Source organism: Schistocerca gregaria, chromosome 5, assembly GCF_023897955.1.
Source record: "Schistocerca gregaria isolate iqSchGreg1 chromosome 5, iqSchGreg1.2, whole genome shotgun sequence".
NCBI classification, from domain to species: domain Eukaryota; kingdom Metazoa; phylum Arthropoda; class Insecta; order Orthoptera; family Acrididae; genus Schistocerca; species Schistocerca gregaria.
In genome coordinates, this window is record NC_064924.1 from 32,681,922 (window position 1) to 32,754,010 (window position 72,089).

A 72,089-nucleotide genomic window follows, 5' to 3' on the forward strand; every position below is an offset into this window, starting at 1 on the left:
CTACGTAGACAGGCTTTCTTTTACAGTGGCTGCTGGCTTTACGCATCACGCGTCGGAAACTTCAGCTTAAGGGGCTTACGAAGGTACCATTAATAAATGGACGGTTTCTCAGAAAACGCCAGAAAACGTTTCTTTATCCTTTTCCGTACGAAAGCCGTGCCGCGGATTGTCAGACGGCTATGCACAGGAAATGACTGAAATTTTTGCGATACATTCCTAAGACTCCGGTCTCGAAGAACCATGAAAATTCTTTTGAAATCGTTATCGGTTTACGAGATACAAGGGATTCAACGCTACTTCACATGTACACGTGAGCCGTGGTAAATTTTGCTGTTTTGAAGAGCGCGCCGCAGCGCGTTGTGTGAAGCAGTCGCCCTCCATTTCTGGCGGTGGCGCCGCTGTGGCAGTCGCAGCTTTCGTGTCTCCCTCTGGTGGAAAAGGGGAAAGTTGCCTGTTGACGAGCATTTAAGGGGCGCTATGAGCTTGTCGTTGGGGCAGTTGGTCAGTCCGAGTGAGTCTGAGTCAGCCCCACGTCACCAGTTGCTGCTCTGACTCTCGTACGCATTTGTGCGGCAGTTAGTGTCTGACTGTCATCGCAGTGCTAGTATGAATGTCGTTTGGATCAAACTTCAAAAGGCAGAAAATGAGGCTCTTGCCATTCCGCCAGTAACAGAATTCAGCTAGTGGTCGCCCGGTCGGGGCTAAATTCCTGCACCTGAGTCTGAGCGTTAGGCCGCCAGTCTGCTCGAGTTGCTCTGGCAACGGTCATTGGCGGTGGGATCGATCGGTTGGTCGGTCGCGCACAGAGACACAAGCTGACTTGTCCTCCTTGAGCGTCGGAGCTTATGAGGTCGCCACGTGAGTCCAGTGGGCCGCGCCGTATAGAAAGAGGTAGTGGCTTCGCGGTCGACAGGAGACCAACTGGAGACAAACCACGACAGCGGGTTAGCCGGTGTGATCTGCGACGTCGTGAGACGGGAGATCGGCTCGCCTTCCTGCGTCCGTTGAAGCTGCTGGCAGCGGACCGTTCGGGAGAGCGTTCGGGTTGCTGCGCCAGGTCTTCGCCAGAAACCGCAGTTTATTAGAAGTTCAGTGATTGGAGATATGGTGTTTCATTTACTTGTTATGTACTACTTGTTTTCTTGGTGAGGTCACCAGCCGCTTTGTGTTGGGGTCGTCTCCGTTTGCCCACCCGCGGGAAGGTGGTTATTTATGAATTAGGTGGTCCATTTTCTCCTAGTGGAGTAGGGGAGGGTTAAAGTAATCTGCGGTTCTGGTTGTTCAGTTGATAGCTGCCTCTGTCATGTTTGTCGGATTCGGTGTTAACGAATATATTGCTTAACGTATAAAGATGGAATTCCTGAAATATCTTTTTATCTTGCCTATCATCTTGAGAGGCGGTATATGTGTAATGTAGAGCACGTTTGTACATTTTCAGTAAGACTGCATTTCATGGGTTTTTATTTAAATGGTCATTTTAGCATATAAAGTTGCTACCCTTCCACCGTAAGAGATTTAAAAAAAAAAATGTTGCGCTTTCGGTCTCAAGTAGTTTTTTTTAATGTGAGTGTTTTGTACCATTTCCATCCCTTCTACGGGGTGCATAATTTATGTGAGTGTGTGAGTTGTTAAAATTTTTAGTTTCAAGTTATCTGGTGTGTTGCAGATTTGCACCAGTGTAGTCTTTCAGATGCTGTTGTGAGCGGTCGTGACTACGGCCGTGTCGAAAGGGAGAGGCAAGTTTCTCAGTCCGAAAGCTCATACTGTCAAAAAAAAAATATTTCTGTCCCTGTATAAATTGTTACTCGATGTTTAGAGGGTGCTTTCTGATTATAATTTTTAAATCTGTTTCTTTTTTTTAAAAAAAATAAAGGGTTTTGGGAATAAAATATTCATTTGTTGAAATTTAATTTGTTTTCATAAGTTACCCACTGGCAACTACTTCCACGCTCACATAGTGTGATTAAATGTGTTAATGTTCTTTATGAATCGTTAGTAAATATAGTAAATTCTTAAGAAAAGGTTTTGCAAGTAAAGTCACGGTTCAACACGTAAACCACAAGTGTAAATTTCTATGTGAGGCAAAATCGAAATAATAAATAGCCACAGCAAGCTTCTAAAATTTGAATGCTGTATTCTCTATGCCCAGGCATTCATATGCAAGTGGCATCTTCCGTGTTCAAAAATCTACATCAGTTATTGAGAAAAACCCGAAAAACATGGTGTTTGTATACCAAAACCGAGCCGCAGATTCCCACACGACTATGCACAGCAAATAGATGCAACTTTTACTGTATATCCCTAACATTCCGCTCTCTAAATCCTTGAAAATTTTCTTGCTATCTTCTTTATACTTTTCCGAGATATAGACGTTCAAATTTACCATACCTGTACACGTAAAATATCGACATAAAAACCATGTGAAGCGAAATCAAGGTTTATAAATTGCCGTAGCACGGAGAAATATGCTGTAAAGAGTCTCGGTTATGAAAATAAGTGTTCTGGGAACCCAGTGATGCAGTACTGAAACACATGCAAATCGTTTGTGCACATTAATTCCGGTTTGAGGTGCAGCATTATATAAAGAAAACATATTTTTCATCATTTCACTTTCAAATAAGTAAAACCCAAAATTTTTGTAACCCATAAAATTCATTTCATTTCATATGAGTGACATGCCATACTGTGGTAGGAAAAAAAAAAAGAAACCAGCGGCAATATGCGAATTTGCTCCTCTTTGACAGAGTCTGACTGATAGTGGGGGTACAGTTGCCTCATTTTACTTTCCTGAGCACCTTCAAAAAATTTTCCAAAATGTTTTGGCATGGGAACGTAATAGCGCTTTCTTGTGCTGAGAGAGAAGTAAACAGTGGCAGTGGGAAATAGATGGATAAGTAATAAGCACAGGAAGACAGTAGGCATTGGTTATAGTATACAAAGTGCGAGAGAGACAATGGCCGTGTGCTAGTAAGAAATGGACACAGTGACAGTGGGACATAGTTGATAGTGACAGTGCTAGACAAGGAGTGAAAGAGGCAGAGCCAGAGGGCTAGCAATAAAGAGGGGTAAGTGGAAAAGGCTGAGAGTCAGTGATAGTGTGTGTGTATGAAAATGACAACGAGAAAGACAAGGATAGTGACAGTGAGATAAAACGGTAGCAGCAGAAAGGATTGAATGAGATAGCATAAGTAAGAGAGAACGATAGGGAGACCATCAAAGTGACAGAAGAAAGTGCCATTAGGACAGAATGAAGGAGACAGTGGCTGTGAGACAAGAGACAGTGAAAGAGAGACAGGAGGAGATCACGACAGTGAGTTGGACAATGAGTGAGTGAGAATGGGCAACTGGCAGTTGACGGGTATGAGTGGTTTACACTAACGGACTAGTCCGTGTGAGCGAGGAACTGTTAGGGGAGCTTGTGGGCGTGAGAGGTTAGTTGCACGTCAAAACGGACGCGAGTAAGACCTCATGCCAAAATTTTTGGGAAAATTTTGAAGGGTGCTGAGGAAGGTAGCACAAAGCAGCTGGTACTCCACATTTCAGTGAGAGTTTTGATTTACGCAGGAGTATTTTCTTCTTTTCTGTGCTCCGATAAGAGCATTTTTATGCCGGTTCATGAACAGTGTTGCCCTTATGGCATTTGCCACCAAGTGTGAACCAAGTTTTTGTAGCCAGATTCATGCATCTAAAATTCGTGAAACCGTTTCACTAACTTTTGTTCATCTGACGATATGATGGTGGTGCGAGAGACAAATAAATGCCTTCGTGTAAAACACACCACGAATGGCTGCAACAATAATCAAGGGATTAGCTTTAACCGAGATATGGATTAGACATAAATTGAGTTAAGAGAAAATACGTCTTTGTTCGTCTTTTGTAATGTGTACAGTATAGAACAAAGCTGCAACATTTTCGTTTACCTTACGAAGAGCAGCGGGATGGAAGCAGCTACGACCATTGTGACGAGATAAATCTGGTAGTTTTATTACACTTACCTGTCTTTTCGATTCTGGAGGAAAGTAATAGCGAAAATTAAAATACTCTCTTCAGATGAAGAACTTATGTCATTGCAAGGGACATTATGTTCATCTAACAGGAACAAAGTATTTAAACGTAAAGGCGATGAAAAGAAACTCTATTACATAAGATTGCGTAGTTTTCTGTACCTCACGCAAATTTATCCCAATAGCAGTACAATTTCTGTCGTTAAAATTCCAGCTACGCGAAACAGATCAACTAAAAGTACTGGTTTATGTTGAAACATCAAAAGTCTTCAGGCGATTCAATATTTTGTCTGCAATACCCTTTAATATTAATTACCATAATATCTTGCAGAATAAAGCAATATTTGCCGAGTTACGTTTTGATTAAAGACATGGTATTAACGAACAAGCACAAAGCAACTGAACAGAAAATTAAATAACGGTCGTAGAGAAATCGTATCTTCAGTACATTTTGTTTAGCATTTGCTGAAGGTATGCTGCTGAGTGCAGTATGGCTTGGCCTCCATTGTACGTCAGGAAATGCAAGGAGGAAAATACGAGCTGACAAAATATTGCTCGTAAGAATTGCAGCTCCCTTTTCTCGCACAAGACGCACAACATACGTTAAAAAGCATTTAACATTGTACTACATTGCTGAGTGATAAAAGTATTCTTCTCGATAGATGGATGGTGAACGACAAACTGAAACAGAAGTAAAGTCAGGTCTTCCCTGAGGATTTTTGGTAAAACTTCGGTTGTTTTCAGTGTTCATAAACTTTTTTTAGCGATGAAGTGAGCGGCAACCTCTCGGTGTTAGCTGACTATTACTGCTGCCTACAGAACAATATTTCCACTTACGATACTCACGCGTCATCTTCATTGTGGTTAAAATAATATAATCCCTGCAGACAAGAAAAATAATTCAGAACCATCAGCTAACATTTTTCGATGTAACGTTTCTGAGAAATGACATTGTTAATGTCACCACAAGGACAAATGAAGAGAAATAAAGTAAACCGAGGTGTTGCGTGAAACTCTTACATTTGCCTGAAGAATCCTAGGAACTGCAGATTACTCATTACAGATCTAATAAATCGACTTTTTTGACAGGGCATCAACTGAAATTTTCGGGTACAACTTCTTTCTCATCTCGTATTCTCCACAAGTAGACCTATGTCCATATCCACACAAATCACAGTAATGAATGTATACAGGGTGAGTCACTAATTATTGCCACCTAGAATAACTACGAAAGTATGATAAGAGCTGAAACGTTTGTGGAACACGTGTTGCATGAGACAATGGGGTCCATAATATGACATAGATTTTTTGTTGGTAGGTGGCGTCGCATCAGAAATTTGAAGTTAACTTCGTTTTTTAAATGGGATGCTACAGTTTGGTACTCATTTTTAGTTAGCAGCTATCGAGTCGAATCCAGTGATGTGCAACTCTAAGGTGTTTGAACGTTAACGAAGGTCAAAAAGGTGGCATGAACGTCCATTTACAGAAGGTGTTCGAAGTGATGACCACTGGTATCAATGCAATGCTGCAGTCTTCTTATCATGGACTGAGTGGTTTTCCTTACCACTGCGGCCCTTATCGAAGCACAAGCTGTGACAACTATCTCTCGTATATCGTGCAAATAGTAAATATTCAAGTAATATGACGTATCCATGTAATGTGCCGTGTTCGAAGTGATGACCACTGGTATCAATGCAATGCTGCAGTCTTCTTATCATGGACTGAGTGGTTTTCCTTACCACTGCGGCACTTATCGAAGCACAAGCTGTGACAACTATCTCTCGTATATCGTGCAAATAGTAAATATTCAGGTAATATGACGTATCCATCTAATGTGCCATTGACAAGTAAAGACTATTCGACGGTTTTGTAATACAACACTAATAGGAACGGTAAGACTAGTATCGTCGAATGAAGCAAATGTGAATTCCTTAGAAGAACAAGTCTGTATGCTTCTCATTTACGGAGAATGCCAACGAAATTCAGTGAGAAACTTGTCCTCAACGTACTCACTCAACACGTTGCTCATTTAAACGCGTGTATGATAAAATGAGAACAACTGGATCTTTAAAGCATCGGAAACATATCCGGCATAGGAAAGTTACTAACGAGGAAACGGGAATTGGTACTCTTGCCAATGTGGTTCGAGATCCTTGCCTTAGTTCGTGTCAAATCGCAAAGGAATCTGGCATGTGCCAGAACAGTGTTCATCATGTTCTGCATCGCCATAAATATCATGCTTACCGTATCAGTCTCCACCAACAATTAACTGTTATTGATTGTATGCGTCGCACTGAATTCTGCCGATGGACCAAACTTCAGATTCAGAGGGATGACATATTTATTGATTTGATTTTATTTACTAACGAGGCTACATTCACGAACCAGGGGAATATCAATTCGCATAACATGTATTATTGGGCAACTGAAAATCCACGTTGGCTGCGGCAAGTTGGACACCAAAAACCGTGGTCTGTGAATGTATGGTGTGGGATTCTCGAGGACAGAATTATAAGCCCTCTTTCAGCGTAGGAAGTCTTAATGAAGTACACCACATTCCTGCAAGAAACATAAGGTCTGTCATTGGAAGAATCACCTTTAGGAACAAGGAACAGAATGTGGTATCAACACGATGGGTGTCCGGCTCATTATTCGCTGGTGGCTAAAAACGGAGGAGATGTGTCGTCACCTGCTCTTCGCCAGACTTGACGCCTCTGGATTTTTTTGGGGATTCGTAAAAGAAATTATTTATAAAGACGTTCCAAATACACCTGAAAATATATGAGAGAAAATTGTCGGAGCATATGCTTCGATAAGTGCAGAAGTGATAAGGAATACCACTCGATCCATGATAAGAAGATTGCAGCACTGCATTGATACCAATGGTCATCACTTCGAACACCTTCTGTAAGTGGACGTCCATGGCACCTTTTTGACCTTCGTTAACGTTCAAATACCTTACTGTTACACACCATTGAATTCGTCTCCATAACCGCTATCAGAAAATAAGTACAAAACTATAGCATCTCATTTCAAAAACTAAGTTGACTTCATATGTCTGACGAGACCCCACCTAGCAACAAAAAACCAACGTCATATTATGGCTCACGCAACTTTCGTTCCACAAATTTTTCAGCTTGTATCATACTTTCGGAGTTATTCTTGGTGGCAATAGTAAGCGACTGATCCTGAATATGTATGTTTCAGAACAACTCCTAAACCCTTGCACCAATTTCAACCGAACTTGGTGTAAACATTTACTGTCTGTAAAGAATCACGGGGGGTGGGGGGGAGGGGGTAAGGGGGGTAAGAACCACCTACCTATCAATGGGGCGCGGGTGAGAGGGAAGAAGCTGTGCAACTTACGGCGCGAGAATACCCGCATTTTAGTCACCCAGTATTTGAGGACGAGAGCACTTAGAGACTTCCAATAAGCTTTACACATAATTTGAAACCTTTAAGGAACCTTTTTCCGCTGACGATCTCCACGAAATGAAGAAAGCAAAAAAGTTTATAGCTTCCTGCATTTTCACTGTTCAAGGAGTAAAACTGTTACATAAAGCATGACGTTTTAACTGAAACTCCTTCACTGCTGTCCGATTCATGACACATTTGGCCCACACTAATCACATATACCACTGATATGTTCCAGAATAATTACGTCATTATACAACAATTAATGCAGGAAATATGACATCATAATCACTAAATTCGTGCAAGATGTTTAAATTTATTGCTTCGTTTCTATTTTCAACAATTTTCTCAGACAGCAGCCACATTTTCTGTTGAATGTACCTACATAAACATGAGGATATTTTGGTACGTCCCATAAATTTCCATGAAAGAATAGAACATTTTTCTTGCTCCTTCATGGTTGGTAAATCTGATTATTCAAGGATCGTATTTACTGTTAGCAGTTTCAGCAACTGAGGTCAACTGACTGTTCTATGTCGTCAACTTCAGCTGATGGTGCTGTCTGAAGATGGCCTAAGACTAGGCCGAAATCGGTCACTTTAATAAAATAGCCATCGCGATCTACAGTGTTTTCTCACTGATTTTATATCTTGAAAAGAGTTTCAGCAATGTACAGCATACAGTTCATTGTTAACATCATCTGAATAGCTCCGTGTGTCGTCTGCGATTGAAAACGATGAAAACCGAAAGTCGTGGCGTTGTTAAACATTTTTATTGGAAGTATTGGGCAGCAGCACAAATCAAAACAGAATTGGATGAAATTCACGCGTCTCTGCACCATCATTGAAGACCATTTACTTTTGGAATAATGAATTTATGCGTTTAAAGATAAACAGCGAAAACGAAGCCCGCTCTGGTCATTCAGTGGAGATCACTCCAAAGGAAACCACTGATATGACATGGTAACGCAGAAAAGATGATTAAAAATCCGTGATATTTCTGAGACTGTATGCACATTAACTGAGCGAGTGCGTAATATCCTGCACGGAGAATTGCATGTGAAGAAGCTATGTGCGGGATGGGTGCCGCAACTGCACCCTCCGTCCCACTCCCCCCCCTCCCACCCCCCCCCCCCCCGTCAAAATAAAAAAAAGCTTCCGAATAGGCCTTAAAGCCCAAGCTGGCCAGAAGCTCATCTGCTGCAGCATTTTTGGCGATATTTAATCGGAATCCGCAAGACCTTTTGTGCAGTTTGTTGATAAAACTTGGATCGATCATTATACATCAGAGTCAAAACGTCAGTTAAGCCAATGGACAAAGTCTGATGAAAGTGCACCGAAGAAGGCAAAAGCCATACTTCTCATTGATTATTAAGGAACCATAAATGGGCCCTATTGTGCTTCAGTTTTTTCTTGTTGAAATTTGCGTTGACTGAAAAACCACGAAGGTTGGCACGAAAAGAGTGCTCTTTCACCGGGATAATGCACCGTGCCACAAATGAGCGACAACAATGACGAAAAATTGGGCTTTGAATTGGTTACAAGTCCATCCTATTCACCAGAAGTATCCGCAAATGACTTTTCACGTTCCCAAACTTGATACTAGGTTGCAGAATTTGGCAGACGCTATTTTTCCGATGAGATGTAAAAAGTGGAGGATCGCTGGACCAAGTGTATATCTCTCAGAGGAGACTATGTCGTGAAGTAAGGTCAATTACTTTCGAAACAAACATTTTTTTCTTGATTTTTGAGAGACTTGTCAAACCACCTTCCTGTATCATTGTACGGAACATGGTTCAGGAGGTATGACGTCACGAACACTGAGATACGTCTGGAACTGCCGTATCATGCACGACGTTTTAATTTATTACACTTAACTGCTAAAACTATTCAAAACACATTTCTCTCACAGTAGGCTCATATACCAGTGGATGTACCTGTGAAAGTTAACGACGCCATAAACTTTAAACTGCGGGAAAATGAAACTGCAGGGCGAAATTAGCTAGACATACAAGTGAAAAACGTAATCAAATGCGTGTATAATATGTAAAACAAGTGTGAAGTATATTTGACATGTGCATATGCGAGCAAAGGAAGGAACAATATCAAGGAGGGAATAACAGAGAGGATAAAGAACATGTGGTCAGCCTTCTGTATGACGAGAGAGAGATATACAATAAGAAGGACATATCCACAGCCATTATAAGGCAACGGCGATGAATGCAGTATTATATGCTGCCGAGACAATGACACTAGTAAGAAATGTGGCAGAACAACTAGAGAGAAAAATACTGAGAAAAATACTAGGTCCCAAAATAGGTGGAGAGAGATGGATGCAAAGACCTAGGGAAGAAGTGTACCAGAACATGAGAGCGATATCCAGGGAAATCAGACTCAAAAGGACAATGTTTCTTGCACATGTAGTTAGGATGAGTATGGACAGAATGACGAAGAGAGTGTGGAAAACAACAGGGAGGACAAGGGGAAAGACAGGAACTAAGTGGTTTGTTGAACTTCGGAATGACTGGTTGGAACTGGGGATCAAGGTCGAAGGAAAGGAAAATTGGAGGAACAAACATACACCGACCAATATGTGATAATCGACAAAGAAGAATACAGGAAAAGATTAAAGTGTCGCACGTGGAGCCGACAGGAGAAAACGACACTAAAGATCTCGGAAGAAGAGCGGGAGAGAAGAAAGAATGAAGGGTTTCTGGGAGAAAAAGAGGAAAATGCAGTCCACAAAGGGGCTACCTGTAGTCCTAAGAGGCCGCAATCCAAGAAGAAGAAGACAAGAAGATAAGCGAGCAAAACTACGATAAAAAATATATTATAAACCCCTGGAATGATTTCAATCAAATTTGATACACATATTTGATACAATCTGGAAAGAAATGCTGTAGGAGTAAGAACCACCAGTTCCCTGTTGGGGTGAGTATGATAACGTTGAAGGGTGCATGAGGAGATGGACAAACAGCGAAGGGGAAGGAGAAGATAAGCACAGATAGGAGGAGGTGGTTAGCGATGAGGGAAGGGGAATAGACAAAGAGAGGGTAGAGGGCGAGATGGACAGAGAAAGAGAAGAGCTGGAGATGGACAGAGACAGTGAGAGGAAGAGATAGGCCAAGAGTTCGGGGAGGAGAAGATGCACAGACAGAGGGGAATGAGGAAATAGACAGAGAGAGGGAGGGGGTGGACATAGAGAGGGGAAGAAGGAGACTGGCAAAAAGAAGGAGAGGAGAGATAGGATTGGGGAGGAAGAGGAGTGGAAAGGAGCACATGGACAGAGGGAGAAGTGAGGAGGAGATGGACAGTGAGAGGGGCAGGAGGAGGTGGACAGAGGTTGGGGCAGTGGAGGAGTTCGACAGGGAGGCGAGGTGGTGGAAAGTGGAAATGGACAGAGAGATGGATAAGAAGGAGTACTCAACTAGTTTGGTTATAAAATGATTCCAGTCTGCACTGAGGAGGTACTGCCACACGAAAGTAATTGATTTTTTTTTTATAAAGGCTATCAGTGATTGACTGATACGCCGTCCTCGAAAATACGCCAGATGTTATCTTTCTCTGACACATTCTTGCATTTTCTGCACATACTTTTGAGACCAGGATGAGCTTTACACGTGGGTGCTTGTATTAATGCATTAATGTTTATGCAGATTCTGAGATAGAAAAATCAGTCAGGACTAAAGGACTGAAACATGTAAACCATAGTGAAAAAGAGATACCACTCTTCTCAGCTCTAGTTTTGTTCATATGTCCGGTAATAGTTATAGCAAACTAGAGGAAACAGTAATCTCATTTCATTTGTCAGAGAAATAGCTTTTATACGAATGTTTATTGTCTTAGCTGGAAATTTCAGTGCTTTTTGCGTTTTGAGGAGAAGGATTGGACTTCTTCAACAAATTATATGCCATTGTGCAAAAATTATAAGCAAGACGTATATCTTCAGTATCGCTAGCTCTATGTGTCCATAGAAAAAGAGTTATGTCTCGTGCACCCCTAGCAGCCTTTAATGTAAACATTAAACTAGTACAAATGTTGTTCTATTTTCAGACAGCTGCAGAAAAAGACACACGTTATCGAATCAGTGAACGCTACAGTAAACGAGTTTTATTCGATATTAACAACAGTCACGATAAACGTTATCTATTAGGTTCGCATTTAACGCACACGTAATGCAGTTCAGATCAAAATAACCGCATCGATCTGCCCCCTTCGAAAGAGAAACATTGTTGCGGTGAGACGCTGCGGTACTAGAGTGCTGTACTGCCAGGAAAGCAAATTTGGAAGTGGTGAGCAGTGAACGTCATTATTGGAAGTACAGGGACTGCAACCTCAATAACTCCAGTCACAAGTATTGGACATTTCAGGTGGATACCAGTTGCGCGTGCAAAACGCTGAAGGTGTTAAAAATCTCTCCATCTTAACTACATAGCAAGGGGCATTGTAGCTGCTGAATTAATGATTCACGTATGGAGAAGCAAAGAGTGATGCACGGCTATAAAATATGAAGTTTCGCAGACGGAGAAAAAGTAAAGGAACCTGTCACTCCAGTGTTTCTAGTTCATGCAGAACGTGTGCAGTATTTCTTTGACTGTAGACACTTAACAAACAATGGGTTCTGCATTCATAGTATTAAAAATAAGAAAATAACTACTTACGTATACCATGAAGGCAATGGATTCAAAAGTCCTGACGGAGTATTCAGCTTTCCAGCCGACTACTTAAATGAAATACATGCCGAATTTGAAAGGTATTTGTAACTGTACAGCACAAAATAAAAATGATACAATATGCCACGTTGTACTATCGTCCGTAGATTCCGAGGAAATCCACAAAATTCAGCACTTCTTTCCCGTGAAGGGGTATAGAATTAGGCCTTATGATCGTGTTTGCAGTGTCATTAAGAATGTGCCAATCAAGCATGACAGGATATACATGTTCCATTAACCAACACTGCTGATCACGCAAATTTCTCAGCCGGAGAATTTCATTGGGATATAATTCTGTGTTGCTACCTCTTCAATTTCAAACAACCTTATTCTAAAAGCGATATTATAAGAATACCTGTGACTACAGAAACTCAACACAAGCCACAAAATATGCTCCGTCTCCACTATGGATCATTTAATTTTTAAAAGAGAATTGGAAAGGTACATTGAAGGAGATGCAACTTTTAATGGACTAATGGCTGCCAAACGGTATTGCAGAGAGTTTAAGTTATTCAGTGTACGTATGGAAAATTCAGCCCATCGCGAAAACTTTAAGTTAAATCAAGAAGTATGGTGGGTCTCCAGAAACCTCAAGTGTTTAATCCAGGAAAAAAATTCTCGAAAGTTTATGAGGTTGACAATGGATCAAGAAAGTCTGAAAACATCATTTCATATCTTGTATCACATTGATAATTTGCTAGTAGCGTATGTTAACGTTATTGTTTATGAAATTGGAATGGAAAAGCAACTGCAGTCGCTTGGCAGTGCAAAGGCATCAGGACCAGATGAGGTACCTGTAAGATTCTACAAAGATTATGCGACAGCACTTGTTCCCGTTTTCGCAGCTGGAGCAACGAAAGGTATCTAGCAATAGGAATAAAGTGGAGATCATTCTCGTTTACAAGAATGGTTGTAGGACAGATGCGCATTATCATAGACCTATATCGTTGACATCAATCTGTTATAGGATTACAGAAGGTGTTTTATGGTTTAAATGGCTCTGAGCACTATGGGACTTAACTGCTGTTAATAGTAGCGGTCGCGTGGTTCAAGACTGTAGTTCCTAGAACCGCTCGGCCACTTCGGCCGGCGAACGTGTTTTATGCTCCAGAATTATGATGTATTTGGAGAACGAGAGTCTCCTCTGTTTGTACCAACTCAGAATCCGAAACAGAGACCTTATGAAACTCTGCTCCCTCTTTCCAACACGAGGTCCAAAGGCTCGTAGACAGCTGACTTCCCCCTGCCGCAGCGTTCGGACGTTCTGGCTGGTGCGCTGCGCGTGGCAGTGACTCGTGTATGTTTCGCGAATGAGTGTGGTGCTTTGTGCTCTTCGCGTTATTACTAGTATTTCCCTACTCATATCGTCGTTTTTCGAGAAGAATCGTTTACTTGCAGTGTAGTGTAAGCCGAACTGTGTGTGTTTTCTTCGTTACGCGTTCGAGGCCATAGCGCTATACATAGATCACCGTAAAATGGCCGATCCCCCCGATACGGATCAGGTCATACAGGCGACACTAGAAATCTGCCATGATTACGCACCGACAGATTTTCCGTTGCCACTGATGCCTGACAACCGCGTTGACATCCAGGAGAGTGCATTATCACTACCGCGTACACAACTTCTCGAACACCAAAAACAACAGCAGGAACTACAGCATCAACCCTAACGGCAGATTCTGCACCACCATCATCATCCACTGTAGTTTCATCCGAAACAACTGGCACCACAGCAGCAATTTCAGCTATTACAGCTACGACAGCAACTGCAGCAATATCACCGCCAGCAACAACAGCTGTATCGCGCTAGTCAGGAAATCAGCCACCTCAGCCAGACTTCAGCTTCGTGCTTGAAGCCAGTGCACCTGGAAGTCAGCAGCAGGAAGGTGGGCCCCTACCTAAACGGCTGTATGTCTACTCACCTCCTCTTCCAGACCGTCATTTTCGGGAGATATCGGGTTCGGATCCCCCCTTTTAGTAATGGTTCAGTGCAGACAAACTCATAACGCTCTCAGACTCCCTGTGCTGCGGTCGTAGGCCAAGTGTCAACAATCGGTACTATCTATCAGATGCAGGCAAGCCCCTGTGTTTTATCTGTGCAGCGCTTGTATAAGAAAAGTGGCAAACTCAACTCTATGCCGTTAGGTAGGTTAATATTTTCCTAAAATTTTCATTACAATCCTTACGTTGTTGACATTAGTCCGTCAGGTAGGAAGAGAGTTAAAATAGAGCTGAAAACTGAAGCGGCTGCCCACGCTTTGGTAGAAGTCCCTGTTTTCAAAGATCGTAAGTTTGATGTCTATATTCCCAAATTCGGGGTCCATAAGTGACGTTGGCATCAGCCTGAGAGATAAGGAGCTTATTGACACAATGCAGAGCAGGTATTCTGTCGCAAGTATCAAACGACACACTAAGAAACATTATTCACATCCCGGACAAACTGTGCCGATTACAGCCTATCTAGTGGCGTTGCACTCCCAAACTCTACCCTCACATGCTGCTACTCTGGGGACACGTTGTTCATCATAGTCGCCGCAGCCAGTGCGGTGACCCACACCCAGCGAATTCACGTATGGTGCCGTTTCTGACGCGTTTAAATAGCTCTGATCCGCACTCAGCGACACAACGTTCGTGGACGGCCTTTCTCCATCAAAAGAGCTTCAACGTGCAAAAATCTACCCCACGTCGCTGTTTTCATACTCCACTGCTCTCCGACAGCTCCCAAAATCCCCTGGGACTTTTCAGGTACAGCTCCTACGACAACTGTTAACGACCCTACTTATGCTTAGCAGCTGTGGCGGGCTTAGGATCCTCCAATGGAATGTACGATCAGCGACTGCCAATAAAGAAGTCTCTGGTACCGCGCGCCTCGAAATTTGAATCCCCGCCAGACGTCACGGACATCGAAGACCCCTAGAGGTCTCTGCAGCATCGCTCCGTAAGCTGTGGCGACGCGCGCCTCCTGGCCCTCATTTAGAGTGGGGACGCCACACTGGAACACGTCGTCCCAGCGGCCAATAGCGGCGCCCCTGACAGCGTACTTAAGCGCCTGCCTCGCGCTCAGCCGCATTCGGGAGGACGACGGTCCAATCCCGCGTCCGGTCATGCTGATTTAGGTGATTTCCCTAAATGGCTCCAGGCAAATGCCGGGATGGTTTCTTTGAAAGGGCACCGCCGACTTCCTTCCCCGTCCTTCCCTAATCCGATGAGGCCGATGACCTCGCTGTTTGGTCTCTTCCCCCAAACAACCCAACTCAACCCCTCTCGTTCAGCCAGCCAGTCTAATCCCGCATACGTCCGTTGAGACATCGTCTCGCGTTAGACAGCTTACTTACTTGTTCTGTGTACGAGTAGACTTGTTTGTTAGGTTTCCTTGTGACTCCGTTGTTCGATCTTGTTGTTGTTCATGCTGTCCTTCGCTGGTAGTGTCTGTATCCGTGTTGTATTGTTGTTTGCGGGCCTCTCCGCTGGTCCCGCCGCGATTTCCGTCATTTCAACTCCGAGAGAGTCCCAGTCGCTGTTACAACAGAGTCCTTCAAGCCGGCCGGTATGACCGAGCGGTTCTAGGCGCTTCAGTCTGGAACCGTGCGACCGCTACGGTGTGCTATATCCTTAGGTTAGTTAGGTTTAAGTAGTTCTAAGTTCTAGGGGGCTGATGAACTCAGAAGTTAAGTCCCATAGCGCTCAGGGCCATTTGAAAAGAGTCCTTCAACATGAACTTCGGACGTGGGAGACATCAGTTCAAAAATGGTTCAAATGGCTCTGAGCACTATGGGACTTAACTACTAAGGCCACTAGAACTACTTAAACCTAACTAACCTAAGGACATCACACACATCCATGCCCGAGGCAGGATTCGAACCTGCTACCGTAGCAGTCGCGCGGTTCCCGACTGCGCGCCTAGAACCGCGAGACCACCACGGCCGGCAAGACAGCTGTGGCTGCCATCTTAGTGACATGGTTTCAGCTGCGTTGTGTTATACGCTTTCGAAAATACGTTTTATCGCCAAGACAGAAGACTGTCGAGGATGAGCCGCGCTCTCCCTTACTAACGGATTGTATCACACGTCAGTAAAGATATCCGAGGAGGCTATCGACAGCTTTCAAGCAATAGCGGTCAGAGTCTCTGTTCCAATTGGTCGCCTAACCGTCGTGGCTCTTTACGGCCAGATAAGGTCCTATGTTCCCCTTGAAAAGTAGTACACACTGGTTCAGCACTTGGAACCTCTATTTTTATTTTGTAGGGATTTTAATGGTCACAGCAGACTGTGGAGCTGTGACTATAACGATAGGTTGGGTACCGGGATTCTTGAGATTCCCGACGAGTTCAGTCATATCCTCTTCAGGGATGAATCCCCTACGTTACTTCCATTTCCTGGACAGATACCTTAACCGCCGACTTCACTCTGTGTTCCGGATCACTTTCTTCGTTATCTACATGGTCTACTCTTTCCTATCCTATGGAGTCTGACAACTATGTTTCTATTATATCGACTTTCACTGTAGTGCCAGTCACAGCCTATGGGCCACCTCATAAATGAAACATTGTGTAGGCAGAGTGTGTGGTATCACCGCCCAGACAACACACTTGCTAGGTGGTAGCCTTTAAATCGGCCGCGGTCCGTTAGTATACGTCGGACCCGCGAATCGCCACTATCAGTGCTTGCAGACCGCGCGCCGCCACACGTCAGGTCTAGTCTAGAGAGACTCCCTAGCACACACCCCAGTAGTACAGCCGACTTTGCTAGCGATGGTTCACTGACAAAATACGCACTCATTTGCAGAGAAGACGGTTTAGCATAGCCTTCAGCTACTTCATTTGCTAGGACCTAGCAAGGCGCCATATTCAGTTACTATGATTGTATTCTGAGCAGATATTGTGAATCAAGTATCGTCAAGAGCGACGTTCATCATTAATGGATTAAAGTTTAGTATCAAACTGACTACGTCTGCTTTCTGAAATCTAATTCCTTGTCAGACCTCACGTCAGTATAGTTCTTCCCTCTTCACTCCAGCCTGCGTGAGCTAAAACGCGTGCATTTCGGCCTCCTCTAGTAACACGGTGTTGGCTCTCCTGCCAACAGTACAGGAGTGCTCTCGGTATGACACAACTATCGTCATACCCCACCGTGGCCCCCACAAAGCAGATACATTATGTGTAGAAATTATACCAACGTAGAGGCATCGCATTCTATTCCACAGAAGAAAATTATGACTGGCACCAGCCTATGCCCGGTTCCCTGATGGGACACAAAATGTTCGCGTTAAATGGTGCTTTGGCGAATGTTTTTCAGTCGCCTTAAGCCGCATACCACGTGAGAGAAGTATGTTGTCTACAAACGGTTGCATGTGACCAGTTACCGCTTTCTTAAGGCTCGCAAAGAAGAATAGTGGAGGAAGTTCTGTGAACAACTGTCTGTGCACATTCCTGTTGGACGTTCACTACTGGCCATTAAAATTGCTACACTTAGAAGAAATAAAGATAATAAACGGAAATTCATTGAAGAAATATATTATACTACAACTGACATGTAATTACATTTTCACGCAGTTTAGGTGCATAGATCCGGAGAAATCAGCTGTAATAAGTCTTAGTACGCCTGGGCATTGCGTCAAACAGAGCTTGGATGGCGTGTACAGGTACAGCTTCCCATGCAGCTTCAACACGATACCACAATTCATCAAGAGTAGTGACTGGCGTATTGTGACGAGCCAGTTGCTCGGCCACCATTGATCAGACGTTTTCAATTTCCGAGAGATCTGGAGAATGTGCTAACCAGGGCACCAGTCGAACATTTTCTGTATCCAGAAAGGCACGTGGAGGACCTGCAACATGTCGTTGTGCATTGTCTTTCTGAAATGTAGGGTTTCGCAGGGATCGAATGAAGGCTGGAGCCACAGATCGTAACACATCTGAAATGTAACGTCCACTGTTCAAAGTGTCGCCAATGCGAACAAGTGGTGACCGAGACGTGTAACCAATGGCACCCCATACCATTAACCGGGTGAGACGCCAGTTGGCGATGGCGAATACACGCTTCCAATGTGCGTTCACCGCGATGTCACCAAACACGGACGTGACCATCATGATACTGTAAACAGAACCTGGATTCATCCTAAAAAATGGCGTTTTTCCATTCGTGCACCCTGGTTCGTTGTTGAGTACACCATTACAGGCGCTCCTGTGTGATGCAGGAGGTAACCGCAGCCATGGTCTCCGAGCTGATAGTCCATGCTGCTGCAAACGTCGTCGAACTGTTCGTGGAGATGGTTGTTGTCTTGCAAACGTCCCCATCTGTTGATTCAGGGAACGAGGCGCGGCTGCACGATCCGTTACAGCCATGCCGATAAGATGCCTGTCATATCGACTGCTAGTGTTACAAGGCCGTTGGGATCCTGAACCCACCGATTTCATATTCTGGTAACAGTCAAGCATCTCGACCTACGCGAGCAGCAATGTCGCGATACCATACATCGCAATCGCAATAGGCTACAATCCGACCTTTAACAAAGTCGGAATCGTGTTGGCACGAGGCATCACAACAACGATTCACCAGGCAACGTCGGTCAACTGCTGTTTGTGTATGAGAAATCGGTTGGAAACTTTCCTCATGTCAGCACGTTGTAGGTGTCGCCACCGGCTCCAACCTTGTGAGAATCCTCTGAGAAGGTAATCATTTCCATATCACAGCATCTTCTTTTTGTCGGTTAAATTTCGTGCTTGTAGCACTTCATCTTCGTGGTTTAACAATTTTATTGGCCAGTACTGTATTTGGTCGATGGTGAACTCGCTCGAACGGAAACCGATACCTCCCATGCAGTTGAAGGTCTGAAAAGACGAGTTTGCCGACGTTCCGTATCTCCGACTGTCATGCCGGAACCCATCGATATTGCGACGACAGGTGCCACTATCGATCTTCGAGATACTTAACGGCGACGTTCTCTCTCGCCGGACTCCACAGGGCTCTAACGTTCTCACCAGATACATCTCCCAGCTGTGACCAGATCCAGCACTCCATGGTTCTGAATTTGTGTGATGATGCACAATGTGGTCTTGTGAACGTCTTCAATGTCATCCGAACGGATGGGAAAGTTCCTGACGACTTGAAGAGCAAGATATCGGTGCCCATACTGAATCCTGGGAAAGACCGTGCACAAACGACAAAATACCGCCCGATTGCACTGTAGTTCTTCCTGTGTAAGGCATTCGAAAGTCTCCTCAAGCTTCGCTTGGAATGGGGATGGAACATTAGAAATTGCTGCCGCCGATACAAAATAACTTCCGTAAGGACAACAGCAGTTATGATAATATTACCTCTGTTGCGATGGACACTGTAAACACTTTCTTCACTAACGACTATTTAAAGGCCTCATTTTTTGACTTTTAGAGGGTGTATGACAATGCCGTGATACCTGAACTTATTAACAAATTGTAACTGCTGCACACCCCAATGGTGATTTTACAGATTATGTACAGTTTGCTGTGTTGCCGTGCTGTATATATCCGCTATCAGGACAGGGTGTTGGACGGACCCAGCATAGCGCCTCGTGACCTCACACAGAGCGCGATACTGAGTCACTTACTACTTGCCCTGTATGTTGCCGAAATAGAGGCTTTGTCCAGCCCCAGCGTCAAAGTTCTTCAGTATGCGGAAGACTTCTGAATATACTGTCACTCGTCGTGCTTTTGGGTGACGCGCCTATAGCTTACCGACGCATGTGAAATAAAATCGGCTCACTTCGTCACCTGACAAACCACTTATTGTGATATTCACTAGGAAACAGCGCAATAACTTCTAATCCGCACTTCTGTTTGGTCCGTACACATTTCCTGTTCCGTCACATGGTGCCAACCTTGACAGCTACGTCACTTCGTCGCTGCCTGTTGCTTACCTCATAGACAGGGTGCACGACACTGTGAATATCTTCCGTATGCTTTCCCGAGTCTGGTTTGAAGCGGAACCGGTTTTGCTCTTGACTTTGAATAGGGTTCTGTATCGTTCTGTCTTAGGTTATTGTACCATGGTCTACGGCACTGCGCCAAGCAACTGCATTCATGCTCACAAATTAAGAATAATGCTGGCACATGGTGAAACAGCACTCTGGTGGGCAGTTTGCAGGTTATGAATCACCTCGGGGTATGACGATGCGGTGCATTTGATCTGTGGTCGTTGCACGGTGGCGCTAGCAGCAGTGTACATAACCAGAAGTGCGTTGGTGCATGTCAGACTACGGTGCAGCGAGTAAGTGTGCAGACGTTTTCAGACGTGCTAATGGTGACTGTGGGTTGAAAATGGCTCAAAGAACACATATTGATGACGTTATGAGGAGTAGAATACTAGGGCGACTGGAGGCTGGTCAAAAACTTCAGACCATCTGTGTGCCACAAAGTGTGATTTAAAGATTATGGCACCGATTCCAGCAGACAGGAAACGTGGCGAGGCGCTACAGTACGGGAAGTCCACAGTGTACAACACCACAAGAAGACCGATACCTCACCATCAGTGCCCACAGACTGCCAAGGAGAACTGCTGGTAGCATTCCTGATGACTTTACCACAGCCACTGGAACCGTTGTCTCCAAACACACAGTCTACAGACCTGACCTGAACAGACATGGTTTATTTACCCGGAGACCTGCAAGGTGCATTCCACTGATCCCTGGTCACAGGAGGGCCCGTAAACCCTGGTGTCAAGAACTCAGTACATGGTCATTGGAACACTGGTCCCGGGTTATGTTGCAAGGTGCCGGGCTAGCAGTGTATTTAACGCTAAATTTTTCTAGAATCTTCATATGTAAATGATGCTCTAAGCCCCCCCCCCCCCCCTATTTTAACTACGACTTTTGCTGTTGCTCATGGATTAAGAAGAAACGCGAACTGACTGTAATCGACCCTGAAAGTGGAGTAGAAAAGAGTTTGGCACCTGCAATAATTTAATTGGATGGAAATCAAGGAAATTTTCATAACGTAGTGATAAATGAAAGGGATGCTCTACCGATTAACAGAATGAAAGTTCCGTCCAAAATAACAATTTGATATATTATGACTAAAAATAATAAACAAAACACACGAAACATTTACAATACATCAAATTGGATACTTAAATAAAGGCTGTGAAGGCGAAGTTGTCCATAAACTAGATTGTGACATTTATGACCAAGTGGTATGTGGAGCCAATTCCTTGCAACTCAAATTTTAAGAGAAACACACAGCCAACCCAACATTAATTGCTGCTACAGTAGTGAGAACTCTGACAATGAGCATCCAAGACAGAACCACGTAAGAAAAGACGGGAACAGGCGCGCTCTGCTGAGCACAGCACAGTGCAAATTCCATGATCTGCCGATGCTGCGGACATACATTACCAAGCTGTCTTCTTAACTGCAAGGACACAATCTGGCGTACCGGAAGCGATGGCTGGTTGCTTCGACGTCCCGTCGTGGTGATGATCATGTCGCGAGTATACCCCGAACCAAATTATCCTGGTCTGGTTGTTCCAGACTAAAGACTTCCTGAATGAGATTTTCACTCTGCAGCTGAGTGTGCGCTGATATGAAACTTCCTGGCAGATTAAAACTGTGTGCCCGACCGAGAGTCGAACTCGGGACCTTTGCCTATCGCTGGCAAGTGCTCTACCATCTGAGCTACCGAAGCACGACTAATGCCCGGTACCCACAGCTATACTTCTGCCAGTATCTCGTCTCCTACCTTCCAAACTTTACAGAAGCTCTTCTGCGAACCTTGCAGAACTAGCACTCCTGAAAGAAAGGATATAGCGGAGACATGGCTTAGCCACAGCCTGGGGGATGTTTCCAGAATGAGATTTTCATTGTGCAGCGGAGTGTGCGCTGATATGGAACTTCCTGGCAGATTAAAACTGCGTGCCCGACCGAGACTCGAACTCGGGTCCCGAGTTCGAGTCTCGGTCGGGCACACAGTTTTAATCTGCCACGAAGTTTCATAAAGACTTCCTATCAATACAAACGCGCCTCTGAGGGAGACGAAGAAAGCCAGACACACAATCACTGACGGTGCAGTGATTGATTTTAACGAGCGAAGTCACACAGTAACTCCGATACAGTCAACTTTAGCCAAAACTGCTCAAGACAGGCAGCATAGACCGCTAGTACGCAAAACGCTCAATTGCCAACTGTACTCGGAAAGTTACGCTGAAGTCGAAACTTCAGAAACTTCGTCAAAAAGTTAGAATTAAATCAAATTATATTAGACAGCCAACGGAAGGCAGGCTGTCCAGAGCAGTGAGAGCTCAGTCTTGTCACCTACTCCGACCGAAAGGCGAGAGCCGACCCTCTCAAGAGCACCTGTACAAACCGAACACAGAACATTCCCGCCCCCAAGACAGTGGCCGTGGTTAAACGGTCCAATCAGCACTGTATTGCCGAACCACTACCTTTCCACCAATGGAGATTCTTGGCGCCAAATTCTACGCCGATTTTGCTATGTCACGGAGCTATGCCCTGAGCAAGCCAGTCACAGTTACGATTTTGCATAAAACGAGGAAATTTGCCCGCCAAGACTGCCCGGGAACACAAGTCATTCCCACGCCTTGCTGGTAGCCCGCCAGAAACGGTTTTCACTACGTTTCTGCGAAGTAACGGAATCTCTAGCCCAACCGCTATTTCCGGCACATCTGGGCGTGTCGCTGTCGCTCGTATGACAATGTCGGCGTCTGGAAAGCATTCACTCGACTCCCTCACACCCATCGGCTTAACCCATTCAAGCTCAGGACAACTCGCCTGTCACCGGACCACCCGAGTGACGAGAGACGCTGCGTGGGAAATCCATGTGTGAAGGAATAGCAAACTTTTCACTGCATGCAATCAGAGAGGAAAAACGAATTACTCAGAGTAAGATAGAAATATGAGAGGGGTCTCATGCCACCTCTCAATGTTCACAGGCGAGTCCAGGTATAGTCTGAACAGTGATTCTCGACGGGTTTTCAATTGGCGGGAACCAGGAACCAGATACCAACCACTTAATGTCCTTGAAAGGGACCTGTATGGAGGTTGTGTTTTGATGGTGAGGGATGGGATTAAGATTGGTGCACGTACACACCTGCATGTCTTTGACAGAGGAGCTGTAACAGGTCAGATGTATCGGGACGTCATTTTGCACCAGTATGTGCCCCAAAACGCCGTGGAATAGATTCTACTAATGTTTGAAGTAGTGCTGGAAGGAATTTACACCATGAATCTTGCAGGCCTGTCTATAAATCCGTAAGAGTACGAAGGGGTGGAGAAATCTCCTGAACAGCATGTTGCAAGGCATCCCAGATATCCTCAATAATATTCGTATCTGGGGAATTTGGTGGACAGCAGAAGTTTTTAAACTCAGAAGAGAGTTGCCTGAGACACCCTGTGGCGATTCTGGACTTATGGAGTGTCGCACTGTCCTGCTGTAATTTTCCCAGTCCGTCGGAATTCACAATGGACACGAAAGGACAGGATCCTTAAATACGTGTTACCTGTCAGAGTCATATCTAGATGCATCAGGGGTCCCATATAACTCCAACTGTACATCCGCCACACCATTACAGAGCCTCCACCAGCTTGTACAATCCCTTGCTGACTTGTACGGTCCGTGGATTCATGAGGGTGTCTCCACATCTTTACACGTCCACCCGCTCGATACATTGTGGAACGAGACTCGTGCTACGAGGCAACGTGTTTGCAGTCATCAACAGTCCAGTGTCGCTTTTGACGGGCCCGGGCGAGGCGTAAGGCTTTATGTCGGGCAGTCATCAAGGGTACACGAGTGGGCGTTCGGCTACGAAAGCCCGTATCGATGATGTTTCGCTGAATGGTTCACACCCTAACATTTGTTGATGTCCCAGCATTGAAATCTGCAGCAATTTTCGGAAAGATTACCCTACTGTCACGTTGAACGATTCTGTTCTGACATTGTTTGTCCCGTTCTTCCAGGATCTTGTTCCGGCCGCAGAGATGTCGGAGATTTGATGTTTTACCGAATGCCTTGCACCCACGGTACAGGCGTGAAATGATCGTACGGAAAAATTGCCACTTCATCGCTGCGTCCCCACCGCTCATGCGTTGACTATAACAATTGCGCCAAATGCTTATTGTCTTATATAGGTGTTGTCGACCGCAGCGCCGTATTGTGCCTGTTTACATTTCTCTGTATTTGAATACGCATGACTATATCAGTTTCTCTGACGTTTCAGTGTAATTTCCTTTTTGGAAATTTCTTAATATTCTCCAATAATTTTTGTAATTTGGGTAAAGACAGCAGCACATAACAGGTGAATACCACTATGTAAAAATGGAATGAGAAAAAGCGTTGAACTACAGGCAAAAGTGTGTTGGTTGATTGACTTTTTTTTGGGGGGGGGGGGGGGGGGTACCAAACAGCAAGGTCATCGTCCCATCGGATTAGGAAATTATGGGAAACTATGGCGGCCGTGCCCTTTCCCACGAACCATCCCTGAATTTGCCTGAAACGATTTAGGGAAACCATGGAAAACCTAAGTCATAGCCGGCCGGGATGGCCGAGCGGTTCTAGGTGCTACAGTCTGGAACTGCGCTACCACTATGGTGGCAGGTTCGAATCCTACATAGGGCATGGGTGTGTGTGATGTCCTTAGGTTTTTTAGGTTTCAGTAGTTCTAAGTTCTTAGGGACTGATGACCTCAGAAGTCCCATAGTGCTCAGAGCCATCTTAACCATTTGAACCTAAGCCAAGATGGTCGGACGCATTTCTCAACCGTCATCCTCCCGAATGGTAGTTCAGTGTGCTAACCTGCGCCACCTCGCTCGGTGCAAAAGTGTGTGAAAAGTGCCCCTGGCACAACCCTCTACCCTAGATATATACGTATATTTATTACAATAATATGCGACAAACAATCCTGTTGGAGGAACAGCCGCAATTGAGTATTATATAAGAGGCTGAAAATACCGCTTCAGTTATAAAGTTCTTTTATTATCACACCACCGGTTTCAGGCTCTTATACGTCCATCTTCAGAACTTGGTGCTGTGACCCCGAGTGCCTCGGTTGAGGTGTGTATGCCCAGTGTGTTACCTACGAACGCTCGTAGGTAGCTGACAACTGAAGCGATATTTCAGCCTCTGGTATAATACCCTAGCTGTACACTGGTCACTGCCTGGGTGAGTTCTTATTATTAGTCAGTCTCCTGCTTCCTCCTATTTCTATCCATCCGCTTATGTCCTCTATCTCTGTGTTCACCTTCCCAACCACATTTTCTGTCCACCTGTTCCTCAATCCCCCTTTCTCTATTCATTTCCACCCCCACCTCTCTCTGTCCATCTTTCTCTTTCCCATACTTGTGTGCATTTCCTCCTTCCCTCTCACTTCCTGCCCATCTACTACTCCCTCCTTCTCCTTCCACGTTATCACTCCCGCTGCAGTAGGAGGTTGCCGGTTCTCACACCCACAGTAGGGTGTACCGGTGTACCGGTTTGAAACCGATCCCGGTTCTTAGAAGAGATTTTGATGTGCGGCTTCATTCGCATACGTGTATGTCACATATATTACACATATATTTAATTTATTTCTCACATATTTCTACAGATATTCGTCATTGCTGATTTCGCCCAGCAATTTGTTTTCAAGAACCTCGAAGTTCATAAGTCCATACGTAATGAACTGTGTGCCATACAATGATGTTACGCGAACGGAGTTAGCGATAAAGAAGAAATAAATTAAAACGTCATGGATGATACAGCAGTTGTCCAACCATGTCAGTGTTCCAGACATATCTCCTCAACCATGTGTCATGTAGCGATATATTTTTGCAGGTACGTTCAGTGGTATACGTGTATACCGCTGAAAAATGTGTTCCATATATAGTTGTTAGAAAAGAAGTAATGAATTAAAAAGTCGTGCCTTATGCGGCACTTTTACTACAAGAACAGCGCAGAAGTAGTAAGCGAAAAAAAAATTTCTTTGCATCATTATTTAGTGGCCGCGAACGAGAAAATTTGAAACTATGTGTAAAGTTTATTGCAACTCACTAAGTGCTCTCGTTCGCTGTTAGTGGATGAATATGGACTGGCTTCTTGCGCATGTGTGCTATGCTTCCTTTTCACCCCCATCCTAGCCTCTTTGAAAGGTAGGTGGTACTTACCCCAACAATTGTTTTCTCCAGGTACTGATACATGTGTAATGTTTATGAGGAGATTTGAAACAAACAGTCTCAGATAAAAGAAAGAAAGAACGCACCACGAAGGAATTATCTGATTGAGACGGAAATCGGTAGATATCATGTAGTCGTATAGACAAACAGATGATTAGAATTTCAGAAAAGCTTGGCGATTTATTCAAGAGAAAGAGCTTCACAGAATGAGCAAGTGAATAACGTGTTGGATCACCTCTAGTTCTTTATGGAAGCAGTTATTCGGCTTGGAATTGACTGACAGATCTGTTGGACGTCCTACTGAGGAATATCGTGCTAAATTCTGTCCAGTATGCGCGTTACATCTACAAAATACCGAGCTGGTTATAGGTCCATACCTATAATGATCCTAAAGTTCTCAATTGGGAGAGATCGGGCGATCTGTTGGCCAAGACAGGGCGGCGGTCATTATCTTGACGAGATATAATTCAAGAATGGCTTGCCATCGAAGGTAACAAAAAGAGCCCTAGAATATCATCGACGTACTGTTGTGCCAGCCGGAGTGGGCGAACGGTTCTAGGCGCTTCCGTCTGGAACCGCGCGGCCGCTACGGTAGCAGGCTCGAATTCTACCGCGTGCATGGATGTGTGTGATGTCCTTAGGTTAGTTAGGTTTACGTAGTTCTATGTTCTAGGGGACTGATGAACTCAGATGTTAAGTCCCACAGTGCTCAGAGCCATTTTTGACGTACTGCTGTGCTGTAAGGTTGCGGATGGCAAATAAACGGGTCCTGTTATGGAAAGAAACGGCACCCTAGATCATGATTCCTGCTCGTTGAGCGGTATGGTGGGTGACAGATGGGTAATGGGTATCCCAGGGTTGTCTGAATGTCTCTTGAGACGTTTTAGACTATAATCGGGGCCCATTTCGAATTGGGAATCATCACTGAAGGCAATTCAGTACCAGTCAACGAGAGTCTACGTTACGAGTGCCAGCGGAGACGTATCTGGAGACATCTTTGACGGCTGCCCGATACCTACCTGACTGTCATCTTCATACGGCCATACAGTGGGGATTAATCGCGTGCTATTTCATCTGATAGCACGGCACCTTTGGGTGACATACGATTAACCATTTCAGTACAGTGGTATACCTTCACGGCAGGCAATACTTGGCTTACATTTTAGCAAGACCCCCCTTGCCAAACTGCATCTCTGCCAGCAATATCACGGATCTCTCCCTCGTTGAGAACGTTTGTAGCAACCAGCTCGGTCAATTGGACATTCTTTGACACGATACCGCTCAGGAGGAGATCCAAAACTGGTATCATAAGGGACCAACGGGTTATTGACTTACTCAATTTGTGAAGCACTTTCTCTTAAATAAATCGTCCATTTTTTCTGAAATTGTAACTATTTGTTTGTCTGTACATATACGACACGTCTACCAGTTCATACCTAATTTCGATAATTCCTTCGGTGTGTCGTTTGTTTTTTCATTTTTTTATAGTGTACATACATAAACTTTTAGGATATGTGTAGATGTGCATATAGATAGATTGGAAATCGTCGCATAACTGAAATGATGTCATATACAGATTATGATCAGAATGGTGCCTGTAGTAAGCGACGTTCAACTACGGCGTACTTTATAATGGCAACTGGGGAGTGACATTCTTCTTGGGGCGTGTTTTTTTTCGTCAGAATTTTTATGCGCTTTCTAAAGGATCGATCTGTTTGTGGTGTAAACATTACTTTACGAGTCATTTTAGTTGAGTGCTTTTCTTCTCCTAGCATGAGGGCTTATGTAAATGTCACCACCGTTCTGTTTATCTCACGAGCCTATTTCATTACATTTTATTGATTTTCGTTTTAACTGCCTCAGAAAGCTTTAACCGTTGTAATTTTAATGTATTCGCATAATGTTTGACTTTAATTAGAGATTAGCCACAAATATGTCACATTACTCAAGTTTTAAACTTTCGCTTAAGTATGGACAGGCGGTGTAAGGATTCGACGGGGTAGAAGTCTATGTGTTCTAACAGATTGTGTTTTAACAGGATCTTTAGTGACGTGACACTCACCTCTTAAAGATACCCTGTACTTATAACCCACAGGGCTCTGTACAGTGAACGACGGTGAAATCCCTTTGTCAGTGTCATCTGTCCCCTTTAGAAGAAAATTCTATCAAATACTTTATAGTTCCACGATAATCCGAGAAGTGACCATTTTCTTAGAATGAGCAAATGCAAAGAGTGGTAAATACAAAAAACATGGACGTCAGTAGTGAAACGTGCGAGCCACGGAAACCCTTTACAGGAACAGTTAATGCCAGGACTGATGACCTCAGCAGTTAAGTCCCATAGTGCTCAGAGCCATTTGAGAGCCAGTTAATGCGAATCAATTGCCTTTTGTGGATAACTGCGACTCAGAGAAAGATCCTGAATATGTTCCCTTACCCAAATGAATTTCCGAAAGTCCTTCTGACCACGCGAAAAATTATTTAAGCGTGTAAACAGAGTGAAGTTGTGGTAATTACCAAATTTCACCTCAATCTACGTGACAGTGTAATGGCAGAAATTTCAGTGGCTTTCCTAAACAACGCAAGGCGACGCTAATCTTAATTTTATTTCGTGCTCAATCATAGGTTCAGTTTTGATGTTGTTACGCTTTATTGTTGGAAAAATCGCGAATGCAAATGTATCATAATCGGGCCAATTTGGACATTTTAGATTTGTATTTTTCGTGCAGTTTAGAAGTAACGTTTCATAACACTCCCAATGAATAAACAATGGTAAGAGAACGCCAACCCATGTTAAACACACGCAGTTTGCAAGTACTCATTGACGTATTTTTAAGAATAAAACCTTCTAAAGAATATTCGATTTTAAAAAGATGTCATACTGTAGAAATGTTTGACAACACTGACTTATCTGAACATAAAAAGTGACACTGCATGTGTTTGAAATATCTCGGTGAATAGTTCTCGGGTTTCCAACCTTAAAATGCTGAAACTTTTCGACGAGTGTCATACTCATCTTTTGATGAAGTGTTGAGTGATGTGGGTGCTGTGACATTTATACTAGTGGAGAGCCCTCCTTCCACCTGGCTGCGGGAGGCCATGAACTGTCTGGTAGGCGGGTGGAGAGGGGTGTGTCTGTAGTGTTGGGTGTAGCGGGTGATCCGTTCGCATGTTGTGTTGGTCGCAGTCTTGTCGTATAGCCGCTAAAGCCTAATTCCTTGAGCAGTCACACGGTGTCTTTCGTGTCTGTTGTCAAGACTGCCATGAACCCGTTTTTCAGTTGGATTCCCAATTGCCAGTTTCTCGCCGAAACACCTTGATATTCTGGAAGTCAATGGTGTAGTCTTCTTTGAGGCTGATTTTTCTGTATGTTCCAATCGCACATGCCTGATATATTCCTCGCAGCGTTTTGAAATACAGGTTTGCATTTGACCAATGTACTGTTGGCCCCTATCTCAACCGATATTGTATATTCCCAGTACGATCGTTTTAGTGGGTCTTTCACAGAGCCAGGCAACTCTTTCGTTTTCGGTGGCGGTCTGAAGCCGGCTTTCAGTTTCAATGTTTTGAATAGGCACGTAATTTAAGCTGAGAGCAGTCAGCTGCACCTTGTCTCTTCTTGATTGCTCTACTGATCTGCGCTTCACGGTGCCCATTTTGCGCAGTACTTCCTTCAAGTTTGTAGGTAATCTCGGAGGTCTGTTTTATAGCAGATGACTTGAGCCCTATATATCTGTGTGGGCTGCATGCTCTGCCATTGCGCTGGATGACAGCAGCTCGTGGCAGGCAGGTACAGGACTTCTTCCTTTATGCAGAATGGCCTAGCGTACCATATGCGTTCTTCCTCATTGCTACGGCCATGAACAGGAGATAACCATTCTCATTTTCACAGTGAAAGCAGTGTTATGATGGAAGCTGTTGAAGCGGTCCAGAAGCTCGTCCAGTGTCTTTGTGCCCTGTTCCTATGGTAAGTGGTCTGCAGAAGCACCAATGTGTTCCATGGTAGAAGAAGACAAGCGCATATTATTACTAGCAAGCATGGCAATGGTGAGGGATCGCATTCGACTTACATGGAAAGATGTTGACACCAATGCGCGTGCTTCGCTCACATGTCAGCTGTATGTGGGAAAGGCACTACCATTACTGGGCGGACTGCAGCCCACGCTCCGACTGCGAGGTACAGCAACGCCGTGCCGCCACCGAACAGTTCTGCAGATTTTTAGACTGTCGGGAGCTCAGAAGACCGACAAGGAGGCGAATAGCACGCAAAATTCTTGATGACAACACCTAAACGGCACATTATTAGTGGAACAGACGTAGCTATCTGAGGGCGGCCAAAGGAAGAAACAGAGATCTGGCGGGAAACCTGGAGGGTCATCGACAAGTCCCGTCTACACGACGGCAGCAGAACAGGAGGCTTTGTCAGTCACTGAGAGGTCTTCCAACAGACAAAGGCAATGCAACGGTTCGGAAAATGTAATGACTCTAACGTGAAAGGAGAAAAATTGGACACGCACCAATATTTGACGAGATTTCTGTTGCAACATACAGAGGCCTTCCACAGGTACCTTGTAGTTGGCGGAGAAGACATTTTACCAACAAAATGGTGCATGAAATTTTGATTGAAGCATGCCATTATTATTTTGAATGTTAGGATTGAAGAGTTGGGTAAAATATCGCGAGTGTAGAAAGTAAGGTACACAAAAGATTTGTTTTTAGATTATTACATTCTAGGCGTTGGCACTGCTCGCACCGTTCACACTTTCCAATTTGATAAAAAAAAATATATTTTGCATGCTTAAGTTAAGAGTATAGAAAGTTGGGTTCACGAACAATTTCTTTTCTTGACGTTCGACTCCACCCACGCGGCTCGCATATTAACACTATGCAACCCAGTAAATGAGAAGGAGGCTTCGAAAAGGTCACTGATGAGTACCTGATACATATTGAGTGTGGGTTCTGTGGAGGAAGGAGAGCTGCTAATCTTATGTTTGTACGTCTTTTAAGTTAGGAAAACATGTGCAAGTGCTACCCGTCGCATTCTGTCCAGCATATCCCAATCAGTGCAATAAAGTGTGTCATCGGAAAAGTGTTTTGTGTGACCAGACCTCTGAACTGACACCCATTCTGTATCGATTTTGTAGCGCTCTTCGATGAACGATACCACTTAATGCCAACTCTTACGTCACTTGCTTCAGTCTGTCTTGTGTATTTTCCATGTTGGCATTTCTGACACATAAATCTTTTATAAATATTATTGCTGTGTAAAGTGCACTGTTGTTTCACATTTCTTAACACTTTGTGTCTTCTACATGTTCAGTATTCTCATCTGTGATGTGATGAACAGTGTTATTGTGAGCAGTTTATTTTTCTTTTACGCTCGTCTTAAATACATGTTTATTTTCTATACATCTTGTGTACGTCTGTGACGTTATCAGCACGTTCATTGTGTCCAATGTTATTTGTGTTCCTCACGTATTGTTTACTTGTTTTGATCTTGTTTATTTATGCATGTCTTGTCTTATGCACATATGGAACGTTATCATCACGTTCAATGTAACGGTGTTCTTCATGAGCAGTTTATTTGTAAGGAAATTTATTTATCTGTACATGTCTTGTACGTCTTTTCTCAGGGAAAACATATATGTAAATGGTGAACTGGGCTTGATACACCAGGCTACAACAGAAAACGTGATATCTCCGCAATATCCCACATCGGTGAATGAAGTGTTAATGCACTTGTTAGGGAGTGAAGAACGTGGTTTCTTTTGACATGTGTGTGCGATGGGCCAAGTGTACATAGATGGGCGACTTCACCATGACTAACCATCCGTTCAAAACGTTAATAGTCATGACAAAGAGCCCCCGAGTAGAGAAGGACACTGCAGTTATTCCGCAAGCCACGGCGGGAATCCGGACAGACACCCTCGCCTCTCTCAAGGACGGATACGTTGTAAAGGGCCTCTCTGACAACGAGAAGCGTGCCGTGAACTGTAGGAAACCTTCAGCCATTAGGACGGAACGCCAAGAATGAACTCGCGAAAGCATCTGAGATCTTCTGGCCTGGCGGCAGTCATTTTACCTGGCTTAGTAAGCAGAAATGTGCTGACAATTCCAGCACCCCAGGGGCACAGCGAGGAGTGTACAGAAAACATGGGGAGTTGCAGCAGCGAGGTTTGTGAAAGAAGTCAGCATTCATAAAAAATGTTTTTCTCGAGAGCGAGGATATTCCTTATTAAGCACGGATCACGGCAGATTTTGAGACGTAGCCCAAACATTGTTCAGATCTCACGCAGAGAAAACAGTTACAAAGAAGTGTTGCTTAGCTGCTGTCCTAACATCCTCGGAATGCAGGAAGACATGTTAAGAATGTGAATCTTCCACCAATCGCCAACATCCACCTTCCGACGCCGTGACAGCACAACTTCGGCCAGCAGCCGACAACGGGCAGACAGCGCGGAGATCGCAGCTGTGTCTGCGTCGCCGCAAAGCCCCCACTGCTGATGAGGGCAGCGACCCGCGCTGCACCGCTCCGAGGCGGCGAGACGAAACTGCACAGCGCCTGCCACTGACAGCACTACACGATTACGATAACGAATAATGGTGAGGCGATTCGTCCTCTCCCCTTCTCCTTAATAACCGAATCATGTCCACTCCCAGTCAAATCGGTCCTGAGTTTTATAATTTTGTTTTGGTTTGTGTAAACAGCAAGGATATAAATACATTTCTTTCATGTTTTGATCATACATGAAATCTTTCGCGTTCATACATGAACCCCTTAATTACTAATCATTTGTGTTTGATTTCGTTTCTGTTGTGTACATAATTCCGCGTAGTCAACGCGTACACAACTTTCCCACTAGAGCGCACCCCGCTAAGCACAATAGCGCAGGCGCAGCGCTCGCTGTCTCCGCACTACGAGATGGCGCTGCCATAAAGACGGACCAAATTCTGCTTCCGCCGATCCACGTATTAATATGTAACGCAGCCAATGACATTGCTGCTAACGTAGAACCTTCTCTCCTCGCGGATCACACTCGCGCAGTGATACTCGAACGCGCGACGTATTATAACGAGTGTACAGACCCCCAATTTGCATTAGTCTGCACCAGTATATAGTCAAGTTTCAGTCTACACCTAATAAGATTACCATATTCCTGTACATAGCCATGAACATAAATAATTAGACTTTTGTCAAGTATCAGAGATATGTGAGAATAAGATTAACGTACCAAGACCAAAGGAACTTCAGACTGTCAATTGTAAGCAGCATCCAGAATCAAGTTAAGTAAGGTTTATGATTGTTATTATTTTAATGAATGTGTGTGAAAATTAATCAAGTTCTGTCTAAAGTTGGTCACCGTCAATCTGCTACTCTAAGCGTGCAAGTGGCATTTCTATCGTCTGACCTAACGGCACAAGATAAACACGCCACGATAAGACCACTTCGTTAGAGCGACAAGTCAGATAATCTGCTGGACTCTTACAGTACGCACACCACAGTTTCATTACTGATACCAAGTAATTGTTGCCCCCTAATGTTGCGCAATTCCATTAGTCATCTGCTCATAAATTCATGTCTGATAGGAGAGAGAAGGAATTCACAGTTCACTACAAGATACTAATAAGGAAGAAGGCAGATGGTACTAGTATGCAAGCAGCTGCAGCCACCCAGCGCAACGGCATAGAGAACTGACCGCCGTGGTACATAAGCCACACGTGATGTGCTATAAAAAAATGCCTCTCTGACGAACTACAACATATGAAGGAATTATTCCACTATTCCACAAACATGGGTACGGTGAAGCACAGGTTAGTAAGGCACTCAACAAGAGACAAGATGCTGGAAACAGGGAAGAGGGAGACAGAGACTTGCTTTCCTTCCATACCTGGAACTGCAATCAGCCAAACTTCTTTTACAATCGAACAATCCTATTAAAAACCATCATGTGATCACTGACGAAGACGAAATACACTCATGGTCATAAATTAAGGATAACTGCAGAATGTGGTGCCACGCAACGTGGCACTACACAAAACTGGCGCTAATAGCATAGGCACATAGGGAACACACACGTCACGGATCTCTAAGTCCACGGTATTGGTGATAAGTTGAGAAAACCGTCCCGAAACACATGTGCTACAAATCGTTTCCTGCGCATGTACCCCGGCATCAACATGAGATTTTACCACCACCCTCACATATACAATGGATCAGGTTGTCGAGCAGCTGCTGGGTATAGCCTCCCATTCTTGCACCAGTGCCTGTCGGAGCACCTGAAGCGTCGTAGGGGTTTGAAGCCGTGCACCGATACGCCGACCGAGAGCATCCCAGACGTGCTCGATGGGCTTTAGGTCTGGAGAACAGGCAGGCCACTCCATTCGCCAGACATCTTCTGTTTCAACGTACTCCTCGACGATGGCAGCTCGGTGGGACCGTGCGTTATCATCCAACAGGAGGAAGGTGGGACCTACTGTAGAAAATGACGGAAACTGCTTATAGGGTCTCTGGTGTGCATTCCTTCATGTTATAGTAAAATTATCCGCTGTTCTGAAGTACCAAACAAAAACCATCTTGTATTCTTACGTACATTATCCTCCAAGTGTAACGCTCTAACCTATGCATGTTTCATATCTCCTCCTATGACAAAGGGCTAATTGCAATCGATCTTCGTAAACACACCGCTTACTATCTGGAAAGAAACAGTGTGGTGGTAAGGACCAATTGCCTTCCATGCAACTACGTAATTACTGTCATCTGACAGTGTGTCAGAAATGTAAATCGCAGGGAGAGATTTGGAGTGGAGGGTGCTGTAGAAAAATTGGTGAAGTGGAGGGAGATATACGGTGATAATGAGAAAGAGGAGGAGTGAGATATAGGGAGAAGACATAGGGGGAGGAACCTGAAAAGGATGGGGATGAAGGGGTAAGAGGTATAGATATAGGAGGAGGATAGGGTGAAAGAGAGAAGTGGGGTAGAGGTAGAGGGACTGGGAGGCATCGAGGATGAGACTGTGGTAGAGGGAGAGAGGGTGAGTGAGATGCAAATGAGTGGGAGCAAGGGAGGTAGAGATAAAACGTGGGGAAGAGAAAATAGGAGATACGAAATGGGAGAGGAAGAGAAAAGGTGAGGGACAGACAGAAAGAGAGCGCTAAAAGTTTTCTTACAAATGGATACTAAAAAGGTTTTGACTTGAATGTGTATGTATGTAAACCATTAGGTGAGTCTCAACCAAACTTGCTATACAGACATCTGTGGAAATTTCTTTGTATGAATGCCTTACAATTTGTATGCTGAATGAGATTTTCCCTCCGCAGCGGAATGTGCGCTGAAATGAAACTTCTTGGCAGAATAAAACTGTGTGCCAGACCGAGACTCAAACTCATATCAGCACACACTCCGCTGCAGAGTGAAAATCTCGTTCTCGAAACATTCCCCAAGCTCTGGCTAAGCCATGTCTCCGCAATATCCTTCTTTTCAGGAGTGCTAGTTCTGCAAGGTTCGCAGAAGAGCTACTGTAAAGTCTGGCAGGTAGGAGACGAGATACTGGCAGAAGTAAAGCCAGTGGGTCGTCCTTGGCTACCTCAGATGGTAGAGCACTTAGCTCCTAAAGGCAAAGGTCCCGAGTTCGAGTCTCGGTCCGGCACACAGTTATAATCTGCCAGGAAGTTTCAAGTTGTATGCTGATTTCATCTATATGTGTAAACGAAATTTCTTATACCTTACATTACTAGCACAGGTCCGTTTTTTCTTTCCTTTCTAATAGAAGACTGTAATAAATAAGTACACAGACAATACTCGTTACTCACATAGTTTTATATAAATGGCCAATTGTGGACTCCTGCCTCGTTGCAAACCAGAAGGGCTATTGTTCAAACCGGCAGGGGAACATATTTGTAAGACTTTTAGTTAAAACTGGTATTATACCACAAATTTAAGAACTTCATAGTGAAAAATTTGCATGTCTAACTGTATGATTACTAGCGCCTGTAGGTAGAACTAATTCGTGCTCATATTAATTTTTTAGCGATGCTTGAAGCAATTAACGGTCCTATTTCTTTTCTGCGTATATTATCTGTATGATGACATTGTCACCCATGAAACTAAGGTGTAATATGTGAATTACTGGAGTACTGTCTTTAATCATAAAGAAAAAGCTGCACCTAATTAAACATAAAGAAGTGAACATTCTTTGAATAGAGTGTGGGTTTTCCGAGGGCGTCTAGTATTGTAGCTTCCTAAGGGAATCTCATTACGATTACAAGTCTGATGGGGCAGCTGTCTGGATGATGGCACGTGATACCCTGTTTGGACATTCAGGAAAGTTTTTTCGTGGCTCCCACAAATCACTTAAGGAAGACTCCGGGATGGTTCTATAAGAAGGTTGTTTGTGTAGTTGCCCCAGATGATAATTACACGCAATGTTTGTGAGGATTTGTAAAACCTGGGTCCTTGGGGTACAGAAATACGCGAGCACCGAGATGTAACTTTAAACAGTCTATTAACAAAAGGCTGATTATAAGATGCGAGCGCTACTCGCACCCATCGTCACTGTGTCTGACATCCTAACACCGGCTAATCTCGGTAGTATCGAAAGGCTAAGAAAAGAGACGTATTCACGCCCGAGGCTGCGCTAGTTATACGGCGCGCTGCGGACGGCGGCCATTGGCTTAGTTTCCTGTGGCGCACTGCAGCCGGACGCACGTCTACTGATCAAGCAAACTGTCGACATTCCAAGGAGAGCGGGTGCTACGTAGTGTACGGCCACATACAAACCCCTAGACCCTTACATCACTCTCCACAGAGAAAGAGAGCAACCATAGGTGGCTCAGAACGACCCCCTGGGCGTTATGAATCTACTTCGCCATTTGTGGTATCAGAAGGAATTGCAAAATGTATTTCATTTGCAGACACAGTACCGATCGGTATAGGGAAGCGAACTTTCAGGATGACAATTTCATACAACACTAATGCTGTTGACAAAGACAAATTAATAAAATCAATAAAAACACAATACTAACAATCAAGTATGCATTAATGTTATTTCATGAATCGAAGAACTTAATTCTATTTGCTGCTTCAATGAAGTTTAGTTTTTTCTTGGAAGAAATTACATTTTCATAGATATCCTTAATTAAATCATTGTCTTCAGAGTAACTTGATAAGTAAAGATTTCCAAATGTTAATATATATGAATCATTGCAATAAGCAGATAATATTCTCGTTAATGGCAAATATCTAGTTGGATGAAATGCAGTTGGCAATACACTCGGCATATCAAGTTGTTCACGAGATAAATCACAATGTGTGGATTTCAAGATTAATCCACTATCATTCAGTTTGAGTGTAAAGTGTATCTCGGGTGTATCATAATTTTTACATGTAAATGTGACATCAAAGGTGGAGTTAAATGAGAAAATTATACCTTCAGAACATTGTTCAAGAAATGAATGATAAAGATGCGTTAAAATTATAAAGATATCATCTCTTAGGGGATCATTCGTAAACAATTCTTTCTTGCAGCTGTAAACCTTACTTTCTAAGAATACTTCCGATCCAGGGCAGATTAACTTATGATTACGTTTACACGTTTGAAAATCATTTTCATTTAGGGACACATAATATCTGCAATCCGTACTGATCCATAGGTAATGGTTTAGTATGTACTTTACATGAATACTTTCCTGTCTCCATTTCACAGGGTAAGTGTAATTCCTATACATTTCAAAATTGTGCTTTGATCTGACAATGGTTTCAGAAACAATAACAGTTAATTCATCTTCAATCATTAAAGAGCGTGTGGTGGTTAACTTGTAGTAAGCTTATAAACTGTAAGACTTAACAGGGTAAATCATAGCACATATTGCATCTATCTTTCGTTAAATTGACAGTAGCATCTGTAAAAATCGCTGTGGATGTAGTAGTATACTTCTCAAACAATCATTTGCACTACTTTCTAAGGATATTCTTCAGTTAAGGGCATCAGTTCTAGCATTTGATAAAATATCATTAATCCTTAACAAAAGGGTGTTTAAATCTAAGTGTGCACTCACAGCATTTAATCCTTGGAATAGTTCTTGTATATTTGCATTCATTTCAATACGAATTACGTGGAAATGTAGGATAAATTTCTTTACATCTGTTCAGTGAAAACTGCGTAGTTAATAATGGTTCTTTGCATATTCTTTGATACGATAATTCATTAAGAGGTTTGTTGAATCTGTACCGGACTGTTGTTCAAGAGTCAACATTTTGCTTTTAACTTCTAGTAGATCTCGACTAGTTAATGTACCAAATACAATACGAAGAATACTCCCTCCAAAATCAAACCAGGAACGTTTACACCTAATTAAAGTTTTGTGTGGCAGAAGCTTTAAAAAACAGTAAATCTCTTGTTCATAATTAGCAAATGTACACTGTACCTGCATTTTGGATGCGATGCAGTTATTATACCAAGATCTACCCTTTTCCAAAATGGCGTCATTATCCTTAGCAGAACGAATTAGATCAATTTGCTTCATTACAGAACTGAACTGTTGGTGGATTTCACTCAGATTGCACTTGAGTGCAAGTTTTGCATTACTTCTAGAAACCACCATGTCTGATCGTGGTTCAAGTGAAACACCTGTGCTCTGTGTTACTATTACTACAGCACTCATAAATACGACATCATAACAGACATTATAATAAAAATGAACAAGGTTAGTCAGTTCTAAATACTAGAGTTAACAATGAACATAAAATAAATGAGTTTCTTGTGGTAACCTGTGGAATAACAGGTTTAGTTTCACTTGTGCACTCGTGCAATAGCTTCGATACTACATTTTCACAACACATTCACATGAGCACATGGCTGAAATAAACACACGCATTGCACTCTCACACACTACACACGTTAACACAGATTGTAGGGGTGTCTGGAACAGGATCACTTGGAATGTGGTGATACCTCAGCCTCGAAGTCTGGACTGCGACCTCGCGATTCTCGCTTCCTCCATTTGAGAACAGCAGATCTGCCTCCCGGTTGGTCCTCATCGTCTTGTGAAACTACAGGAAATCTACCCAGGAATGCCTTTACACGACTTATATGAACGACAATCGAACGAAATTGCAGTTGTAGCTTAAGAGTGACTGGCTACGACACCTCCTAGATTGGATATGGTCCTTTCCAAAACTTTAACTTTTTGACTCGACTCTCCTTTAACACCACGTTCCTCAGATACACAAGACCTCCAACTCGATACTGTGGCACTGCTGCTTGGCGGTCATGTTCTCTTGCCTGCTGAAGAAAGGATTGATGATTTCACTGTTTCACTCCCCTTCATGCTTCCTTTAGTTTGCCTGCTAGATCCCATATGAGTTCGTTACTGATCCCGGCAGTTGACCACGTAAAGTCCAAGGACGAAGGCATTTGGCCACATAATGGCTAACAATTTTTATATTTGTTCTGTGGACTGGCTCGACTCTTCCATTTCCTTCAGGGTGTATTGGTGTAGTCTTTAATTAAGCTATTTGCATGAGCTTTGAAGACTGTTTAAGTAATTCACTGATAAAATTAATTCCTTGATCGCTAATTATACTTAATGGTGATCCACACGTGAGAATCCATGCTTTTACAAAAACTTTAGCTATATTCTCACCAGTCTGATCAGGTATTGGTATCATGAGGAGGTATCTAGAGAAATGATCTAACATTGTCAATATGTATTTATTTCCAGCTTCAGTCTTAGACATTGGTTCTACAACATTTAGTCCTACTCTTTCAAATGGTTCACTTGTCTCTAGCAGGTCCTGCAATGGTGCTCTATGTTTTCCAAATTATTCCGTTTGTTAGAGGAATCGCTTTGTGAAACAAATTCGAAAATGCCAGCTTTGCAGCTCAGCCACCAACACATTTGAGATATTTTAATGTTTGTTGCTTTTTTACCACAATGTCTTGATAATAAAGAATCGTGTTGTTCTTACATAATTTGATCTTTCATGCTTTCTGGAATAACTAGGCGGTTTCCTTTACTAGTGATTTTGTACAATAATCCATCGATTTGGACGAAACGTTGATCATTGTTCCATAATTTGCATTGTCGATCATCTTCTTGAGCTGCCCTTAACGCTTCCTCTCGACTTATTGTAACACGAACATTGACTTTTCGACTCATTGCATCAGCATTCACATATTGTTTACCAGCTCGGTGAATAACTTTAAACTGGTACTCACTCTGTCAAAATGCCCATCTTGTTAATGTGGAACTTGCGTCCTTTAAGCTCAATAACCGGTTAAGTGCAGCATGATATGTAATAACTGTAAATTCTCTTCCTGTTAAGAAACATCTGTTATGTGTTATACCAAAAACTAAAGCACAAAGCTCCTTCTCAGTAGTAGTGTAGTTATGTTCTGTCTGGAAGCAAATGAGATTGGATTTTCATGACTATCAACTTCTTAAGACAAGATTGCACCTATGGCACAAGTGGATGCATCTGTTGAAAGAATAAAAGGTGTACTGGAATCTGGATAGGCTAACACTGGGGCTGTGGTTAGAGCATTTTGAGTTCTTCCATTGCCTTTTTTGTATTCTGTTGACTAATTAAATGTGACTCCTTTCGTCAATAGCTTTGTCATTGGACATGTTATATTCGCATAATCGGCTAAAAATCGTCTGTAGTAATTTGACAATCCCAAGAATGATTGTAGTTCTTTCACATTCTGTGGTTTAGGAAAATTCTTAATTCTTCAGTTAACTCTGGATCAGGTCGAACACCTTCACTGGTTGTAACATGACCAAAGTAGTTAACATTACTTTGTGATAAATGACATTTATCTTTTGACAAATACAAGGTTGCACTTCTTATACGCACAAAAACAGCTTGTAGTCTCTCAGTATCCTGCTTCATGTTTTCACCAAAAATTATTACATCATCAAGGTAAACAAGTGCTTGTGTTGGGGTGAGCCCTGATAAAAATCAATCCATCAGGCATTGAAATGTAGCTGTAGCATTACGAAGCCTAAATAGCATACGAAGATACTTGTATAATCCTGTCACAGTTAAAAATGAAGTTTTTGTTTGTTCATCTGAATGCACTGTTGACTAATGATAACCACTTGTTCAATCACATACTGAAAAAAATAGACATCAGCTCAAGTAATCAAAGGTTTCCACCAAATTTGGTAAGGAGTAAATGCCGGGTGTGGTCACAGCATTCAAAGATCGGTAATCAACACAAAAACGGAAAACTTGGTTCTCCAGAAACTGATTTCTTCTTTAGAATTACAACAGTTGAACACCACGGTGGTTCTGAAGGATCGCTTGGTTCTATAATTCCGACTTCTAATTGTCAACTCTCTTTCACTAAATGGTACTCGGTCAGGTTTCTGTGTCATTGGGGATGTATTCCTTGTATGAATACGATGCTGAACTAAATGATTGACAGGTAAATTTATCGGAATAAATTTGTGTACTCCAACAAAACAGGTGCTAAAATCTTCTGTCATATGTTCTATCTTCTTCCCAATCTTGCGCTTTAGTTCATTATTAACTTCGTCTTCAGGTTGCAATTTTGATGTACTGGTACAAAAATCTGTGTTTATAACTACAGTGTTTGTTACCTCACCTGGAATCTATATTACGTTACTTCTATTTACGCTAGACACTTCAGCAACTATCGTTCATTGTGGCAAAACGACATCTTCATTGCTTGTATTCGTTATTGTAACTGGGACTTTTGCGACATTCTGTCTCACCATTGTAGCGACACCTACACTTCTAGCAACGTAACAATGCATTGTATCCAGCAACTCACTTTTATTGGATCGCTCAATTAATAACAAAGTTCCTTCCTTGCCTCGAGCTGACTTAACTTTAACGTAGATCGTCTTTCCTGCTGCCTTTCGAATTTGCTGAGGCTAATCAATCTGATCATGGAATCAGACGGTTTGATCTGAGGCATCGTTTGGGAGGTCCATTGCCACGATGTCAGTATTGCTGCTCCGTTGAGTACGATCTAACGAACGATTTCCTAGGTTGTAGCTGCTACGGCCTAGTCTGATCTTACTTTCTGCGACAAATATCACTGCCTCTTTACCGGACAAGAAATCAAGTCCAAGTACACCGACATAACGAGTTTCGTTATTTGGATATACTTGCACCCTTGCTTTGTGTTTATCTTTATGTTCATTTTCACCTTAATTTGGCCTTGGCCAAGAATTAATTCTATGTCAACTTCTCCATAGTTACGTAGTTTTCCCCCGTTTCCCCCTCGCACTTTTAATAATGGTGGTTTCAATTTATCCCATTTATCTATGAAACACCATATTAATGAGGTCTGTAGTAGTTTGATGTTTCGCCCACGATATAGAGCACCTATCACGAAGACATTTTCGGTCTGATTTTCGCTGGAACTAACAGGAATCAGTGTCTCTGGCAAGGGACGGACGCAGAGGTGTCCCGTACGTCCCCGTACTCGTTTAAAGATCTGGAAGATTGTCTGTTGTTCGCATTAACTTTCTTCTTGATGCGTCCCGCAATGATAGCACATTCGATTCTCTTTACAATCCTTACGCTTGTGATTCAGCTTATTGCATTTGTAGCATTGTATTGTTGTGTTGAAAACTGTGCGTTCTTTCCTCTGCGTCTCGTTCGGTCGTCTTAGTGCTTCAACGAAACCTACAGCTGATTCTATTGCTTACTGAAACGTTTTAGGTCGTGCTAATCTAACAGCTTGGCTTATTTCCTCTCCGTACAACCCATAAATAAATGTGTCCACGGCTCTCTGGTCGGCTTCGAAAAACTGAATGCGACTTCATTTTCATCTTTTACTAACTCGTACGTTTGAGCATTGATGTTTCGAATTCTGTCAGCTAACTGCTCGATAGGTTCGTCTCGTCGCATTCGCAAACTGTTAAGCTGCTCTCCGTAAAATCTGACGGCGTTTTAACGTTTAAATATCTGCACAACAACCATTTTAAACTCATTGTATTCTTCTGTTTTAACGCAAGTGGGCTCTGGAGCTAATGAAAATTTGTGCTGCTCGCAGAATTCTTAGTTTGGCAACCACTAGCATATCGAAATCTGTCCATGGTCCTAACAAGGCGGAACCTTCAAGTTTACGAAAAAACACCTTCACATCATCTTCAGGTTTCCCGCTAAACACTGGTACTAATGGCAATAATTAAAAATTTTTCGTTGTATTTGCATTTGTACTGCATGAACTATCATTTGACAACTCTTTCTGAATGTTACGCTCCCTTCTTTCTGCTTTTAACTGTGGTCAGCTCTACCTGGTCGGTGGATGGAGCCAGGGGTGAGGCAGCGGTGTCAGGCCAGTTGGAGCATCCCAGTCCAGCAGTAGCGGGCGGTGCGTAGTGTATAACGCTGGTCCGGGACTGTGGATTAGCCAGTCCGCTGGCGCCACCAATGGCTGAGGCGTCGGCGGTCAGCCGGTGCAGCTGCTGCCGCCGCAGCCCCGACATGGCTGGCCAATAGCTTTGCTGTGATGGACGCGACGCGCGGCTCAGCTCATCGTGCTGGGGTCCTAATTAGAGTCCACCACGCCCCAACATGCGCTACACCCATCTGAGTCTTTAACTCTGTGGAAGAAAAGCATCGAATTATAGAGCAAGTTTAAGTAGACAGATATTGAAGTATGAAAGATAGTATGAATATTAAATCTGTTATAATAATCACCTTGTTCATTCTTAGACCACTGCTCAGTAACAGCAGCCAGCCCCTCGTCATGGACATCTCGATCGAATTCCCCATTCGCCGCAAAGTGCGCCTGAACAATGCATCGCAATGAATTTGTGCATTTAATTGATCGAGCCGATCCGAATCACCTGTAGCAAAAAAATTGAATTACAGAAAATGTTTGAACAGGAAAAATATGTAATTACATATCGATGGAGAGATGGCTCGTCCCCCTGGTGAAGGCCATTGTCTAAATTACGCGGCTGGACCGCGCCCGATTCAATCTACAACAACAACAACAACAACAATGAAATTTATATTACTGTATTATCGAACACTTGAGATATTAGGAAAACAGAAAACAAATTTCATACTCACGTTTTTGAGTTGAAGTGGTTGGATTTCCCGTTCCCAGCGAATCGTTAAGCGCCTCCTACACTTCATTGAAGAATGCTGAAATAATGAGAGAAAAAAAAAAAAAACAAATTCAGTTTCACGCATGAACAGAGCAGGTCTGTATTTCTAAACAGGACTTTACATCGTAAATAACACTGACATGAAAGTAATAACTTACGTTGGACCTCGCTGAGGAGAGGGCGCTTCCCCTCACCGCTGCAGTTGGCTGGAGATCGCTTCGTGACGGTCGAGACACAGACTCTATAGGAATGAGGGTGAGCATATGAACTCTGTGGTTTAAATAGGACCCCGAGCGTCCTCCTGCGTCACCAAGACACGGGGCAGTTGGGGTGAGTCGGCCGGCACGCGTGGCGACTAGCTGCTGAGCTGGCCAGATGCGTCCAAAAGCTCGAACAGACCTGAATCATGATTTATGGAGTTACAGCAAAAGAATTCATGTTATTTGGGATACATAATGGATGATATTGAATTCAGCCTCTGCATGTAGAGTCATTACGAGCTCAGCTGCGTATAATGAAATTAGACGTATTCTGTATAAAGGAAGGGAAGTATTTTTATTGTACATCGATCAAAGTCTGCTATTTTCGACAGGGAAATTCTACATTGCAGATATTAATACCAGTGTTTGTTAAAATTAGCTTAGCTTTGTAAACCCCGAAGCAAATGATTTAGAAAGTATTGAGATGATAAAACGGAGAATTTTAGTATTTAGGGGTTGTGTATAGTTGAGAAGACGAAATTTCAAGTAGCGCTATCGGTGGCTTATATGAGTGCTGACAGTATTGTAAATTACTTTAACGTGACACTGGAAAATTTTTATGTAGAAATGTAAAGTGTTCTATGTTTCAAACTCTACAGAGCTGGAGTACGTGTTTAATAAATGTCTTGATAAGTCTTGAAATGTCATCAAGCGTAGCTAGTAAAGAGCTTTGTCTTCAGATGTTAAACGTGAGAATTTTAGTATTTAAGAAACGTGTAAAGTGGGGAAGACGAAATTTAAAATAAATTAGCACTCTCGGCGGCTTATATGAGCGATGAAAGTTTAGTAAATTATTCTAACGTGATATAAGAAAATTTGTACGTAGAAATGTGTATTGTTATACGTTTCAAGCTACTCAGAGCTGGAGTACATGCTTAATAAATATCTGGACAGTCTGGACATGTTTCTCAAAGGTGAATATCATGTTAATTGATGCGTGCAATGGAATAATTAAGCGATGGAAAGAACTAGCTCGACCGGTAAATTATTATTATTCTGTCACGCAGAAAGCAGGATGATGGATTTTGAAATGCATAGTTATAAGTTTTGTACTGAAGTGAAATATGTTTCGAACTCCTTAGAGCTGGAGTACGTCTTTCAATAGTCTTTCAATGCTTGGAAACGTTATTAATCGTATCGATTCAAGGAGCTGTTAAGAATAATTGTGTGGTTCCCGTTTTGGGGACGCAGTGTATGAAAGCTCTGCTGGATATTGGCAGACGCATGTGTCTCCGGCTACGGGGCGAGAATGTTCTTAGAGAAAGCGAGAATGTTTGTGTCCGGCAGACGTCAGCCGGTGTGAAAGTAGGGCTAGTCGGTTGTCGTTATCATCAATTCTTTTGGTCGGCCGCGACACACATACAGCCGGACGACAACGTGACGTATCGCGAAGCACTCTAGCGAAGAACTAGTCAGGTGCCTCTTGTGCAAAGCATTCACTTGCAGGGCCGCACTCTTCGTATTCATACGTTCAAGCATTAATGCTCAGATGAATGAGTGCATGTAATACAGCTATTAAAATACTGACAACCGATATCTGAGCCTCTTGTGGCGATAACACGACAGTAATGTTGTAGGTAGGTGATAAACGTAAAGAAATTGAATCAAATATAAACAAATATATAAAAATTTAAAGAAATTTAAGCAATCAAACAAATTTATAAAAATTATATTCGAATTGAATGAGCAGCCTCTTGTGAGGGCGACACCATACAACTCGCCTCAGCTCCAGGAGTAAGCTCTTAGAGTAAAATTCACCCCCATTTTCGAAGAGGATGGCGAACACATTTGATGGTACTGGTACTGGCCCTAATTGTTTAAATATAGCCTTATATCCAGCTCATAGGAAGAGGTGACTTTGATTAGTGGAGGTAGCCCAAGTGCCCTTTCTTTGCCGCCATTTTCTTAGGTTAGTGGAGGAAGTGCAATTGAGCTACATCCCCTTCAAAAGCATCCATCTCATCTCGAATGACGTGAGTCGTGTCATCAGCTAACGTCATGGCAGCCATCTTGGATAATGTTACTTGGGATGACGCCACCCGTGGGGTGACGACGACCCTCTCACATTTTCGATAACGGTACTTTGGGGTAACGCCGGCCTAGCCCTACTGCTCGCATGGAGTCACTAAGGCAGAAGCACTGACTGTTTTACAAGAACGAAAGTACACAGATCTAATCTGTGAAGTTGTAGTCTTCCTCCCTGGAACCTGAATGCAACACAAGCAGATTGATAATCTGGCACTCAGGAGGCTGCGTGAGGCAGAAGTGTAAACGAAAGAGATGTGGGATGGAAAGGCACACTCAAGGGAACTCCGCATCGGTCAAAAGGTGGGGGTTAGAAGTTTCCATCCGTTGAACAAGCTGAAACAGTTGTGCCACAAATTCTACCTTGTCTACATTAGACCTGTCCGAACCTGCAGAACTACTCACATGGAAACACTGGAACTAAAACTTGAAATCAAGGAAATCTCTGGGTATTCACAGTGCCTGTCATATGAAACCATGCATTGAACAGGTGTTTACGTTAGGTAATTAAAATTAGAATCAGTTCGTACACATTTCTTCCGGGCATTAGCGGAATCTACATTATTCGTTTATAGAATTTCTGAAATTGATGTATTTTTAAAAGTTACAGCTTATTGTACGACTCCTTGAGGAAGACAGTCAAATGAGTAGAGTGGCTATAACATCATCGTATCTATACGTTCACTGCCTGCTTGAAACTCAAAGTCAGAAGAGTACACAAATTCGCCATAAGTGACAGCTCTTCCCATTAACTGACATCTCTCTATGGCATGACAACGTCTGCAAGTTAACTAAATTGAGCCTAAAGTCCAACCTTTGTGAAAAATGGCTGTTAGTCTTTTGACTGCACTGTTGTTGCATATTATCGCGCTCCAAAAGGTATAAGAACGTTAGACAAGAAACGATACATTATGAACATCAGATTCAGCTGCATAGTTCACGTAGTAGAGTCTTCCATAACATCACTATCGCCTGTGAGAGTATTTCTGTCACCTTACTACGGCATCTTATCCCTTCCCCAATAGGTGGGGCATTGCGACCATGCCTCTGCGCATGTTTGTCTCGATTTTTGGGTGTGTTATGAGTGGTATTAGCTGCCCAAACATTAGGTGCGTGGAACGCTAACTTTCCTGGAATTTTGGGCGATAGACCGTCATGCGATGGGTCCTTTCTCGAGGTCATGTGCTTTTCTGGCGCCTAAGGAATCAGCACATATAGTGGAGTCACGGTGGTGTGGAATACTAAAGGTTCAGGAAGAAGATGGCAGCAGCAAGAAGGGGACCACTGGTGAGAATGAGCACCGACCTACGTCGGACAATCAAATTTACCTTTTTGTATTCTATTGCAGCGGCGATTCCACAAGAGGAAATTGGAGGCGTCTTTGCAACATGTGGCGCAAGAAAGAGGCGGGAAGTAATGACATATGTAAATTTCAGATGTGCAGATGCGCGATCAGGTGTCAGGAGAGGACATCATTGCAGACGAATGGAAACATAGTTTCAGACAACTCTGGTATTGGGGGACAACGCTGCAGGAGGCACCAAAAACAGGAGGAATATATGAAGCGTAATCATAGTCTCGGTCGCAGGTTCGAATCCTGCCTCGGGCATGGATGTGTGTGATGTCCTTAGGTTAGTTAGGTTTAATTAGTTCTAAGTTCTAGGCGACTGATGACCATAGATGTTAAGTCGCATAGTGCTCAGAGCCATTTGAACCAATCATAGTCTAAGAACAGGGAGGGCTTAAAGTTAACAGATGTTGAGTAATGAGAACACGTTAATACTAAGTGCTATATGGAAAGAGCATGTAAGGTGAAGACTGCCAGCCAGTCATATGAAGGGAAATGGTACTAACACAACTCTCACTCACAGAGGAGAGATACTTCACACCATATACTTAGGACAAGTGTAAATGTTAAGCATGTCCTATTAGTCTATATGACAACACATACTTCTTCTTTTCATTTAGTTTTTTGTTTGGATTACATAAATTATTATATAGGGCCTATCAATGTATTTATACAAAGGATTTAGTTTTCGGGTTGTTACCTTCAACATAACATACGGAACTTTGTAAAACATTGTCGGTGAAATGTATTACGAGGACCGTGCAGATTTTGGGAGCTGTCTCACCCACCATCAGTGCATGCTGTGGGGGCATCGTGAAGCAACACCCTGCAGGCAGCGACAATGACCACATGGCAGCGTGAAGGAGAACACCTGAGGTAGTGGAACCCACAAATTATGCCATGTACAGGGCCAGTCGTCAGTACTGAATGAGTGCTGTGACAGTTGGTTCTGTGCCTGCCACTTTAGCAGCCCAGGATAAGTGAAAGTGGAGGGAGAGCTTTACCATGTGCCACAGTTGCCATAAATCAGCCGACCTAGGTCCAGATGGCTTTTATTGGATGTGGCCCTCTGGACAAGGGTAGTTGTCCACTGACGCCACATCAGTTCCCCCAAAGCCTGGGAGACGGTCTGGGCCCCGCGTAAATGTCAGCAGACAGCAATCACCCACTGACCCATTCTGAATGGGATCGCCAGACAACGAGCTCGTCCTCTGCCTACGAAGGACATGCAGACAAACCAGTGCCACAGCAAAGCTCAGAGGAATTCCCCATGCAGACACACTAGCTCTACATATGGCATGCGGATCCAGGTGGCTGCAATCAGGAAAGCTGCTCCTCCAGCCATGTACCATGATGCAGATGAGCACTGGCTATGGTGAAGACACTACGAGTTACCCACTGGTACAGTGAGAGAGAGGAAATCCTCACAAAGGTTTCAAGCAAAATGCAACACTGACCCACCACCTCACCCAAGGGGAGACTGCACTCATTCAGCTACTGGATCGAAAGATGAGGTACTGATTGAGATGTCACTACCTGAGATGCTATATCCAGATGTTAGGTGTCTCATTCCCTCCCACCAGATGTCCTACTGGTCATGCCTCTCACCCCAGCAGACTGCCAACCACTGCCAGGTCGAAACATTACCAAAACCCCATCGGCCTCACTGGTGCTGCCATCTATGGGATGGCGAAAGAGCGCCACACATCAGTGCTCCTACATCAAGCGCTGAGTGAAGGGCTACCCTCACCCTGGCGAGCCTTGCTGCACATCGGTCCTTCAGCCAGTCCAGCGATCTTTTGTGTAGTGCCATGTTCTGCTTGTCTTTGTAAATGAAAAATGTCTCCCCAGGTGCTCTTATGGAGGAAGCGATAGGATGAGATGTTTCAGACATTCATATAATCCGTATATTTTGTTGTAAATTATTGCAGCTAAACCAGTGAACAAAATTTGTCAAGGGATTGATAAGTAACTTAATGAACCAGATTTTCAAAGGTCTTGGAGCTCGAAGAAACAGCATTAAGCATTCCTAAGGAATAAGTACAACACATGACACATGTTACTAATTTGTTTAGAATTTCAGAATGAGTGTGTTTCTTTGAGTTGTATTGCCCCCTTATATATGAATAACTGAGCGAGGATAAATCACTGTGGAAAAAAATGATGCAAAATCCATACACATTTAATATGATTAGGGACATTAGTCATCTCTGACCTAACAAATGGAATGAGTAAGTAAAAAAATACATATTTCTGCAAAGTTTTTTAACCGCCTAGTATTTGTCTATCTGATTGCTGGGATGTGGCAACGACCCTTGTGTCCCAGTGAATCATAATACACTTAGTAAAGCTCAAAAAATGGTTTAAATTGCTCTGAGCACTATGGGACCTAACTGCTGTGGTCATGTCCCTTAGAACTTAGAAGTACTTAACCCTAACTAACCGAAGGACATCTCACACATCCATACCAGAGGCAGGATTCGATACTGCGACTGTAGCGGTCGCGCGGTTCCAGACTGTAGCGCCTAGAATCGTTCGGCCACTCCAGCCGGAGCAAAGCTTACTTATGCATATTGTAGGCTGGAGCTTATGTGCGAGTGAGTGACACCTGAGGTGAAGGAAGTCAAGATGAGATTTTTTTTGTGGTCGATGTGGGTAAAGTGTCACCCAACACTTACGCCATCTTTGTAAGATATCAATGCTATTTGATGATGAGACACTCTCTCACTATTTTCCACATTCAAGGGTACTATTTAATGTGGATTTTTCACCCAAGAAATCGTATTTGTGACACAACAGGAAGTTATTTGTATGAGCACCCATTGATGGAAGTGTGTACGTTGTTAATGCATGCTGGATCTCTATGGTGGCTCTACTGCAAATAACATTTTTTCTGAAGTTGAGAACAAACAAGCAGTTTGGGCATTAGCAGTAAATCTTGCTGTGTATGTTTTGGGTTTGGAAGCCATGTGCAGCTGTTAGGGAAACGAACATCTGTATTCGCGCAGTGGGGAGAGAATGCAGGGCCCTTGAATTGTTCCCGTGGTAAGCAGACAGTGTGTTCGGTCGAAGAAGCGGACGGACAGCCGTCTTAGACCTCCCTGTTAGGCGTCCCTTGCCACAGCAGGAGGCAGGGCGCGAGAGAAACCTAGGCCACCCAGCCAACACATTACGACAGCATAGTAAACCCCGTTTGTGAACAGGGACGATGGCTATAAAAATTCACGAGGTTCCATGTTGACTTTGGACTGGAAGCCATCAAGTGGTGTCGTCTCTCGACCTGCAGAAGTTCTTGGGAACCCTCAGGTCTTTAAAATAATTTTAGAAGGAATAAAACATTTGTAGATGCTCTGAAATGATCTATGTTGGGACATTAAAGCACTTCTCTTAGTTCAGCTAGGGCCCTGGTCAGACATACAGTAACGTTCAGGCCATCGAAACAATGATCTCCATGATAAACATGTTGTTCGCTTTAAAGCTATACGGGAACTGAAAGTAACAGGCTACCTAAAGTGGCCATGGGGTAAAGAACAAGTCGGGAGCACAGCTTCGTCTCCTCTCCACGCGGAAATCTGCGTGTCAGGGGTAGACCACTTCGCCTGAAAAGACAAGAATTAGGATTAGGAAGAATTAGGAGTGGCCGATGAGTAGAGCAAATCAGTTCGTGGGATGAAATGGAGTTCGTGGACTCCGTCTTCCGATTCAGACTCTGCCTTCCAATTCAGATCCTTGGGTGGAGTGGCTCTTCAGTTTCAGACTCTGGTCTGGAGAGTTTCCTGGTCTCAACTTTTCTAATGAGTGGGTTCCACCAGGGAGACTTTACACTACCACTGGCCTCGACTGGGGAGCCCATAGTGAAGACTTTGAAGAACCAACAGTTTAGACCAGTCATCTCGGACAACTCGCTGTATCGAGAGATATAGTATTCATGAGAGGTCTGCCGTTCTGAAGTTTAATCTCCTTGTGTGCAATGCTGTGTAATGAAGCCAAATAGGTTCAAGGTAGAACCGGAGAACAGAAATTACACTTGCTGCAGTCTGCCGAGATTTCAGTGCTCTGTTACAGAGTAACTGCGATCCATCTAACAGCGCGCCACATTTCGTGGCTGCTGTAGGGAATTACAGGCTCTGCGCAACACTGCTCTTTAGACACTTTAACCTCCTCCGTCACCTGAGAGAGAGACACACATCCAGAAAAGAGGTACTGTATTGCTGCTCCAGTTTGTTAGGGGAAACAAGATCACTTCTGGGTGGAATAAACCCATCAAAGTCTATTCAGTGTTAGATTATTGTAGATTTCGTTATCCGTGTTTACAGCAAAAGGAATTAGTTCAATCAAACAAACTTTAGTTTTTGCCAACCAGCCGACACGTGTGGTTTTGACTGTTTGTTGCACATTTGTGCTGCCATCAGATCACGTTTATTTAAGTCATCATGCTTAACATGTTACTTTCTCCAATCAATATACTTGTGCCATAACTTTTAGAAATGATCAATCCTGTGTTGATACATTAATCAGGCATCAACAATCGACAAAAATAATGGCAAGATCACCATTTCATTAATAGTATTTCAGCATCCACGTTAATTTAGATTCTTACTATGCTATCCTCAATGCAGGTTATGGACTACAAACAAAGTTAAAGGGCAAAATGAGTTATGTACATGCGGTGGGTAGGTAGTCAAGTGGAAGGTTCACTAGCTGAAGCTTTTTTTGTGAGGCAGTGACTCAGAATCGCCTGTCAGCCCCAAAACGTACCGCAAGTCCAGTGTAGTCCACATTAATAGAAAAAAAATAGAATAAAAATAATTAAAATAGAGTAATGAAATTTCTGGAATACATTTCTCTGGGTAACATACTTAAAGCATTAACATAGCAAGGTCACAGGTTAACGTAGGTCCGACTTAACTCATTCCTAATGTGAAATGATAATATGTTAGTAAGTTGTGTAACACCAAGAATGTTGAGTGCAAGCATGTAAAGGTGCATGTATTGTGTTGTGCAGGTGCTGGCTGTGAGTTTTTGGGATATATTTCCATAGCTGTTGTACCAATACAGGGACCTTAATGCTGCTGTGAGTGACACTGAATTTGCCGTCTGATGATGTCCCATATGTGATGAACATGAGATAGACCTGGTGATCGAGCAGGCCTAGGCAACATGTTGACACTCTGTACACCATGTTGTGTTATAGCAGCCGTATGTGGGCTAGCGTTTTTCTGTTGGAAAATGCTGTTCTTTAGCGGCAGCAAAACAGGCCTAATCACCAGACTGACGTACAAATTAGCAGTGAGCGTGCGTAAGATAACCACGAGACTGCTCCTGATGTCGTGCGAAATTGCGCCCCAGACGATAACTCCAGGTGGGTCAAGCACGCAAATAGCTTGTTTGCAGGCCCTCAACTGACCTCCCTGTAACCAACACACAGCCATTACTGACACTGAGGTACATCCAGCTTTCATCAGAAAACACAACACACCTCCATCCTGCCCTCCAATGAGCTCCCGCTTGTCACAAATGGCGACGACTCAGGGTCAGTGGAATGCAGACTACGAGGCACCGAGCTCGGAGGTAACCGATTTGTAACAGTTCGCTGTGTGACTATAGTGCCAGCTGCTGCACAAATTGCAGCTGGAGATGCAGTGTGATGGGTCAGAGCTATACATCGAAGACGATTGTCTTCCCTCTCGGGTAATGCCATGTAGACGTTTGCCAACAATCGTGTACGGTAGCCACATTCCTACCAAGTCTTTGTGCAAAAAGGGAACAGCTTCTCGTATCCCTCTTAGATGACCTCGTTAGTGGAGTGTCGATATAGGCGTCTTTGTTGCCTCAGAGGCATTCTTGACATCAGCTCACCCTGACAACTGCGAACCACCTGCATCGCTTCATGCTTTGCTGCCTTCCCCGACGGCGGTGCCATCTTTCAGCAGTATAACTGTCTGTTTCTCGGAGTCAGAACCGTGTTACACAGGTTTGAGGAGCAATAGAGTGAAGTCACATTGACCAAATCTGCCTGATGTAAATCCTATGGAATCCATCTGGGTCGCTATCGAGCACCATCACTGCGTTCGCAAATCAGCCACCCGTTATTTGCGCGAATTACAAGACCTGTGCGTAGATAGTTAATGCCACATACCATCACAGCCCTATCAATGAACTGTCGGATCCCTGATACGCAGAATCAGTGACGAACAAACAAGCTATTAAGTAGGTGTTGCTAATGTTTTGGCTCATCAGAGAGTTTCCCGATAAACTTCCTGCTGTTTATTAGGAGAACTTACTTTGAGAGTAGTCAGCGTGAGCCCCTCACGCGCGTGTACAGTCCGCCATCCGCAGCGCCACGGTGGGCTCAGAGCGGAGCAGACAGAGGGCACCGCGGGAGGCGCCGCGGCCAGTAAAAGTAGCCTGGCGGACGGCCAACGCGTGACCTGCGTCCGGCGGCCGGCGCTGACGCCGCTCCGCGCCCCGTGACTTGTGGCCGGCCTGTTCCGTGCGCAGCCATCGGCTCCTGCGACTACTCTCTCGAATCTCAGCGAGACCGTTCTCATATAACGCGATATGGTTGGAGAGCTTACCAGCCGAAGGACACTCGGTCGTTTTGCAACACCCCTGCACCTAAGACACGTAGAATTAAGCGCGGTCCGATACCCAGTAATGGTTACCGCCAGGCGTAAACATTCATAACGTCCAAATTTGTGGTTAGGGAAACGTTGCTACCAGCCTCGCAGCAGACAGATTTTTATTTGGAAAAGTGTTTTACACCTCACTGTCGTGTCTTGAGAGGGAGTAAGAAGGACTTCTTTAAGGGCGACAGAAGAGCTTATCTCGTGCGGTGGAATTCGCTACGATCAGCATGTGTTGGTCCGCCTGCCGAATCCCCAACCTGGTCTGGCTGAGCGAGTCTCGAGTTGTGCAGAGCACGGAACTCGGTAGGACTGCTCAGGGAGAAGTGTAGAAGTGGCTAAGTACCAGCGTCATTCCATGACATGGTAGTAGCCCTGGCACATTTCTCTATATACAAGTCCTAACGACGATGTCCCAACTCGACATTCTCGAAGTGCAATATGCTTTCCACTTTAGAGCAATAAACTACACTACTGGCCATTAAAATTGCTACACCAAGAAGAAATGCAGATGATAAACGGGTATTCATTGGACAAATATATTGTACTAGAACTGACATGTGACTACATTTTCACGCAATTTGGGTGCATAGATCCCGAGAAATCAGTACCCATAGAAACCACCTCTGACCGTAACAACGGCCTTGATACGCCTGGGCATTGAGTCAAACAGAGCTTGGACGGCGTGTATAGGTACAGCTGCCTATGCAGCTTCAACACGATACCACAGTTCGTCAAGATTAGTGACTGGCGTGTTGTGACGAGCTAGTTGCTCGGCCACCATTGACCAGATGTTTTAATTGGTGACAGATCTGGAGAATGTGCTGGCCAGGGCAGCAGTCGAATATTTTCTGTATCCAGAAAGGGCCGTACAAGACCTGCAACACGCGGTCGTGCATTATCCTGCTGAAATGTATGGTTTCGGAGGGATCGAATGAAGGGTAGAGCCACGGATCGTAACACATCTGAAATGTAACGTTCACTGTTCAAAGTGCCATCAATGTGAACAAGAGGTGACCGAGACGTGTAACCAATGGCACCCCGTACCATTAACTGAGTGATACGCCAGTTGGCGCTGAAGAATACACGCTTCCAATGTGCGTTCACCGCGATGTCGCCAAAGACACATGCTACCATCATGATGCTGTAAACAGAACAAGGATTCATCCGAAAAATGACGTTTTGCCATTCGTGCACTCAGGTTCGTCGTTGAGTACACTATCGCTGGCGCTCGTGTCTGTGATGCAGCGTCAAGCGTAACCGCAGCCATAGTCTCCGAGCTGATCGTCCATGCTGCTGCAAACGTCGTCGAACTGTTCGTGGAGATGTTTGTTGTCTTGCAAACGTCCCCATCTGTTGACTCAGAGATCGAGACGTGTTTGCACGATCCGTTACAGCCATGTAGATAACATGCATCTCATCTCGACTCCTAGTGATACGAGCACGTTGGGATCCAGCACGGCGTTTCGTATTAGATTCCTGATCCCACCGATTCCATATTCTGCTAACAGTCACTGGATCTCGACCAACGCGAGCAGCAATGTCGCGATACGTTAACCCTAAATCGCGATAGGCTACAATCCGACCTTTATCAAAGTCGGAAACGTCATGGTACGCATTTTTCCTCCTTACACGAGGCGTCACAACAACGTTTCACCAGTCAACGCCGGTCAACTGCTGTTTGTGTATGACAAATCGGTTGGAAACTTAACTCATGTCAGCACGTTGTAGGTGTCGCCACCGACGCCAACATTGTGTGAATTCTCTGAAAAACTAATCATTTGCATATCACAGCATCTTCTTAATGGCGGTTAAATTTCGCGTCTGTAGCACATCATCTTCGTAATGTAGCAATTTTAAAGGCTAGTAGTGTAAGTCTTAAGCTCTCCCTAGCAGTGGAGGAGGGTCCTTTCCATTTACACACATCACTACTAGTAGAAGCCTCGAAGATTCTGCCCTGTCCTGTGCCTTGATCACGCGCTTAATGCGTTATGCCGTCTCTCTTTGGTAGACTTGTAATTTTCCTGCGTTACGTCTTTGGACCGTGCAGCCGAGGACCAGCTGAGCCGCGGTACGTCTTTTCTGGCACACCAGCTCTTTGGCGCGACATTATTGACTACCCGTTTCTGCTAGGATCTTTGCCCCCGTTGTGACCTCTCAGGTGTTCCGCGCTCGGGGCAGTTGGTGTTGGATCGCTACGAGGCGCAAGAACGAGCTTGAGCGGACGAAAGAGAAACACACGCGTGCTCGGCCAGCAGCGGCGCACCGGTCTTTCATGGTAAGACGGTCGCGAATTTGTGATGAACCTGCCTGATTTCAACTGTGGGCGCAGTTCGTCGCGTTGCCTTGGTGCCTGTTTTCTCAGAGAGTCCCCTCCCTGGAGACCATCTCGAAGAACGGTCTCCATCGAAGGTATAAGTGATTTTGGTGCTTTAGTTTCGTTCAACGATTTGCGTTGCAGCCCTAATGTATGTGTTGTTGAAGCAAGAGCAGCCGGCAGTGTATGTGAGACCAGCAGTTATTATTTCTTTTAAAAAATCGGCTGGTTGGATTACTATTAGGAAGCTGATTAGCACGAAGTTGAGTGTCGTATACTTTGTGTTTTTGGGACAGTACCCAGAAGTTATGTACTGTCTGTATTAGATTTTCGGTGTATTGATTGTCATCAAATCGACGTCACTTCTATATTGCTGTAAAATTTGTCTCACTTCTATTGAAAGCACTTACTCAGTCATTAGTAAAGACTCGTATTTTGTAAAGCTAGTCATCTGTAAGCATTTCCTTTATATACGTGTATTTAATTGAAGGCACTCACTCTGTTATTAGTAAAGGTTCGTATTCTGTAAAAGGCAATCATTTGCACATAGAATTTAATATGCATACAGTTAATTGAGTGCACTCACTCAGGATTAGTAAAAGAGCAATTGGTTTTTCATTTATATTGTTGTTTATTGATCTCTTAACTTATATTAATTGTTGTCTGGTTGCTGTTTGCCATGTCTTTGGCTCTGAGCACTATGGGACTTAACATCTGAGATCATCAGTCACCTAGACTTAGAACTACTTAAACCTGAAACTTGCTGGCAAATTAAAATTGTGTGCCGGTCCGGGACTCGAACTCGGGACCTTTGCCTGTTGCGGGCAAGTGCTCTAAGAAATGAGCTACCCAAGCACGACTCACGCCCCGTCCTCACAGCTTCAATTCTGCCAGTGAATCGTCTCCTACCTTCCAAACTTCACAGAAGCTCTTCTGCATACCTTGCAGAACTGGCACTCCTGGAAGAAAGGATATTGCGGAAACATGGCTTAGCCACAGCCTGGGGGACCTTTCCAGAATGAGATTTTCACTCTGCAGTGGAGTTTGCGCTGATATGAAACTTCCTGTCAAATTAAACCTAACGAACCCAAGGGCAGCACACACATCCATGCCTGAGGTGGGATTCGAACCTGTGACCATAGCAGGAGCGCGGTTCTGGAGTGAAGCGCGTAGAACCGCTCGGCCACAAAGGCCTTGCCGGGTCTTCTGTGTTCCGTTGGTATTCCAGTTTTCTGCGAGTTGGGGTGTGTGGGATGGCACCACGTTTCGCTTCGGTGCACAGAAGCTGCAACCTGCCATATAATGGGAAGTGACTCCCAGTTGGGCCCCAGCGTTTAGTTGTTTTGGACGGCTGATTTGCTGCTTCTGGCGTCTCAATTTGAGTCACCTTTTGCCGAGGGCAGCCTGGCGTCAGTGACCGTTTGGTAAACATTTAACGTGTTTCATGTATATTTAAAAAAAAAAGATTTTGTATATTGGTTGGGAATGAATTGTATTAAATTGTAGTTTGTGCTGATTGTGTTATTTGGGTTCTTAACGAACTAGTGTGCGCTTCATGAATCACTTTCATACTGCAAATTATTGCAATTTAAAAAAAAAATTATTTGTGGCACATTTGCTTAAGTCACTTTGTAAGGTGTCAGGCAATTCCAACACCTTCCATGAAAACCCTGACATGATAAGCAAATCCAGTGGTATGTCCATAGCTCCGAATAAATCGTGACATTAAATTAACCAAAGTAATACGAGTGACGAGTGAGCAAATGGAATACCACAGACTAACACAAGAATGCCTAAATGCATGTCGTACCTTCCCACCGTGAGACAGACGCAGTTTCGAGGGGAGAAACGAGAACGGAAGCCGAGAGCAGAACCGTGTTAAGCTAGAAGGTCCTACAATAAGGGACGGACTGGACACCCACGTCGCCAGCTAACCACTAGAGCCACACAACCCACACGTTTTAGCGTGAGACTTTTTCGCGTCTCTGTTACGTCAAGGACCACACCCCCCAGCCCATGTTAAAAGCTAGAGCCCTCCAGAAAAACAGTATAGATCTTACGATAACACAAAAAGGGGGACTACCACTCGAAAGTGTTAGTGTGAGCCTTTTCGCGTGTCTGTTACATTAGGACCACCCCGCAGCCCATGTTAAAAGATAGAGCCCTCCAGAAGAACAGTATAGATCTTACGATAACGTTAAAAGGATCACACCAGCTACAGGTTTTAGCGTGAGACTTTTTCGCGTCTCTGTTACGTTACAAACTTTAAAAACATTGCCCCACCACGAAAAGTATAAAGTTTCTCATTGGATAGACAGAATTTTTGTAGGCGGAGCTTAAGGTTAACATTGAGACCCTGATTGGTCAGATAAAAACACAGCCAGATAGTTTTTTTGTAAACCAACTTCGGTAAATTGTAGTAAGGAGAATTTAGGAGACAGTTGCTTCCGAGATGGCGAGCTGAGCGGAGCTGAGCTGCCCGCCGCTGCCCTGACGCTGCCTAAACACCGACAAGGTAATGAACGCACGCGATGCCGCATTTTTGAGCGCATAAGGCTTCACTCAGAAATGCAGAAGTCTCATCTGTTACAACCCCTTTTTGCGTAATACTAGTGTCGATCGTTAATTAAAACTCATGGTTTTCACATTTGCCACTTGAAGAACAGATCTAAAACGCGATGATTTTTCTTTTATATAGTTATTGAGAAGCCACATCAGCCACTGTAATTTACTACAAGTTAGATAAGTAATTAAAGATAATTGAGGGTCACAGTAGACCATTTTGATAGTTTTTTCTTTTGTGAAACTTAAATTAAACCTATATTATAGAGGTGATATGACATAGGTCATCCTTCGATCGATTGCAGAACTTGGAAACCCATTCAGGGAATATTCGTTCACTTTTTTGTTGAAAGCAGTTGGCTTTTACCATCCTGTATTAAAACATTTCCTTTTATCAATAGTGAAATTTAGAAACGATGTTTTGTGAGTAGAATAAAATTTCTGATGGTAAACTTAACTGCTTTTTCGAGGTTATTTTACCAGCTAACTAAAAATAGGAAAGCCTTGAACCCCTTCCACTAAATTTAGTTAGTATTAAGATTCTTTTACAGGGAGTGCAGTGGAGCTGACGCTAAGATCATTTAGTATTTGGTTATATCATCGCTAGTCTCACTGAACTCTTCTGAATTCTACATGTCATGTGTGGTCTGGCGTCTCCTTGCCAGCAACAGGTCCCAGGTTCAAACTAGTCAGTTCCCTAAAAAACACGCTCAGAGCGTCGTTGCGCGAAAGTGGTAGGGAGACACGATATAGAACAAACAGAAACCACCATGAATGTTTAGAACTTACAGATTGTAATTTATTGGTCCTTTAAGTATTGAAATCTCTATGGCTCATCCCTTTAATTCAGTTTTCGTAATTGTAATTTGCTGCCTTGCTTAAGAAGCAATCTGTCTGTGATATTTTGAAATCGTCTTAAAGATGGCCACGTGTTGTGGTCTCTTAGCTGTTTTATAAATATTGTCTTTGACTAAACTGTTAATTTATTGATTTGGTAGTTGTGTTTAAGGAGTGAAATTAGAGGGGCCTTGAACTTCCATGCTAAGTGTAACCCTCATTCCGACTTCCTCAGTGACACCAGCCATGTGCCACTGCTGTGCGTACGAGGCTCTTTATAAAGTTCAAACATTTGCTCGCCTCTTGCGGAAATTTTCGGAAACTTGTGGTAATTTCCTACGGGACCAAACTGCTGAGGCCATCGGTCTCTAGGATTACACACTACTTAATCTAACTCAAACTAACTTACGCTTAGGACAACACACACACTCCCGTGCCCGAGGGAGGAGTCAAACCTCTGACGGGGACAGCCCCGCGAACCGTAGCAAGGCGACCTGGACGGCGTGGCTCTCCCGCGCGGCCGCCCCTTGCGGAGTCAGCACAAGTGCGCAGCCGCTTCTCGGTCAAGGACTTATCTAAAAGTGAATTAATGGATTGGTTGGAATGTTTCTTTCATTCGCTAAACCATTGCTTAAGCATTTGCTAGTGTTACACCGAAACCGAAAGGACTCCATATCGCTACACAACGTGAATGGTAATTTGTGCACTGAGCTGGTGTTCCCAGAATATGTAAGCTTGATCCCGTGAAGAATAAACCAATACCCACCACAACGTTTTGAGGAAACACCTGGTGTGTTTTTCCGAGGAGCTGAGTCACAAACAGTGTCTTGAAAACGACAAACAAGAAACTAACATTATTGTCATTCGAAAGAAAAGCAAGCTCGACTGTTACTGATTTTATAAAATGTTGCCACTGAAACGAATCTAAATACACTGAAAAGAATCTAAATGTACTGAAACTAATCTAAATGATTTACGATCGTTGACGTGAGATGTACACGTTGTCACAATAAGAGTAGCCATTGCCACCACGGAAGACATCAAGAATGCATTGATGCAGGTGGTCTGCAATTGCGCTCCGTAGCCTACAACTGTCATGATCCATTCGATTATTACTATGCTTTGGACTCCCAAGTGATTGTCCTCAGTAGAGCAACACTTTCCCCGCAGTCTTGCGTACGTGGTGCGGAGAATGTTTCGAATTGCTCCTCCACTGAGTGATGATGTGTCAAAGTACCAGCATCATGTTGGCATACAAAAATACTGATTCAGTAGATCAGGTGACAAATTTCATGCGATTCGCAAACCAATCTCGATTATCCCATGCCTCAAACGATCGTCACTGGCGATGCCATTGAGTCAACATTGGTTCTCTTAGGGGTTGTCTGCTGCGGTGACCCTTGTTCAACCATCTGCACTGATCGGTGTACTCTGGCACCCTCGCGCCTGCTCGTGGCTTCAAACTCCTTCAAATATTTTCCGTAGATGCCCACAACAGTAGCACTGGAGGAGCCGACCAATATCGCTCTTGTCACCCGTGCAGTCGCCAGAATGATTCCTCATTCGCGTCTGCTCCACCTACATTTTGCTCAGAACCAATATAAAAAGCTTCTAAGGATGATATAGGGGAGGTTCTTCAGAGACTTAATCGTCAAAAAAAAAAAAAAAAAAAAAAAAAATACAGAATACGTCACCTCGTTTCCGAGTTATTTTTAGAATAAATTAGATACCCGTGGTCTAGGGGTAGCGTCTTTGATTCTTAATCAGAACGTCTTCGGTACCGGGTTCGATTCCCGCCACTGCCTAAATTTTGATAAATAATCAGCATTGGCGGCCGAAGACTTCCTGCATAAGAAGTCAGCCACATTCTGCCAACGGCCTTGTGAAAGAGGGTGGAGGAGCGGATAGAGGTTCAGGGCACACTCTTGTCCTAGGGGTGGGAAATTGCCCCTAAAGGCGGAAGAATCAGCAATGATCAACGACATGAGGATGCAGAAGGCAATGGAAACCACTGCATTAAAGACGCGTGACGTGTATCCACAGGACATGTGGCCTGTAGTTGAAGAAGTGTCATGATGAGCTCTCCATTGGCAAAAGATTGCGGAATAGTCCCCCATTCGGACCTCCGGGAGGGGACTGCCAAGGAGGAGGTTACCATGAGAAAAAGATTGAATAATCAACGAAAGGATAATGTTCTACGAGTCGGGGCGTGGAATGTCAGACGCTTGAACGTGGTAGGGAAACTAGAAAATCTGAAAAGGGAAATGCAAAGGCTCAATCTAGATAAAGTAGGAGTCCGTGAAGTGAAGTGGAAGGAAGACAAGGATTTCTGGTCAGATGAGTATCGGTTAATATCAACAGCAGCAGAAAATGGTATAACAGGTGTAGAATTCGTTATGAATACGAAGGTAGGGCAGAGGGTGTGTTACTGTGAACAGTTCAGTGACCGGGTTGTTCTAATCAGAATCGACAGCAGACCAACACCGACAACGATAGTTCAGGTATACATGCCGACGTCGCAAGCTGAAGATGAACAGTTAGAGAACGTGTATGAGAATATTGAAAGGTTAATGCAGTATGTAAAGGGGGACGAAAATCCAATAGTCATGGGCGACTGGAATGCAGTTGTAGGGGAAGGAGTAGAAGAAAAGGTTACAGGAGAACATCGGCTTGGGACAAGGAATGAAAGAGGAGAAAGACTAATTGAGTTCTGTAACAAGTTTCAGCTAGTAATAGCGAATACCCTGTTCAAGAATCACAAGAGGAGGAGGTATACTAGGAAAGGGCCAAGAGATACGGGAAGATTTCAATTAGATTACATCATGGTCAGACAGAGATTCCGAAATCAGATACTGAATTGTAAGGCGTACCCAGGAGCAGATATAGACTCAGGTCACAATATAGTAGTGATGAAGAGTAGGCTGAAGTTCAAGACATTAGTCAGGAAGAATCAATACGCTAAGAAGTGGGATACGGAAGTTCTAAAGAATGACGAGATACGTTTGAAGTTCTCTAAAGCTATAGATACAGCAAAAAGGAATAGCACAGTAGGCAACACAGTTGAAGAGGAATGGACATCTCTAAAAAGGGCCATCACAGAAGTTGGGAAGGAAAACATAGGTAGAAAGAAGGTAGCTGTGAAGAAAACATGGGTAACAGAAGAAATACTTCAGTTGATTGATGAAAGGAGGAAGTACAAACATGTTCTGGGAAAATCAGGAATACAGAAATACAAGTCGCTGAGGAATGAAATAAATAGGAAGTGCAGGGAAGCTAAGACGAAATGGCTCCAAGAAAAATGTGAAGACATCGAAAAAGATATGATTGTCGGAAGGACAGACTCAGCATACAGGAAAGTCAAAACAACCTTTGGTGACATTAAAAGCAACAGTGGTACCATTAAGAGTGCAACGGGGATTCCACTGTTAAATGCAGAGAAGAGAACAGATAGGTGGAAAGAATACATTGAAAGCCTCTATGAGGGTGAAGATTTGTCTGATGTGATAGAAGAAGAAACAAGAGTCGATTTAGAAGAGATAAAGGATCCAGTATTAGAATCGGAATTTAAAAGAGCTTTGGAGGACTTACGGTCAAATAAGGAAGAAGGGATAGATAACATTCCATCAGAATTTCTAAAATCATTAGGGGAAGTGGCAACAAAACGACTATTCACGTTGGTGTGTAGAATATATGAGTCTGGCGACATACCATCTGACTTTCGGAAAAGCATCTTCCACACAATTCCGAAGACGGCAAGAGCTGACAAGTGCGAGAATTATCGCACAATCAGCTTAACAGCTCATGCATCGAAGCTGCTTACAAGAATAATACACAGAAGAATGGAAAAGATAATTGAGAATGCGGTAGGTGACGATCAGTTTGGCTTTAGGAAAAGTAAAGGCACGAGAGAGACAATTCTGACGTTACGGCTAATAATGGAAGCAAGGCTGAAGAAAAACCAAGACACGTTCATAGGATTTGTCGACCTGGAAAAAGCGTTCGACAATATAAAATGGTGCAAGCTGTTCAAGATTCTGAAAAAAGTAGGGGTAAGCTATAGGGAGAGACGGATCATATACAATATGTACAACAACCAAGAGGGAATAATAAGAGTGGACGATCAAGAACAAAGTGCTCGTATTAAGAAGGGAGTAAGACAAGGCTGTAGCCTTTCGCCCCTACTCTTCAATCTGTACATCGAGGAAGCAATGATGGAAATAAAAGAAAGGTTCAGGAGTGGAATTAAAATCCAAGGTAAAAGGATATCAATGATACGATTCGCTGATGACATTGCTATCCTGAGTGACAGTGAAGAAGAATTAAATGATCTGCTGAACGGAATGAACAGTCTAATGAGTACACAGTATGGTTTGAGAGTAAATCGGAGAAAGACGAAGGTAATGAGAAGTACTAGAAATGAGAACAGCGAGAAACTTAACATCAGGATTGATGGTCACGAAGTCAATGAAGTTAAGGAATTCTGCTACCTAGGCAGTAAAATAACCAATGACGGACGGAGCAAGGAGGACATCAAAAGCAGACTCGCTATGGCAGGAAAGGCATTTCTGGCCAAGAGAAGTCTACAAATATCAAATACCGGCCTTAATTTGAGGAAGAAATTTCTGAGGATGTACGTCTGGAGTACAGCATTGTATGGTAGTGAAACATGGACAGTGGGAAAACCGGAACAGAAGAGAATCGAAGCATTTGAGATGTGGTGCTATAGACGAATGTTGAATATTAGGTGGACTGATAAGGTAAGGAATGAAGAGGTTCTACGCAGAATCGGAGAGGAAAGGAATATGTGGAAAACAGTGATAAGGAGAAGGGACAGGATGATAGGACATCTGCTAAGACATGTGGGAATGACTTCCATGGTACTAGAGGGAGCTGTAGAGGGCACAAACTGTAGTAGAAGACAGAGATTGGAATACGTCAAGCAAATAATTGAGGACGTAGGTTCCAAGTGCTACTCTGAGATGAAGATGTCAGCACAGGAAAGGAATTCGTGGTGGCGGGCCACATGAAACCAGTCAGTAGACTGATGACAAAAAAAAAAAAAGTTAGCCTATCAGACCGATGCGCCACCACTAAAAAGAGGTCCGCGAGTCACCACCTCTCGAAATGCTCATTACCACTTAAGATGTGCCTTTCATTTCACAAATAAATCTAACCGAAGTGAGTGAAAGCTACAATCCTTCCCTGTGAGGGAAGCAAACGAAGAACACGTTCCACGACAGGCACGCTGCTTGAATTTGCGCTCGTGACGACCTGATTGGCTAAGTCACTCGAAAACGGTGAAGTGTATCGAAGTTTTTTTCTTAACAGTTCATTACAGCCCTCTCTGCGACACCATTACAAGTTTGTTAGACTGTTTCTGGCCTTCCTCAAAGAGTCACAGAGAGGCGCATTTGCTTTCTTTCTCTCTTCGGCAGCTTTCATACACTGAGCAGCCAGAACATTATGACCACCGACTTAGTGTCGATATAAATCCGCAGCTTCACCTGGCGAGGAGTGACTGCTAGCGAAACATACCCACAATGCATGTGGTATCAGTGAGGGTGCTGTCCGTGTGTAGAATGGGAAAGGCGCGCGATGTATTTGAGTTTTACCGACGGCAGACTATGATTGCCCAGAGGCCTGGCACGAGCATTTAGGAAACTGGACGACTTTTCAGTCGTTCGAGGAGTGCAGGTGTCGAAACCGAGGTGAAATCACGCCCAGACGTCATGGGATTGGCGGTCAACCCTCATTACAGATGCCGACTGAACTGTGGCGGAACTAACATCATACTTTAATGCCTGGCAGAGTGTGTAAGCGCATCTGAACACGTAGTGCACCGAAAACTCGTAACGACAAGCCTCCACAGCCGACGACCAATGAATGTGCCGAAGTTAATATCACGACATCGGCAGCTACACCTGTAATAGGTACGTGACCATCGACACTGGACGCTGGCGCTACGGCAAAGCGTTGCATGGTGTGAGGACTCCCCACACCTTCTTCATCATGCCGATGTAAGGACGCAAATCCTGTCTTCCAGGCGAACAACCCCTTAACACCCGTCCTGTGGATGAAGACAACCTAGCGATGGCGCCATTATACTCTGGGGAACACGCACGTGGGCATCCATGGGTCCAGCGGAGCTCGTGGAAGGCACCATGACAGTCAAGAAGTATAGTACACTGGTTGCAGATCACGTACGCCCCTTTATGTCGATCATGTTTCCCGACGGCAGTGTCGTTTTTGAACAAGATAATGCGCCATGTCACAAGACGAAGAGTGTGGTGGAGTGATTCGACGAACACAGAGGTGAGTTCCAATTGATGTGCTGGCCTCCATAGTCTGCAGATCTGAACTCTACCGAATACATGTGTTATTTGACTGAATGTGGCGTCAAAGTTCGTCGTTCTCCTACCTGGACTCTAATGGAGTTCAGTGACTTGTTTGCGCAGTTGTGGTACCATCTCCCTCCAGTGACCTACTAAGTCATCATTGCCTCCATGCCGCGATGCCTCGCCGGTGTTATCCGTGCCAAAGGCGGACATGCTATTAGGTAGTGGTCATAGTGTTACAGCTGATAAGTGTAATGTGTCAGCTCATCAGAGTAGGCTGGAAGCTGTCCGCCTCCATAACGGAGTGGTCGGAGCGGCTGACTGCCACACGGAGGCCTCAATTCGACTCACATCTAGGTCGGAGGTTTCATCCGTTCGTGGCCTGGCTGTTGTGTTGGCATTGTCATCATTTCATCATCAACGACACGAAAATCGCCGAAGTGGCGTCAAGTAAATAACTTGAACTAAGCTTCCGAACTACCATAAATGGTGCTTCCTAGCCAATAGTGTCAAACAATCATTTCATTTCAGTTTTAGTGTCTACACCGCTGGGTGGACGTTAGTCACCCGCTCTCTGCCCATTGTGCCATAATTCAACATCACCTCATGACTCGTATCGCCGAGTAGGTTGACGCAGAGACTACCATCCTCTCCAACATAGTGTCTGTGCTACGCATCTAACGATTACATCGTCGACGGGGGGTTGAAACGTTATCTTCTCGCTTTTTCATTTCTATTTCAGCATATTTGTCACAGGCACTACTATTTTGCACTACTATTTTGCTTCGTATAGAGCATCTCCTTGCTAGTTCTAAAACTAATGGCGTATTGTGAAATGTCATTTTCTGAGTCATGAGTCTTCTGACTGGTTTGATGCGGCCCACCACGAATGATGGCAAAATGCAGTGAAAACCTTCTTGTACTACTGTACGCTTGCCCTCAAAGAACACAGATAGCAAACCCCATCCGATAAAACGACAGGTAGTAATGGAGTGCAAGACGAATTTGACAGTAGGAGCTACGTCGTACTGGAGCATACAGAGAATGCTGTGATTCATATTGCCAGGCTTAGCGACAAACTCGTAGATTTCCTTATTTATATTAAGTGTTTGTGTGTTTATATACGACATTAACTAGAGTGTTGACTTCAACCACAGTGCCTGTCCTTTCGTCAGTCTGGGGGTGCGTGGGTTACAGTAAATCGGTGGCGGCGCATCGATTCCAAGCTACTACACACACAGGAAACTTTGCGACCGTAGCCAAATGGCAGCACAAGTATCACAGATATACTCAAGCAGAGTGAGTCTGGTAATGTACTCGAGGCATATGCTATAGTGCAGCACCCGTTTGATGAAGATGCAATTCCCAAGGGTCACATTAGTGTCTTGGAGACACGTTCACAGAGAGCCTGTAGTATGCAAAAGCGTAGTAATTTTTGTTTCGTCAACGTGAGGGTACGAAGGTTACAGTAAACCTGCTACGGTTCATCGGTTCCATGCATTGACCGTAGACGAATGACAGAGCCAGTACTACAGATATAAACTAGCAGAATGCCTCCAAGAGTGTCCTCGAGTTACATGCAATAGAGCAGTACCCTCCAGATGGAGATGCAACTCCTGAGGGGAGCATGAGTGTCGGCAGAGTGATTGTAGTATGCAGTCGCGACGCACTTGGTCACAAGCTGCTGGACACACAGGAGAGGCTGCACCGGGCGACCGTAGTATCATAGATATACAGTACGAAAATAACTCCAACAAAGTTCTCGAGGCATATGCAATAGCGCAGCACCTGTCTCATGAGATGAAATTCCTGAGTGGAACATTAGTAGTTCGGAGTTGGTAGCGATTGGATGTAGTTGGAAGAGAGAATGAAGTATGCAGTGGCGAAGCAATGTCTGTGTCCCATCGGCAGTGTGTGCGTGCGAGGTTTACAGTAACCTGGCAGCAGTGCATCAGTTACAAGCTGTTTCACACGCAGGAGAGGTTCCATGCGAGGACCTTAGCTGAATGGCAGCGCCAGTATAATTCCTGTACCCGTGTAGAATGCCCCCGACTATGTCCTCGAGGAAATGCAATAGCTCAGGCCTATCTGAGATGCTATTCCTGAGGGGAGCTTCAGTGTCTTGGCGGGACTTCGGCGCAGAACCTGTAGTATTCAATGGGGAAGCGATTTCTGTCCGATCTTCAAAGTTAGGTTATGATTATTACAGTAAACCGGCAGCAGTGCAACGGCTATAAGCTACTGGACTACCAGGCGAAGTTTCTGTGCGTAAAGCGTAGCCGAATGCCAACACCATTCTCATAGTGTAACATTACTTGTTTATCGTTAATTTAAATTTTGACAAATTCGCCGGCCGCGGTGGTCTCGCGGTTCTAGGCGCGCAGTCCGGAACCGTGCGACTGCTACGGTCGCTGGTTCGAATCCTGCCTCGAGCATGGATGTGTGTGATGTCCTTAGGTTAGTTAGGTTTAAGTAGTTCTAAGTTCTAGGGGACTGATGACCACAGCAGTTGAGTCCCATAGTGCTCAGAGCCATTTGAACCATTTTTTTTTACAAATTATTTTGCTTTAAAATTTTCCCTTATTGTTACTACGTTTCCTGTAGATGTAAAGTGTGTTATACTTAAGTCTGAAGTTCTTTGATTTGTATGTAAGTAATGTATGTAAAATATTACGTACATTGTTTATTACGTTAGATAATTTTCTGGTGTCATTTCTTATTTAAAAATATTTGTGTGTATAAATTTATCATGTTGATGTAAATTTGGCAATTTAAGAATTCGCCAAGCTCAGGAAGAATGTAAGAAATAGGTGTTATGTAAAAGCCAGTGTGATTTTCTTTGAAACCAAAGTGGCTCTGGGAACCGGAAAAAGGGGCAAGGGTGAATTCGCGCACTAGCTAGAGCAAGCGCGGGAAGTAAGTCACAGTCTGTAGGCAGCAGTGATTGTGGCAACGCCTGCATTCAGAAGGAGAAACTTTGCCTGCAGATTTGCACAAAATTTGCAGCGGATGAAGACTGGAACGGCTTACGGTATACCTGCTAGTTGTTGGGCTACTATATGTGAACGACGTTCAAAAAATGGTTCAAATCGTTCTAAGCACTATGGGAGTTAACATGTGAGGTCATTATTCCCCTAGGTTAGAACTACTTAAATCTAGCTAAGGACATCACACACATCCATGCCCGAAGCAGGATTCGAAACTGCGACCGTAGCAACAGCGCGGTTTCGGACTGAAGCGCCTAGAACCGTTCGGCCACCACGGCAGGCGTGAACGACGCCCAAAAGAGAAATTGAGCCCATACAGCCCATGAACCATTGACCTTGCCATCGCTCGGGAGGCTTTCGTGCCTCAGCGATGCACATAGTTGTACTGTAGGTGCAACCACAACAAAGGGGTCTCTGTTGACAGGCCAGACAAACGTGTGGTTCCTGGAGACAGGTACCAGCCTTTCCAGTAGTTGCAGGGGCAACAGTCTGGATGATAGACTGATCTGGCTTTGTAGCACTAACCAAAACGGCCTTGCTGTGCTGGTAGTGCAAACGGCTGACAGCAAGAAGAAACTAGAGCCGTAATTTTTCCCGAGGGCATGCAGCTTTACTGTATGGTTAAATGATAATGGCGTACTCCTGGGTAAAATATTCCTTAGATGATCTCTGGGCGCGGATTACTCAGCTGGACGTCGTTACCAGGAGAAAGAAAACTGGCGTTCTACAGATCATAGCGTGGAATGTCAGATTCCTTAATCTGGCAGGTAGGTTATAAAATTTAAAAACGGAAATGGATAGGTTAAAGTTAGATATAATGAGAAATAATGAAGTTCGGGGGCAAGAGAAGCAAGACTTCTAGTCAGGTGAATACAGCGTTATAAATACGAAATCAAGGAGGGGTAATGCAGGAGAAGGTTTAACAATGAATAAAAAATAGGAGCGCGATTAAGCTACTACGAACAGCATAGTGAAGTCATTATTGTAGCCAGGATAGCCACGGAGCCCACACCTACCACAGTAGTACAAGTTCATATGCCAACTAACACCGCCGATGATGAAGAGACTGAAGAAATGTATGATGCGATAAAACAAATTATTTGAATAGCGAAGGGAGACGAAAATGTAATAGTCATGGGGGACTGGAATTCGGTAGTAAGAAAAGGAAGTGAAAGAAAAGTAGTAGGTGAATATGGACTGGGGCTAAGTTACGAATGAGTGAGGCGCCTGGTAGAATTCTGTGCAGAGCTTAACTTAATCATAGCTCAAATGTCTCTTATGAGGCCTGAAGGCACTGGAAGAACTCAGATAGGCTATATCGTGGTCAGACAGAGATTAAGGAACCAGGTTTTAAATTGTAAGACCTTTCCAGGGGCAGATGTGGACTCTGACGGTAATTCACAGACTATGAACTGTAGATTAGGACCCTTCCATCTGGTGAGCAAGATGACTGAGAGAAGCGAAATACCCTCTGACTTCTAGAAGAATATAATAATTCCAGTCCCAAAGGAAGCAAGTGTTGACAGGTGTGACAATTAACGATCTATAAGTTTAATAAGCCACAGTTGCAAAAGACTAATACGAATTCTTTGCCAACGAATGACGAAAATTGTAGAAGCCGACCTCGTGGAGCATCAGTTTTGATTGCGTAGAAATGTTGGAACATGCGAGGTAATACTGACCCTACAACTTAACTTAAAAATGACTAAGTGTAGGCAAACCCGTTTCTAGCATTTGTAGACTGAAATACTCTCTACAAATTCTGAAGGCGGCAGGGGTAAAATACAGGGTGCGAAAGGCTATTTACAATTTTTACAGAAACCAGATGGCAGATATAAGCGTGGAGGGGCATGAAAGGGAAGCAGTGCTTGAAAAGGGAGTAAGATAGGGTTGTAGCGTATGCCCGATGTTATTCAATCTGTATATTGAGCAAGTAGTAAAGGAAGCTACAGAAAAATTTGGAATAGGAATTAAAATCCATGGAGAAGAAATAAAAACTTTTAATTTTTCCAATGACGTTGTAATTCTGCCAGAGAGAGCAAAGGACCTGGAAGAGCAGTTGAAAGGAATGGACAGTGTCTTGAAAGGATAATATAATTTGAACACCAAAAAAAGCTAAACTAAGATATTGGAAAGTAGCCGCATTAAATCAGGTGATGCTGAGCGAATTAGATTAGGAAATGAGACACTTTAAGTAGTAGTTTATTTGTGTTATTTGGAGAGCATAATATCTGATGATGGTAGAAGTAGAGAGAATATAAAATTTGGAATAGCTATGGCAAGAAAAGAGTTTCTGAAGAAGAGAAATTTGTTAACATCTTGTATAGATTTAAGTGTAGGAAGCTTTTTCTGAAAGTATTTCTATGGAGTGTAGTCATGTAGGCAAGTGAAACATGTACGATAAATACTTAACACAAGAGGAGAATAGAAGCCT